General features: G+C 45.7%; 2 protein-coding genes across 2 annotated transcripts; both read right to left on the bottom strand.

The window, feature by feature from the left end:
* Positions 1-292: 292 nt before the first annotated feature.
* On the bottom strand, positions 293-8,661 carry LOC126538862 (uncharacterized). The gene is made up of 4 exons (XM_050185589.3): positions 8,427-8,661; positions 7,584-7,674; positions 3,264-3,449; positions 293-1,446 (listed from the first exon to the last, which is right to left on the bottom strand). The coding sequence occupies exons 1-4, from the start codon at positions 8,504-8,506 to the stop codon at positions 1,369-1,371; spliced, it is 435 nt and encodes a 144-aa protein (XP_050041546.2). The 5' UTR covers positions 8,507-8,661; the 3' UTR covers positions 293-1,368.
* A 40,636-nt stretch (positions 8,662-49,297) lies between these two features.
* LOC126538806 (uncharacterized) lies at positions 49,298-51,947 on the bottom strand. Its single transcript, XM_050185525.1, has 3 exons — positions 51,161-51,947; positions 50,595-50,736; positions 49,298-49,580 (listed from the first exon to the last, which is right to left on the bottom strand). The coding sequence occupies exons 1-3, from the start codon at positions 51,945-51,947 to the stop codon at positions 49,298-49,300; spliced, it is 1,212 nt and encodes a 403-aa protein (XP_050041482.1).
* Between the last annotated feature and the right edge of the window lie 20,142 nt (positions 51,948-72,089).

Below are 72,089 nucleotides of genomic sequence, written 5' to 3'. Positions count from 1 at the left end.
GTGTTCTGTGTAAAGTAGTGCACCTGTATAACCTAAAGCTGTGGAGAATGCATTTAGTATCAGCTGTGAAGGTTTCTAATTTTAATTGCACACAGTAAAAACCTCCATGCAGTTTTGCAAAACGCAAACCCCCTACCTTTTTGGTGTTCAAAGGCAATGACACGTAGGGCCATAACATGTACATTATGAGTTTTGTTCCCAAACAATCAAAGTGAATAGCACCACCTTAAGTGTTATGTGCCTTCTGTCTCAAATTTTCTGTCAAAAATTGTTAGTGTCAAATGCTGCGATTGGCAGAAAAACGGATTTGTGGAGCAATATAAAGTATTAAGTACCGTGATCTCAGTTCTTTCACTGCTGTTTAAGCATTATCGGGTCTTAAAGTAAAAAAACGAGAAATAAATACACGCATATTTTACGTCACAACCCTCATGAGGCATTTAGTAGTCTGGATTATAAAGGATTCCAGATTTACAACGCAGGACAGATTTTATTCCACTGAAAGAATGGCATCATGCCAATGATTCTGCATTTGGTGCTATATTTATTTGTATTTAGTTCCGTTGGAATGTGTGTGTACTGTCAGCGATATTGCTTGACATGCTTTAGATTGACTGTTTTCTAAATTTAGGCAAATTCGTATTCGCAAATAACCTTGTATGACACCAAGAACTTGCTTAGCAGGAGTATTTCTAACATGTGCAAGATATGAGGCTCTTGAATGCATATCTAAGCCTGGGGTGCACGCCGCCCCCTAATCTCATCAGCAAGTTTCTGGAACTCATCTACAAGGTATGTTATGATGAATGTAAAGTTGCTTGAACGGGAGAAATAGGGAATTTAAACAGGTGAATTATGCAGCATAAAAATGATGTCAGCAAGAAGCAAGCATCAAGAAGCACTGTCACTCAATGCGCATAGACTATCAAACGCAAGAATTATTTGGGATGATTTAAAATTCTGGCATTCGAACGAAATGTCTTTTAATCTATATATAAACTGATTATTCACTCTACTACCACTACCTTTACCAGAAACATTCATAATCATTATCCTATCTATGCCACATCATCCTAGCTAATATTCAAGCCTTCATAAGCTGCTTTTTTTACTGCTAATTCTCTGTGGGAAAGAGGTGTCCGTATGAAGACCATATCATATACTTATTACCCGTTTTTTGATAAATGATAAGGGAAAAACTTCACACCAAAAATGCGTTGAGCTTGAGCAAGTTCTACGTTTGAAGCTGTTGATTCTTTTTTACCTTTGCCATCATTGACCCACCTGGTTAGCTACGTAGACAGAAAAGCTGCAGGAGAAAGGTAGGGGTGCCAAATTCGACTTGTGCCCCAGGGGACCTTTTCACGGTCACTGGAGGAACTGCCTGTGGCCTCGGCATCTTCCTTGAGGGCCATGGCCATGTCTAAGAAACCTTGTCTCCACAGGCTGCATAAAGAAGGATAATTTTCTGAGCCAAGTCTTTTTCTTAAAAGAACCCATTTAAGGTGTATTCGTGGCTTTGCACCACAAAACTGACACATGACTGGCCACTCAAGACACTTTATGTGTATTCGCAGGCTTATTCCTTGGAAAAACACTTTTATGTAGCACACAATGAGTAACAGTAACAAAAAAGTGTATAAGGAGGCTTTCATATTGCTCTACAACTTTTCATTGACACATTTCATTTAATTATTCGAGATATTTATTAGCTAATTAAGAATTATGTAATTAGGCAGAATGCAAAATATAATCAGAGTATCTCCAAGCGACGGCAAACAACATTACCTTCATTTTGTCTAGTTACATCGCATTTACATATTTCTAAATCTTGGTGCACGATAGTTAAGACACCCTGTAGATCAAAAAACAATATTACAATTTTCATAATCATCTCTTGCGTGCTATTGGTGGCTATGGCTGCTTCAAGTTATTCTTTCAGTACAGTACAAGCAGTTTTGAAGTGAAATTGTTTTGCATCGAGGGTGTGTAATCTAGAAAATCAAGCAAAAGGTCAAGTTGTGTTCACTATTCAGATGTTTAACTAAGAAGCTGCAGGAAAAGGAAACAGGACACAACACCTAATAAACAATGCAAAATTTGAAAATTTAAACTGAACAAGAAACCAGTTTTTGAAAACACAGAAAAAAGCCAGCAGCTTACGTCGAATACACCCTTGCTATGTACTCCAAGTGAAGTTGTTACCGCAATGCTTGGGCGCCATACGAACGTAACAATCAACAACTTTGAGCAGAATATTAACACCACTAAATGAACTGGCCTTCGAAGATTCTTGATCTGAAATCCTCAACGACTTGTTCTGGCGTTTAATCTGTCGAGCTCAATCTGTATTCTCAACAGCTTGCTCTCGGCCATAATTTCTCTAAACGCAACATCAGCTTAAATCTCAAGATAGGGTTGACCTGTAAATAAAGTGGATAATGCATGGCAAACATCATGAACACTCTTACATGTTAACCAGAGGGTTCACTCATGCAGCCATGAAATTGTGATGCAGACACGGTATATTGAAGCTGGTTTTGTGAAGTGTTTCATGCTTCCAAGGCTTCTTCTCCAGTTGTGAAAGCTGTCTCCACTAGCTAAATAAGCGATGAGAATAAAAAAAGAACTTCAACATGCTCACAATACGTTGGCCATTTGCAAGTAAACAGCAGCCTTTTTGGGCGCACAGGTTGCCTGGTGCAAATCTACTATGCCACAGTACTTGCGTTACCCAGTACCAGCCACTTTAAAATGCAATGTGTTCAGAGCCCTTTCCCTCTGTTTTTTTGCTTTGGAAACAGTTTACCATGTGTTCAGTAGGTGTCGAGAAAGGGGACAGAAAACACTGTGCACCAGTGATTTCTAATGTTTTGCTGGATGTAGCACACCGCACCGGATGCAGGTGAAGCCAGTGGAAATGCGGTGTCATGCAGGCGCTTGTCCTGGAAGCAGGGCATATGGTGGACTAACTAGTGTGTACGATCAGATAATATTGCTGCCGAAAAACTTTTCTTTGTGGTTTTTTACATTTTAGAAGGTCTCTACATGTCTGGTAAGCGCTTTTATGACAATCTGAACCCGTATACGATAGTGTTCTCTTACATCAAGTTTTTTCTCATTTACCAGTGTCCCCATTGCACGCCACTTATGTTAGCTACACTGTAGACACTGCAATGGAAAAATTCTGGACACCTCGAAACACTGCTTGGGTAGGTTATGGCACATCAGGCAGGCATGTTAGGGGAAGAAATGCCACACACCCATGCAAACGAAGTGCTGCTGCAAAGTTGTGAAGCACCAACTTCCGGGACAAGGTTGGCTTCAGTCGAGGGTGCTCGATGTGCTGTCCATCCCCTGTAGTAGAGATCAGTGGTGTGGACCCTTTTATACTGGCTGTCTTTTCTGGTCGGAACCTTGGCAACAGCTTCCACCATACTTTTTTGAACCTGCAACATGTGCAGAGAAAGTCACATCACTGTGCATTGATCGTATGGCTTTATTGTTCTACACATTCTATCAAATCATTAAAAAATACAGTTCGCACATTTTTACTACTGTATATAGACAGTCTAGTTGCTAGACACGCGAAACATTACCATCCCTCTGACAGAATGCAACAATAGAAGCGTACACTGTAAAGCTACACTAAAATTTAAATTGATGTGACACCGTATGAGCATACAGTATGCTTACTGTATGCTCTAGCCCTGTGTCAAGTAAAAGTTAATCGTCAATCATTTATGGTGTATTTCTACTTATTCTGGGTCATCAAACTGTACAATCAATGTTCCAAATTTACACATTGTTGGCTTTTGATTGCCTATGTGATCCGTTTCCTACTTACACATGCAGTAATCCCACTGTAACAAGGAAAAAGAGTTAGAAAAAGAAATGCCATGATAATCTTCCACACTTGCTGAGGGCAGGAACAATGGCCAATAGCATGTGGTTGAAGCTACATAAATACTCAGTTTTCACACAGCTTAATTGTTCAGCAAGTAATAAAGAGGTACGCTGTGCGCCTCTGCATAACCAATAAAATCTGACTACTTGACACTGTACTAAGGCTGCTGCTTGATAGTGTACAGCAGTTCGGCTTTGGTTTTCTGATATACAGAACTGTTTAGGTACCAGTAGTTTACTTTGCGATAAAATGGAACTTGGAGCACTGGTCATTTGCACATAAATAATGCGACAGCAAATATAACACAAGGATAGGAATATGGGTCTCTTAGAAAAAGTACATACACATTATGAATATAATGTGATGTGATGCCACAATGAAACAGAAAGCAACGCATAGAAGTGGACGGCACTTCCATGCCACCAAGGTTATTGGACAGACAGTACTTCAGAAGTGCCCGCAACACAGTCAAAGCAGGCAAAGCAGCATTTCTTTGCGTTCAACACAATGCATTGGCGGGCTAGTATGTGCGAATCCATAAATACTTTGTTTAGCGCAAAACAATGGACACAAGAAAGACGACCAGCACAAGGCGCTACTCTCAACTGACATCACTTTATTGCGTCACTCCTTTATAGATAGTAGAATCTAGAAGAACATGTACAGTGAGCACCATGTGCAGGGACCACCAACAACCGATCACAAGAGCGCACTCATGCGACGGGATCCAAAAAACCACATTGAGCACTGCACAAGGTTAAAGAAGGCACACTAATGCACTGTGACCCCAATGACTGTATGAAGAAAGCTTCCGATAACTCTCGGGCGGTGGTATCACAGCACTTTTTCAGAATCATAGTATCACGAAACATGGCTTTGCACTTCCATATTTTACAATGTTGAGCCACATGGGAACCTGTGCCTGTTGGTATGGATCGCTTATGTTCGCAATGTGGCGGTGGTATCACGCAAGAGCCGTGATACCACCGCCAGAGAGTTATCGGAAGCTTTCTTCATACAGTCATTGGGGTCACAGTGCATTAGTGCGCTTTCTTTAACCTTGTACAGTGCTCAATATGGTTTTTTTTTGGATTCTGTCGTATGAGTGTGCTCTCGTGATCAGATGTTGGTGGTTCCTGCACATGGTGTTCACAGCGCATGTTCTTCTAGATTCTGCTGTCTACAAAGGAGGGACGCAATAAAGTGATGTCAGTTGAGAGTAGCGCCTTGTTCTGTCGTCTTTCTTGTGTCCATTGTTTTGCGCTAAAAAACAATTATGTATTCCTTGTGTGTGTTTGAAGACAGCTCCACACGCAGTAGCGATTCCGGTATTGCTGCCCAGTGGTTTAGCTCGCCGCAGCTTGAAGTGCCACAAAATATAAGGAGAGAAACCTGCATTATAGTTTTGTTGCAAGCAAGAATATAACGTGAAGTGCATTCTGAGGCCAGAAACTATAGAAAAACATTTCATGATGCACCACTGTGCAGGGTTTTATAGCAAAGTCAAATACATTTAGTGTAAATATCACACTATGATGGTACACAATGGTGGTAATCTGTAATAATATAAAAGGTGCCTTAATGTTATAACAAAAGTTGACATTACTTAATAATAGCCCTGTAAAATTTAGCATGCAGGGGCACCACTTGGTTAAACAATAGTGATGTAATGTCTATGTACACAAGTATTACCCATGCATTTCTGCCATTGTCCAAATGGCATAAATGAATGGGTAATACTTGTATACATAGATATTACATCTCTATTGTTTAACGAAGTGGGTAAACTATGTCTGCCTCATACAAGATTAGAATTAAACCATAAATTATATATAGTCACCCTAACAGTAACACCTCATTTGAACTTCACAGTAAGTAGATGTCACCTATTCAAAGTTTATATGTTGAATGTAACGAACCCTCATTACAGCAGCGCAGAGCATTCCTCACATTTCCTTACGTACTCAGAATTCAGTCATCACCGCAACACATATGCTACAACATCGTCACACAGTGCAACTCACGCTTACACTACACAAATAAACCAAACATGATTAGGCCACTTGTACTGCGGTATGAGCAATAGTGTCGGGATTATGAAATTCCCCACGAAGTCCTCCAGGTTGCCAAGAAACCAGAATGGTTCGCCCCGTGGTACGATTTCACGCAGATGTGCGACTGGACATTAACACATTTAAGGAAAAGAGACACTCCTCACGACCACATTATACAAGAATTCCGTGCTCTTCAGGACCAATATCAAAATCACACGGAATTCTACACTGATGGGTCCAAAACAAAAGAACACGTGGGTGTAGGGGCAGTAACAGAAAATTGGGAAAGAAGTATTCGTCTACCAAAACATGGCTCTGTTTTCACTGCTGAAGTTTACACTGTATGGGTTGTAGTTAAAAATATTATCGCTGGCAAGCACGAAAACACAGTCATTTACACTGATTCCTTAAGTACACTGAAGGCTCTAAACCTAAAATATGAGTGTGAACCCCTGTTAGGGGACATACTAAACATGGTCGCGCTTAAAAAATATGGGAGATCAATCCACTTCTGCTGGGTACCAAGTCATGTTGGGATACTGGGTAACGAAGCAGCCGATAGATATGCATCGATGGCAGCGAACAAAGAGATAACAAACACAACACTTCCATACAAAGATAGCATCCACGCGATTAGAAAAGCCTTAACGGCAAAATGGCAACGCGAATGGGACCATTGTGCTGACAACAAACTACATCTCACGAAACCCATAGTTGGCGAGTGGAAGTCATGCTACCATCAGGAGCGGTTCATCAATGTAGTTTTATGCCGACTACGCATTGGGCACACACACCTCACACACAATTACTTACTTACGAAAGAAGACACATCAACATGCGAGAAATGTCAACAGCCACAAACAGTTATGCACATATTACTCACATGTACGCAGACTGAAACACACAGACGAACACTTTTGCACAAATTATGTCAACTACACATACCTTTACACCCTGCTCTAATTTTAGGTGATGATCCGCTAGTCCCATTATGTGACGTTCGTAAATTTCTAGACGACACTGGATTTTTACATAAAATATAGATTATTAACAAAGCCTTTTCCTTCATTAACTGGATTTTAAAACACCTCATGTTTGGCGCAGCATAGCCTTAGCCGCTTTTGCGCCATTAAACCCCATTTAACTAACTAAGTAAGGAGACGCCTGTTGATGCCAGCCTCCCCCAATGCTAAACTCTGCTGCATGCTTTACAGAGAAATTATAGTGGTATCACTAAACTCTGAAGCTATTCAGGACTGCAGCATTGTAGAAGACATCTACAAATGTCCCATTTCATGTGTAACAGCCTGAATTGCTTGCACATCTTACCAAGTGCAAATTAAGATTACTTCTCCTTGTTTAGCATTTTTGCCTGCTAGACCACAATCCAATGTCATCAATATATTAACATATTACCTCAAAGAACCTAATTTGGCTTATAGATGAACACCTTCGCATACTGCCACAGCTACACTCTGTCATATGCATTGCAATCATAAAGGAGTGCTTGTCCACCAGCACTCCAATGTCACTAACAGTGATCACCTACACAGCTTGATTCAGGTGGCAGGTGGCAGTCATGATTAGGTGGCAAATAGCTAAGAGAAAAAAAATCCACTCACTTTGAGAGCTACAATACTGCGATAACTTGAGAGAGATGGACCCATTGCAGGCAGCAGACCTCTTCTCAGCTCCAGCACAACAGCAACTTGCCTTTCAGTAAAAGAAAAGGATTGATTAGTAATGATAAGTTACCTTGTTTTTGCTGAGTATCAATACAATCTGACTTTCATGCATATCCACTCTCCGCTTTAGTAATACAACTGAATTATTCGTAAAATAAAAGAGTCAATGATGATACCATTCGCTTCTCTTGTATGTCCAATTTTTTTCGCACTGATACCCCGTTTACTGCTTGCTTACTGACACGAATGCCTTGACTGCCCAGACATCATTCGAAGCAACACGTCTTGCTGCAATGCAAGAAGTTGCACCGAGGAAACACAGCAGAGCAGCCAGAGCAAAGAACTTTTTTTTTTCTGGTCACAATTAAAACGTGCACCCAAGCAAGAAAGTAACGATCACATGTAGTGAGCGACTGCTATTTCCTCGAACGTTTATTTCCGTATTTTAACAGAAGTTCTTGTATCGGATACAGTATGCTCTCAAGCCAATACAAGCGTCAATACAAGTGCGCAACTGAACGCAGTTTTATTCTACGCTTTTAACGCGAGTGAGCAATAGGTTAGAAGTACCTCACGGAAATTGCGATCGAGCCGATCGCGCTACGACTGGAATCGATCTGAAAAGATAGGGTGATCCCTTTCCCCATTCATGCGTCAGTTTTGCCCTAAGACGTTGCATAGTGGTCTTTTGGAACAATATTTCTGTTCGCGACACCGGCTTACCACACACCACTTTAACACCTACGTTATGCAAACCAAATAAGATTAAAATGGACTTACCTCATGAGCAAGTTACGAGTGCGCGTAGACTGTTGAACACCCGTTGAGAGCAAGCAGGATATATCCGTGTCCAAGCGCATACGTGCTTCTTCGATGCCGCAGCGTGCAGAGTTTTGTACACGAAGTGAAAGACATCCAGCGCAAATATCTCCGCGCGATGACGGCAAATGACGAGCGCACAAGCGTACAAAACACAGCGACAAATTCAGAACTTTGCCAATTCGAACGTGCCGAGACCGAAGCAGCGTAACCATCCATCGTTTCTGTCCTTCGCTCCCGATGCGTCAATCTCTCTTCCTTGGAGTCTTGCTTCACTCTTGAGTGCAAATCAAGAGATATTTCCGGCAAATTAACAACTTTTACAACACGACACGAAAAATTCTGGCTGACTACACATGTGCAGCCACTCCCAACGGACGCGCAGCGCGCGCTGCCCCCTGGTGCCGCACTCTGTGAGCCCGGAGAACAGAATCGGTTTCGTTTTCGCATTTGTGCTCTAGTTACTGTATCGTATCAGTTCAACGAGCACAAGCTATCTTGGCACGCTGCAACGACACGTGCCTTTCCTTGCCCTCTATTTCCACTACCCCCTTTCCCTCGCTCTGGTATAAAATGCCCAGCGCAATAAACATAACAGTTCACTGTTGTCTTGAAACGCCTGCTGTTGGTTTCTTCGACCGGGACCCGGTCGATACAGTTACTGGAGCTGCAATATAATTGCTTGACAATTAATTGAATTCTAAAAGAGGAGAACACTATCTCTCCCACAAGTTAGTGCGTTTTATACAAGGGGAGAGAGAATGCAAGAAGCAGAAAGGCAGGGAGGTCAACCAAAGCGTTCGCTACTGGCGATAGCTAACCCCTGTGCTGCAATGAAGTGCAAAGCAATGCACTGCGATGCGTCCATAATCTCTAGTATAGTGATAATTTGGGCTGGTTGGTGCATGTAATGAACGGGTAAATAATGAGTTGTGTCGTAACATTACCCATATATAAAGCACATGGAACTAATGGTGTTGCATTCTAGGTCAAAAAGAAATAAAGCTTGAATCGTTACATCTCGGCACTGGGCATTCTTTCTTTCCGTATTATTTTTTTCTTCTTTTTGACAGTACACACAGTACTAGCACGGTAATAGGTCCTTCATCTTCAGTCACCTTCCAGTAGTTTACACACATGTCGGTGCATGTTCGCGTTCTTTATTCTACCGTACAAGAACGAGCGCGCTTATACCGGTCTTGGTTCAAGATGAAGCGCCAAATGTTTGCGATTACATCTTATCGCAAGAATTAACACATGAACAGTGAAGATTATGCGTAATCGATTTGTCTCAATGAATGGGCAGTCATTGTCAGAGACGAGATATTTTGTAAATATTATGGGAATGAGTTAAACCAACTACATTGCAGTTCAGCAATGCCCTTTGACACTTGGGTTAATGGCTTGCCGCATTCGAAAATTTCATCCCACCGTTGTACTTGGATCTATAGGCCGCCAGCCCCCTTCGAGACCATTTGTTGGAAAATGTAAATGCCGTTACGGTCATTATACCACTCCCTGCGTTTCGGTACTGATTTAGAGTGCACACAATTTTTGGCGTATACAGAGCACCAATGTCATTCCCAGTGCACCGCACCTGAATGCTGCAAGCTTGTTTACGTATGCACGTATGGCCACGGCTCTTCGTTCACTTAAACATGTATGCTGTGTTATTAACTACAAAGCGCTTAATTTGAGAACATTGCGAGAACACGCATATATTTGCGCGTATGATTAGCGAGGCCCATATGCGCGGCAAACTGCGACCGCAATAGAAGATGCGTATATATATTTATACGATCTGTTATTGCAGCTTTTCGTAGAAGGCTAGCTCTCACATTTTGTACGCATCTTCATAATGCGTACAGTTTGCGTGTTCAATAAAATATTGTTAGCTGAAACTTTACGAGTACGAGCGCTCATTCAGACAGCTTAAGTTTTCTCACAATAATACGGATGTTCGCATAACCAAAATACGGAATTCTGTCTGTTTCGTCCAAAACAGTGTATAGCCGTACATATGATTACAGTGAAAATGTCCGTAAAGCTGAAAACGGACAGCACTTTCCCTATATTAACGGCAGATTTTGCTGTATTTTTGAAATATGACATAGTTTCCGTATTTTTACACTGCAGTTCTCCGTATAATGACAGAAATCCTCCGTATAATTACGGAAGTTTTTTACAGTGTAGTCTAGTAACGTTGCGCCTGCCCGCACGCATGTCGTCGAGTTAAAATGTGCATATTTCGCAGACTGGTACACACACTTCGGCTTACACTGTATGTGCGAGCCCAGTGTATACCGAAATTTGTGAACCAATGTGCGAAATGCGCAGTTTTTCCGCACAGCCGCACACGTGCGGCAAGCGGGCGGTGTCACGGCTCAATCGTAAATCGGTCTTTAGTTAACCAGCCCTAAGGCCGGGATAAAGCTGTGTAACTGGTGCGTGGCCTGCACAGTACTCTGCTATCACACCGGTCAGGTGGTGTAGCTCAAGCAAATTTTGTCGAAGTGTGCTGACGTCACCTCGCGCTCACGTAGTCCAGTAGAACCTCAAGAAGATTAGCTCTAACAGTTTACGAACATATTTTTTAAAACATTTTAGTAGCACTCCGTCAACATTTCGCTACCGACTTGGTTTGGAAATGTGATTTAAAACAAAGAGATCATTCCTGAGTATGTCATATATCGGCATTAATGTGTGTTAGAAAAATTGATCAAGAACTCTCACGTCAGTTCCTATTCTAAATATTTTTCGGCAGACAGTGCGAGCTGTGGACGTACTGAGGATAGATGTCCTTCCGAAAAAAATGTATTTTAAAGATCTATAGTAAAACATTCTTTACACAAGAGTAACGAGCCTTTGGATGGAGTACTAAAGTAAGTTAGACGAAAGCTAGAAGAAAATATGGTAACGGGGCATTTAAAATATTCTATATACAAAAGAAGAAAGTCTTTTAACAGTGTACTTAATATGTTCTTTATAGAAAAGTAAGAAGGAAGCCTTTTAATGGTGTATTTAACATATTCTTCATAAAAAGTAAGAAGGAAGTCTTTTAACGGTGTACTTCAAACATTCTTTATACGAAAGCAAGAAAGAATTGTCTGACAATGTATGAACAAATTACTAGAATGTAAATGTAAATAGACTGTCAGTAAAGTAAATAGAAGTTTGGTAGAATTTCAAAATAATGTTAATGGGCATTTTTGTAAGGGCACGTAATATTTGTCCTTGAAAGACACGATTAGCTCTCGCATATCACATAACGCGCGTATTGCCTGACTGGAGTGTTGTTAGTTCCGTATTTATGGTCATCCAAACGGAAACCAGAAAATTGATTACGTAGACCCCACCCGCATGATAGACTCTATCTGAAGCAGTTAAGGAAATGTTCTGGGAATGTTCCCCCTCTGCACCACGCTTTCCTGCATGGCAATTGCCTGCCTGCGCGGCGCGACGCCAGCAACCTTGCCACACAGCCCCCATGTGGCACGTTACCGCGCCATACACCGTCTCAGGAATAGGCTCAGTTTTCATTAAATTATCTTCGCGATTGGCCCAGTTTACTATTAGGCTCTCTCCAGGGTTACCCACCGCACTCGGCGAGAAACAGAACCAAGAGAAGCCCCGACCACGGGGAAAAAGGCATTGCAAGCTTCGTTCTACTAGAATAGTTATGCGCTTCAAGGAGTACACGTTTTTGTCGTAGGAATATTTACGTACCGTTTCTTTATTCCAGAGAACCAAGCCGGCACACCGAACGTCTGCAGGAGTATTTAGCATAGGATGAGGTTGCATATAAGCCGATTCGTAATATAAATGCTGTCCTGTACTTGAGCTATGGGTTAGACAGCGGCAGCATCCAACACCCAGCGGAAGCCGTGGTCAGCAAGGCCGCGACGATTCGCAAAGAGCGTTTTCTTTTACAAGCAGCTGCTACAAAACGAGAAATGGGTGCTCTGGGTAATCTTGGGTAAATGGGTAATCTTGAGTGATTTTTCACCGTGTGACGCCCATTGCATTGCTCTGGTATACTGCACGAAATTAAGACATCCTCAAGTAAACGTCTCTAAGAAAATCAGTGCACAACAGCGAACCGTCATCAAGGCCTGATCAAGTCGTTAGCTCGGCCACGCCGCGTCTGTGGCGTTGTGGTTGTGGCAGGTTGCACTCTATAGTCAAGCGGCCTGGTAAAACACACTGTAAAAGGATTTTCCTTAAAAAACTGAAATTTTCCAGCAGCTGCCTTGCCAGAAAATTTCTGTGAAGCTCTGTTTTCTATTTTTGCTTCTGTTATTTAACAAGTTCTTTCTGTTCTAAATTAAGAGAAATCTTGTGTTTAAAGAGCATTTTCTGTTTTGTGTTACAGGAAAGTTCTGTTTTCTGTTTAAAATTTTTCTGTTACTTTAATAATAATTTCTGTTTTATTTTACAGAATATGTATGTGTAAAAAGATTACCCATTTTGAGGCACGGAAAACGTTCTCTTTTCTGTTTTTCTTTTACTGTTACTTCACTTTTTTTTCTGCTCCGCTCTATAGAAGTGGGATGTGTAAACAGAATTTTCTATCTTGATGAGTAATGGCCCAACCAGGACGGCCGCTGACGCCATCGCTTTGAAAGAGCATTTCTCTACGTGAGGGTGGCAACTGCCCTCACGAAGAGAAATGCCCTTTCAAAGCGTTAGCTTAGTAGAAACGTTGACGGCAGCCGATATTCCTTGTGCGACCACATTTCACAACTTAAAGCCTCCATCTCCAAGTGAACTTCTCTCATGTTTGAGTTTTCTATCCTAGGTCACACAATCATCATAAAATAACAAATATAATGCGTATATGCCACTCGCGTCAAAACGAACGTTAGGCTGTGTGCTTGAAGCTTAAAATGTTCAACTGCAGCGCAAGAAGACAAAGGTCACACGTAGCGCTCGCGTGTGTCTCCGTTTTTACTTTACTCAGTGTTCTTGCGCTGCTGCGAAATATGGTCAACACTTTTCTCAGTGGCTGTTAGAGATAATTTGTAATTTAGACATTGTACAAGAAAATGATTTTTGTGTTTTAGTTTAAATCGAAACATCACTGGACAGATAAATATGAAAACAGGTATATCAATAGAACTTCTCATGCGCACTAGGTTCAGAAAACTAGCAGCATCGCTTTTCCTCCAGGCCTTATAATATCTTAAAAGTCAATTTCCCAGGATATATAGATAAGCTTCCATTTGCCATGGATTGTGCACGTACCTAGATAAGCAAGGACAGGAAAAAGTGCATGCCCTTTCAACGCAAGGCAAGCGAAGTAAATAATTACGCACACCTTTGCGTATAATAGGCACTGATGGCCAAGTTACGGAAGTCCCCCGATCCTGCCAGTAAACTTGTTTTGAACTAGTCCCGGCATGTATTCATGCACAAGTTTGTGAAACACAGTATCATCAAAATGGGGAGCACTGTGTGTGAGGCATCGTGGTAGGTGTGCATTATGCCATAGTGTGCAGATATTGTGAAGTGTACATTCAAGAAATCTGCGTATGTTCAAAATGCAGATACAATCGAATGCTTTTTTTTTTTATATAAGAATAAACTGTTGTGTAAAGTCAGCTTTTGGTTTGACCATCGTAGCTGAGTCGCAAAAAAGCAAAACTGTTCTCACCTGAACATTGTTTATTCAAATTTCACGTGAACGCTTGCTTTTTTCATTAATGAATTCTGGAGTGTTACCTGCGAACACCGTGGCTTCATTATTAGGCACACCGTAATCACCGGAATCACCGTACACCGTTATTATTAGGCACTCCGGAACAATTTTTACCATCAGGGGATCTTTTACAAGGAAGGAAAAAGTGATGAACGAAAGGCAGGGAGGTTAACCAGTTCAGCGCAATCGGCTTGCTACCCTACACATGGGAGCGGTATGGGTAGTTGAAAGATGGGGAGGAGAGAGAGAGCACATAGCAGAGCACACACATCGTCAGTTACAGTCCGTCACTCTTGCGTGGTACGTGACATCACTGTCACAGCCGCTTGTCCAAGGCTGTCTTTTTCAAAAACCGAAGCAGTCCCTTCGTCGCTTTCAGCTGCGATGTCTTCTGTCGACCGACATGCGAAAACCTTTTCAACTGACAATGGACTATTGTCAAGGTGCGCTAGAACGGGCGCCAGGGACTGCCTCTGAACATTATATTCAGGACAGTCGCACGGAATGTGTTCTAGCGCCTCCTCGCAAAGACAGGCATTGCAGAGAGCGTTGTCGGCCATTCCAATGCGAAATGAGTAAGATTTCGTAAATGCCACCCCTAGCCATAAGCGATAAAGCAGAGTGGCCTCTCTTTGGCGCAGTCCAGTTGGCATACAGAGACCGATCAAAGAGAGCAGATGGTATTGACGGTTGCACCGGTTGGCCTGGCTGCTCGGTGTGCACCATAGAGAGAGCGTGATCTCCTGAGCAAGTAGTCGAAGTCTGCTGGCTGCGTCGCACCGTGAAAATGGTATGGCCTCTTCCTGTGCGTTCAAGACCTGTACGAGCGGCATTATCGGCGTCTTCGTTTCCTATGACGTCACAGTGACTTGGCAGCCACTGAAACGTCACGCGGTGTCCTTTCTCATGTGATGTATGGAGTAGGCATCTAAAAAATTGGAGGATGCTTAAGCTCCGTCTTCAAGCGTGGAACGCGATAGCGTTATCGCACCCCGTTCGCTCCGCCCACTCATTCGCTCGGCATGCTCTTGAGTCAATCAAAGACACAGTTTTCATATACAACACTTCTAAGTCTACAGCACAACTTTTTCTAATTGTTTGTTCCAGGAGCACCACGCAGACGCATGATTCCTCGCCAGCAGCACGGCACACATCGCAGGGGACGCTTTCCCACCAGACGCGCTACGGCGCAGCGATCATGTCAGAGGCGTCCCGCATCGGACGCTACGCCTAAGAATCTCGCTGTGAGCGGAAAGAGGAGCCGCGTCGCCTAAACACGAGGGTTCCAGTGGCGCACGCTGGAAATTGGAAGGGGAGAGAGCGAGAAAACTTATTAAACGCAAGGGTATTGGGGCATCCTCGCACCGGTCCCCGCACGGCCCCAATGCGCTCAAACGAGACGAAGAGGCGAAGCGGGCGAGTGGCGCGCCACCTGTCGGGGCAGCGCCGTACATTGCGAGGAGGGGGTCTTCTGTGTTTGCCGCAAAGTGGCTCTGCGTGTGCGCCAAGCGCAGAAGAAATGTAGCGGAAACGTTCTTCGCTACTCGTTTACCTGCGACTTCTGTAATTTACATGCTCATTATTACCGATATACACCGCAGTATAACTTTCTACGGCACGCTTGATAGGCAACACCGCATTCACTAGAAGCGCTTTTGTCTCGCTTTGAACGATCGAACTCATGTCTGAGTGGTAGTGTCTCCGTCTCACACTCCGGAGACCCTGGTTCGCTTCCCACCCAGCCCATCTTGGAAGTTCTTTTCATTTTGAATTGCCTTCTGGGATTTTTCACTCATGGCCAACGCCGACGACACCGGCTTTTCTGCGACACGAGCTCCTTAGCGCTGTCGCGTTAATATCGAATACGAGGTGTTCATATGGCCCGCGACGCAGAGCTGTGATAGCACAGATTGTAGGGCCGCCTTTGAGTCACTGAAGATTTACTATTGCCCAGGTGGTACCTGATTGACTAAACAAAGTGCAGCGCGAAGAGCAGCCAATTCCGCAAATGTCGATGTCGTTGGGTGGTCAGTCCTAAAGCTGATGGTGATAGCTCTTGCGGGGACAACCACAGCACCGGACGAAAACTGGATGTTTGTTGAACCATCAGTATAAATATGTACACTGTCCGCAAACCTCTCGTGCAGAAGAAGCAGAGACAGTTGTTTCAGCACACGCGATGACAGCTCAGACTTTTTCCCGATTCCTGGTACACTGAAATGTACTGTGGGGCTGATAAGACACCGGGAGGTATCGATGGTTTAGATGCAGTGGTGAGGCCCAAGGTAAGTTTGTCGCTCTACTTGACGATAGTTTTAGAATATGATGCTTGATTCCTGCCTGTAGGTAGTGTTGCAAGCTGGTGATAGGGGGGCACGTGCAGAATGTCTGATGTGGATTCTCAGGGCTTCCACCGTAATGTGAGTTTGCATTGGATGGTCCCGAGTAATCGCAATAGTTGCCTCTGGTGACGTGCACATGGGAAAACCAAGGCAACATCTGAGTGCTTGAGCTTGTGCTGCCTGCAGAACACGAATATTTGTCTTGCAGTGTTCAGTACAGGTAGACTATATCTTAAAAACCGAGAAAGAGAGCACTGTAGAGTTTTAGCATTGCGTCTACTGACATCACCCACGTCTTTCCTGTCAAGTATTTAAACAACTGGGAAGTTGCTGTCAGGCGCCGTTTTATGCAGGCCACGTGCATGCTTCAACAGAAGTTCTCGGTCAATAATTACGCCAAGAAATCTGTGGGTTCTGACATAAGAAATTGACTGAGATGACATAGGGCGTCATTGGTTTGCGCGTAAATGCTACTAGTGCGCATTTTTCTGGTGATATGCTGAGACCTTGTTTACACAAGTAGCTCGCTGTCAAAGTCGTCGCTCTTTGAAGCCGCGTACCTATATGAGGACGTGTAACTGCCAAAGTCCAGACACATATGTCGTCTGCGTATATTGAAAGCTTGATGGTAGTTGGCGAGTATTCAGCAAGTCCAACAAGACCGAGGTTGAATAGCGTCGAACTGGGAGCACCGCCTCGAGGAGCGCCCCTGCTGGTATCGTGTCGCGTAGTTGGACCATCGTCAGTTAACACAAAGAATGATCTTGAAGATAGGTAACTTGCAATCCACAAAAAGATTCAACCACCTAGGCCAACCGTCGCAAGAGCGTGGAGAATGGCCTCATGTAATACGTTATGGTATGCGCCTTTCATATCTAAAACTAAAGCTGCAGATAGACGCTTACGGGATCTTTCGTGCAGGACATATGAAACAACATCAACTACATTGTCGATGGAAGGGCGGTCATGTCTGAAACCAGCCACGGAATTCGGATAAATCTTGTAGTGTTCAAGGTACCATTCCAGGCGGCCAAGGATCATCCGTTCCATTATCACACAGACAGCTGGCCAGCGCTATTGGGCGGTAAGAGCCAGCTCTAGCAGGGATTTGCTCTGCTTCAAGAGTGGAACCAGGCGGCTTACTTTCCATTTGTCAGGAACATTTCCTTCCTGCCATGAGGAGTTGTAAAGACTCAACAATTCTCTCCGTGCGGATTCTCTGAGATAGCACAAGGCTCGGTGTCATATGCCATCTGGACCCGGAGATGGAGAGCGGCTGCAGAGAGCTAGTGCCGCCTCGAGCTCCTCCATTGTAAAAGGAAGGTTCATGCGGCAATCACGGGAATGGGGGACGTCACCTCGCGCAGGAGGATCTGGACGAGTCGCACGGTCTGTGATCCGCGCACAAAAGTCTTCTGTGACATCGATTTCTTGCCGCCTTTGTAAAAACTTGAGCGCCTACAATGGAAAATGCTGTTCCGGAAGGCAACGCAGACCTTCCACCGTTTTCCAAATGTGAGACAGTGGCTTGCGGGGGTCAAGTGTCTGGTAAAACGGTGTCCAACGTTCCGACGCTAATCTATCCATACGACGCTGAATCTTCTTTTGCATCCTGCTGGCTGCCCTAAGGTCATGGATTGATTTTTTACACCGATATCAACGTTCCGCCCGTTGACGAAGTGCTCGAAGTTGCACTTATTCCATGTCGAAGTCGTTTCGCGTGGGAGATCGTCATCACGCGAGTGGCATTTTGCATCATATTTTTAATTGTTTGCTCTAACACAGAGGGGAGGCCCTCGGGGCAGCCATCTACCATGTCGGATTTCAAGTTGGCCCATTGAATCGTCCGAATGGTATTCCGTGGACCAGATCTACGCGACAAGTCTTTGATGTTTAGATAGGTGGGAATGTGATCACTCTCATGTGTCTGAATATCTGGAAACCGCTTCACATGTCTGGCGAGAGAGTTGGAGACGAAAGCAAGGTCGAGACAGCTGCCGTATGTCACTCCTCGAAGAATGGTGAGGCTACCATCATTCAGGAGTAAGGCCATAGTCGTAGGCGATGCTTGCTAATCGTCGTCCTCTTGCATTTGTCCAACCCCATGACCCATGGGGCGGGACAAACATTCAAGATATCCGGTAATCTTTTGTATCAAAATTACTTGAAGGCGATATGTACACGCCTATGAGAGCCAATAAGAGTTTGTTCTTTTTTACTGTGATGCATATATATTGATTGTCGTCGTCGGGCGCAGTTGGTTGCAAAACATACGTAAGTTCATGATGAACAAAGATGATGATTTTGCTGCATGCACCATTTCCTGAAGACATGATAGCTCCGCACCCTGACTGATTGGTTTCGTGAAGTTGGGCTCGCAAATTACAATGAGTGGAAACAAATTGGTGTACACAAACTGACGAAAATCTCAGACGTGATTTTAGCCCTCTGGCGTTCCATTGGATGACGGACGCGGCCTTGACATCTTTTCGGAAGGAAGGGGTACGGGTAGCCATCTTTCTAGTTAAGGCATTGAAGCACTGGGCTTAAGGCGTCCGGCACTTTAAGTGCGCTTCGAGCAGACGTCCCCATGTCCACTAATATCGCTCTGATGGCTTCCATGAGGGAACGTAGCACCGAGATGACGATCTGTTTTCTCTGCTCCTGCTGCCACCTACACTTTGTTAGTGCTGTCAGCTGCTCTTTGTTTGACAAAGAGCAGGTGGCAGCACTAACACTGTGGTAAACGGTGCTACAAAGAAGAGCAAGGCTTGTTCCGTACAAAACGAAAAAAGTGTTTATGTTAAAGCAAGAAAAACTGATGGGTAAGCCACATGGAATGAAAACAGACACAGCTAACTTCTTACTACAGTGCAAGAGAACGAGCTTGTATATCAAACAATATTGGTGCGTAAAAGTGGCCTCTGCATTACGCTGATGAAGACTTTTGCTTAAAACTCAATCGTGAAGACACCTGATTATGGAGACAACTTTTGGTGCAAAACCGTGCTGCTTGCTTGGGCGCTCGACCTTGATTCCTGTCTCAGCGTGCCATGGTGCAACTGACCTGAAAATAACAGCGGTGCTTTAATATACATATAGCAATAGCATGCTTGTACAGAGCTGCGAGAAGGGCTTTAGCACAAGTATTTTTTTTCTTTGAAGCATGGCCAACAAAGCCCTGCAGTGTGTGCGTATGAGAGTTCCGTGTGGGAGGCCACTTCCAAATAGTGTTTATACGAGCCAGACGACTATATTGTTTCAGGTAACTGCATAATATTAGAACTTGGCTAATCAGTGGCACCCTATTCACTTGGAAAGAACACACACACACTCACACACATACAGAGACACAAACACACACAAACACACACACACACACACACACAACACCATGTTGGTGGTTGTTATTACTTTAAACAATGTTGAAGCCTATGCAGAACGGTGCACTGGCAAGCATCATTTTATTATTGCGTGTATGCGCTCAGCTAGAGGATGTATGAACCTCAGGTTAATTGAAGCGTCTGTGGTTTTCTTCTTTAGGTAGAGTAAAGCATGGAAAAGGCGACACATTTAGAATGTATAACGCTTCATTTTAAAGGAAGAACAGTGAATAAAGACAAAGAAAGACAAAGACGTCCGGTTAGTCTACACCCGTTCAGCTACAGGCGTCATTACCACCTTACCACTATCTTGGTCGTTTTGTTGGTTGTTTTTGTGTGTGTTATAGTCATTCAGAACAATCTTAAGATTCCGTTTGTGCAACTATGTTTCAAACATTCTTGAAACCATGAAGCCAGTTAAAACGTCATATCAAAAACTAATATGCACATTCTCTCATGACTTCCTCTTTTATAACTTTTCTAAACTGATCTTAGTATTCACTGAATAGTAAGAAGATTACTATTCTTACTATTCAGGCACATGTTGAAATTGCAGAATTGAAGCCGATCAGTGGAGAAGTGATTTAACGACTTGATTACTTCTTGGCCCCAATTTCGGAATGTGTACATACGTTTCAAATAGAATGCTTGTGAAGTTATTCAGTGAATCGTCTTAATTAGCAACACGAACACTGAAATCTGTCGTTCAAGTAAAGTCCACTTCTTCATTTAACGCATCAATAGGCCGAATTGTGGCATGCTTCATGTGCTTTTTTTATTTTTCGATATAAAAACACCAGTCGCACTTTCGCCCGTAAGACGGAGCATCGATTGCCATAGCAAATTAGTAGACAACTATGCTAAGTAAGGATGTTAGTTTTATTGGCAGTATAGACTTCGAAATATCCGCTTACTAACTGAATCAACCAGCATGGTGTCAGCGCGCGCAAGCAAACATGAACACATCACACTGCATGAGCGCTGACACTCGTTGTCGAAACGTTGGTATGAGGAAGCGCAGCGCCGCAGCGGGCGAAGTGACCTTCGTGCGGCCTATCTGGTTCAACGCAAGAGCGCCGACAACCCCAGCGCACACAAAGGTATGAGCCGTCCGCAGATCAGTTTCAAGATAGGGCACGCGGTGGCGCGCGCTCAATCTACGCACTTATTGGCGGAGTCGAAGCCGCCCCATCTCCATCCCGCGCTGCCTCCGTCAGGTCCCTTTGCGCCCGGTCATGAAATGCGCGGTCGCAAAGAAATCGCACGTCAGTTATTTTCGTAAGAATGCCCAGATGAATCGCACCAGGTAGAAAATAGTCCTAATGATTTAAAGCGATGGACACATTACGTTAAATGTAGATGCTGCCTTTTTTGCTTCTTTAGCTGAATGTTTTGCAGCAGTTAAGCTGAGGAGAAGTTTGACCGTTTATTTATTATTTTTGCAGTCCACTATCCACGTATTTAGTTATTTTTGACAGAGTCGGGAAGTGAGAACGACAGAAAGCTGAGCTAGTTGGTAAGGGTTCATGACGCAAAAAAGAGGTGAGGCGCAGATGAGTTTTGTGTCTTCTTTCCTTTTTTTCGCCTCAGTGCACCCTTCAGTTTATAGTCGGTGTTCGTGTTGTACGCTCCTCTACTCTTGTGTCCTGTCTGCACGCCCCACCTCTTTTTTTTTCGGGAAGTGAGGCTAGCAGACGAGATGCGAGCGATTCCTTCTGGCTACGAGCGTGACGACAGCATATCCAAGGGGAGGTACCTTAAAGAATTGCTGGTGTTCAGTTCTTTTTACTAATATTCGTAGTTTTTTCCCTAAGGAAGACGAATTATGTGCGCTTAATAACGAGTCTAATGCTGACATTATTGTACTCGCAGAAACATGGTTAAATAGCAAAATAACAAACCCCGAACCGTTTGAGGGTGAGAACCAATATATTGTTTACCGAAGTGACCGAAAAGGTAGAATTGGTGGTGGCGTTCTGCTCGCCATTAAAGAATGTATTAATTATTTTTGTGTGACCATTGATACGGTTTTAGAGTAATTTGATGTTGCGTAACTATTAGTTAAAAAAAATATTACTAGGTGCGTGCTACCGATCCCCATCATGCGACTCATCCTTTTGCGATTATTTATATGATTGTTTAAATAAGATTACCGTGAGTTTTCCTGGACCTGAAATTATACTCTTACGTGATTTTAGTTTTCCCAACATTGTTTGGTCACATGCTAATCCCTTTTCTAATCCTTCGTCGGCCGAGGTGAATGGTTCATTTCCATTTGCTCAGACTTCGGCTTATCGCAGATCGTCAGACTGCCAACACGTGTAGCATAAAACACATCATCACTCCTGGACCTCTTTCTAACGTCATCGCCCGATAACTTTTCTGCGGTGACGCACATGCCCGGACTGAGCGACAATGATAGTCCTCATTCTGGCCCTCTTTCTGCGGACAGGGATGAAGCTATCATCCGATGAGTCTTAATCCGACACGGAGTACAGAGCAGTGTCCTCGGTGTCACTGAGCACGCTTCCTCTCTTCCTCGTGAAGGACGGCCTTGATGACGTCCGGCCAGGAGGGCCTCTGGAAGGCTCCGCGTCCATGGCCACAAGACCGGAGCCGAGGCACCAGCAGATGCCGAATATTTCGCCAGAAACCAGAGAACACAGATAGAAGCGTTCTACCAAGAAGACACTTCGTCGTTGCAATACTCGACGCCATGCGCCCTCATATGCAAAGGGTTCATATTTCAGCATCAACACAAATAACATATTACAGAACTGATAAAAAAGTCGCACTTTGCAGTTCAATAAACATAACACTTGATCTTAGCCAAGAGCTAACTTCGCTGAGTGAGTTTTGTTGAGAGCTCGCAGACGCCTTCTTCTCGCAGCCACAGCAAGAATAAGTACATTCTGAAAAGGCAAGAACAGACAATAATACATTCGTGAAGCCCACTGGCTAGCCCTTACGTGTGCTATCACAAAAAACGTGAACCTAAATTTGATACCCAAATCGCACGTTACAACACAAACCACAACGCAGGTTGAAATGTCGGAACACGTACTTGCTAAATTTTGTTCTGTCCGCCTGAATGTTTTTTCGGGCTACGTTGTAGTCCTGTTCTATGTCATGAACACGCGAGAAATATTGGGTAAAAGAATGCGTCGTGCGCAGTTTGTAACGGACTTGAAAAGAAAACCACTCACCTCTTACGATTTTCGAAAACAGGAATGGAGCAGTGCCGGAATGCATTGGCTCGAAGAGCAGCCATCTGGATTATGGCACGAGGCATCAAGGCAGTACCGCAAACAGCGCGTCGTGCGCGTTATATGAAAAAAAAAATGGCGTAAGAAAAAAACTCGTAAGTTCTTATGTATAGTATTTATGCAGTTATAGTAGTAATAAACGGTTATATTTTAGTTTTGAATCGATTGGCAGAGATCAAGAACCGAAAATTTCTGTTTTCCTTCCTTTAACAGGTTTCTGTCATAGAACATTAACAGAAAATTTCTGTAAATTTTCTTTAAATTAGCAGCTTTTTTACAGTGTATATATAGGCTAAATACAGGCTTCGTCATTACTGTACCATTGACTTGTCACTGGCTCTGTTTTAAACGTCTCCGTTGTTTAGAGCTAGAAGCAAAGGCAACGCAGAGCAAGACTGTATTTTTACGTGGCTTCATTCCCGTTAGGTCGAGGTAAAGCTAACGAACCAACGCGCATGACGCATTCAAGATGGGAACCTTGCAAATGACGTCATGTCTAGCAAACGTGGTATCGCAATGCTACTCACGCTTAGGAAGCGTCATGGAACTGATTGGGAAAACACACGCATGAAGTAAGCGTCCGAAAAGTATCCCCAATTCACGCATCATCCTTACAAGATTAAGAATGTAGTAACGTATATATCATTGTAATAACAATGGCCTTAAAGCAGAACTAAAGGCACATCTATCAAGAAAAAGAAAAAAAACGGACACTTTTATAGTTGTCAATGAGGACAGAGGATGAATAATAAATACCGAATGGCATATCGCGTCTGCGGTAACTCAAAGCTCAACTTGTTTTACTTCAGCAGGCAGCGGTGTGCATCACCGCCTTGGCCGGGACAATGCACGATTTCTTCAAATGAACTGCTAACTCAATCATTAATTCGAAAGTATTATATGTGTCATGAGGAAGAAAAGCCGGTGTGAGCTCGGTAACTTATTTTACAGCGCAGCTCTTGGGCGCCCGTTCCTCCGACGAGCGTCGGCGTCGGCGTAACCGAGCGGTCGAGCACAGCGAAAGATGAAAGCAAACGCGGAGTGCAGTGGGGGTACGAAAGATGCGAGGAGGAACGCGGAGAGGAGGGTGCAGCGGAACCATAAGGCGCGGAAAGCGGCGCAGGGTATGGCGAACGCATGAGAATGAACGCGCAGTGCAGTGACGATGGCTACAAGACGGCGCCAGAATAGTGCGCGTCGTCTGGGAGGTCTGTCGGCATCTGCTGCTGAATCGCGCCCACGCGCCCAGCACGCGCTGGCTCTCGCGATGTCGAGATTAGCGAGGCAGTCACGCCGCACTTCGCTCCATTTGCAACGTGCCGCACGAGACAGATTGTCCGCGCCAGCCAATATATCGCCAAATGGAAACGCGCCTGCGCCTGCACTCATATTGAAACGTAGATTGGAGACGGAGTGTTACAAAATAGACGTTTCTCTTTAAGAGGAAGCTTTAGCTCGGGCCCAACTCCGACGCGGCCTATTCAAATACATGTAAGAACGCAAAAACGTTTTTCTGAGATAACCCCTGAACCGATTTTAATGAAATTTGTTGCATTTGAGAGAGAAAGTTAAATTCTAGCGACTGTTGGAAGCGGAATGTTGATTTAGGGCTTGAATTTTGTTAAAAGGATTTTCAAAAATTCAGACGTATTAAAAAAATAGAAGCACGAAGTTTGCAAACTAATAGCTCTGCATCAAGAACAGATATCGCGATTCTGTAAACGGCATCCATTAGACCATTCAAAGCGGACAAATTTGATATGTCAGTTTACATCTTACGTGAATTTGTTACGTTGTTTACGAGGGTTCTGCAAAAGTTGTAATTACACATTACTCCATTTTTTGAAATTCATGTGTAACACACCAATTTTGTCCACTTTAGATGTGCTATCACGTACAATTCACAGAATTGCGGTATCCTCTTTTCTTGCTGAGTTACGGAGTTATAAACTTGATAGTTTCGTTTTCTGAAAATTTGCGATTTTTGCCAAATTTTAATAAAAAATTGACGACCTAAATCGAAAATTAGAAACCAACAGTCACTAGACTTTAAGTTTTTCTTTTAAATGCAGCAAACCCCGTCAAATTTGGTGCAGTGGTTGCCGAGAAAAACGAATTCTCCTTTTACATGTATTTAGATAGGAGCACCCGAGCTAAAGCTTCCTCTTAAGAGGCAGCTTTAGCTCGAGTGCTCCTATCTAAATACATGTAAAAGGAGAATTGGTTTCTCTCGGCAACCACTGCACCAAATTTGACGAGGTTTGTTGCATTTAAAAGACAAACTTAAAATCTAGTGACTGTTGGTTTCGAATTTTTGAGTTAGGTCGTCAATTTTTTATTAAAAATTGGCAAAAATCAAAAATTTTCAGAAAACGAAACTATCAAGTTTACAACTCTGTAACTCAACCACTAAACATGATAATACAATTCTGTGAATTGCATCTAATAGTACATCTAAAGCGGACAAAATTTATATGTTACACATGAATATAAAAAAAAATTTGCTATAGGGAAATACAACTTTTGCAAAACCGTTGTAACCAGCGTAACAAATTCACGTAAGATGTAAAACGACATACTGAATTTGTCCGCTTTGATTGATCTAATGGATGCCGTTTACAGAACCGCGATATGAGTTCTTGATGTAGAGCTATGAATTTGTAAACTTCGTGCTCCTATTTTTTTCAAACGGTCAAATATTTGAAAATCGTTTTAAGAAAATTCAAGCCCTATATCGAAATTCCGCTTGCAACAGTCACTAGAATTTAACTTTCTCTTTCCAATGCAACAAATTTCATCAAAATCGGTCCAGGGGTTATCTCATAAAAACGTTTTTGCGTTTTACATTTATTTGAATGGGTCGCGTCGGAGTTGGGCCCGAGCTAAAGCTTCCTCTTAATGGCAGGCCACAAGAAGGGCGTGCAGCTTACGCACTTCATCGTCTTTCATGGCGCCGACCATTGCGCGCGCCGTTCTGCGGTGCGGAAGCCCCACAACTTTGTGTCAATATTTCGCATTACAAAGTATCGTAACCGTCGGCAAATATTTTAAGTGTGGTCACGCTATGCCGAAAGACGTGTCTGCAGTTTCTTGCCGGTCTCTGTAAGGGAAGCTGAATGATTAAACACGACGTTTCTTAGAAAATTCTAAAGAAAATGTTTCTGCTGCTGCAAAAGTGTGATCATTTGGCGAGAGATTCTCATGAATGAGTAATTACGGAACAATAAGCGTCCAACGAGATTTCTACCAGCCTGATAAATCTCAACTGCAGGCATTTGCCCGATATATTCAGGCGTACTCCAGGCGGATCGAACATTCAGCAAGTGAGCGCGATGTGTTCTACGTCTTGCCGCAGAAGCCTAAAATTGTATTTGTGTAAATTAAAAGAGCATATGTCTAAAGTCGTGCTCTAAACATATGAGATTCAAGTTTAAACTGGCAGAGGTAAATTCTTGAAAGTAGTGCATCTGCACATGGCGATTTTATTTATTGCTATATACAATTCCTTTCACTTTCTAGACGATGCCAACATAATTACATTTTCATAAGATAAAAGATATTAAGTAGATTTCGCATAAATGCAAAAGAAACAAAGGTGCCCTGTACGTTATATTAGTGCTTTACGAAAATAAAAGTATTTTGTATACAGTGTTACAGTGCACGCGATCCTTGCACAGATGCATTTGATAAATACGGAACAAAGTGAACGAAAAACAGTACTGGGCTACTCTGTGTATACCCTATGGCTTTATCGACAGTGTCTCACTGAATATAATCATCCGAGAACGGTTTGCGAAATTAGGTACAAATAAAATAACATATGTTGGCCGCAGGACATATCTAGACTATAGTGACCCGATGAGCTAGCATTGTATGCAGTGTAATCTCACTTCTAGACATCAGGTCTTAGTAGCAAGAAGGCGCTAATAGTCTAATAGAAGCAACACATTGTACCTCAAAGCGGCAAAAGCAAAGGTGAAGAAAGCGCATATATACTGAACTTCTTGCAGCTCGCCACATTTCACACTACGCTCGGCCATGATATTTCAGATATTGCGACGTAAGGCACTCGTCGCTACGCTGGCGCGCTCGCGTTGTCTATTCGCGGCATCTGCTATGTACGAACGCAGACATCATTGCTACCATTATGAGCAAAAGACTCGCGAAAGATCAGCGAAAGTTGCAAGCCCACCTGAGGTTGTGTGCAGGTGACGCATTTTGATTAATTACTGTTGCGAGGATATAATCGCCCCGCTCCCTCTATGATACTTTTATCTTTGTTATCTTTTCTTCTCCGCACAACATTTCACACGCGCACGTGCGCAATAGTTTGGCTACTGTTAAAGGGACGCGATTCTAGGATCTTCACCAGCGTCGGCTTGATAACTCGAACCACGTTGACCTTCGGAGAGGGCCCGGCAGGGAAGACGAGGTGATGTAAAACAAATATCAGAAGTTTACTACGTCAATACGGGGGAGCGGTGCGCTGCAAGTCTAAAAATACAGAAACGTTCAGGGTGCGTGCACCTGCACGCAAAAGCAGAGAAAACGTGTCCACGTGGCAGCCCGCTGGCTTTCTTATACCCTCCACAATCCGGGCAACCTCATTCTCTCCTGCTCCCTGGTAGAGGGCCTTGTAACGGGAGGTCGGGTCCACCTATACAGAGGGGCGAGGCAGAGAAACCCTTCCTTGGCCTAGAGGGATTGAACGTAGGACATTGGGGAGTAGGATTTGCACATTCCGCACATAATCCCCTCGTACACAACCGACGGACAAGTATTTCAATGTTGATCAGCGTAACGATTAGGCACGCCGTGTCCCAGGCATTTGGCATCTGTTCCATTCACAGAGGCAAAAAATGAACCGTTGCACTACTCTACCATTATTTCCTCAACACCTTACGGTAACCTTCGCTACAGTCCGGTACCACACAAACACAGAGCCAATTACTATATTCTGCTCACTGGCTGGTGTAAATATTCCACAGCGGCTTAATCGCGTTCATAACTATGCCGCTGCCGTAAATTTGCACCAGCAGCGCATCAGAATATAGCAGGTTACTGCAATTTTAGCACAGCGTTTGTTTGGTTGAACTCTACGCCACCAGGTGCCTGCACTATTCCGTCCGCTCACTTTTACGCCCCCACCCATCCGGTAATCCGTCCAAACCACCCCCGTTTGCCGGAATAGCGGACAAGCTAAAGTCCCTATTGTGACGTCGGGACAAGCAGAGGTGAAGTTGGCGCAGCCCGTAGGCTTTTGACCAACTGCCGAGGGCTTGTGATGAAAAACGTGTAAAATTGAAAGTAATGGCTCTTCTCTTGTTATCTGCGTGTAGACGTCATATCAAATGGCAACCTCAACAGTTCTGCTGACGTCGCGAGAGGTTGAAGCAAAGTTGGGGTGTCCTGTAGACCATAGAGTTTCTCACTACAACACCTAGAGGGTAATCTGGCGCCACCGCCTATGGGAGTTTCTTAAGGGGGCACCGTGCCGTCATGGGAAGGACGGTATATGTGTCTGCGAGGCTCGTGTTGGCTGGTGTTGTAAGAGGCTTCGTCTAAAACGTGGATATGGCTAAGCAAATAACGCGTTCTCAAAGAAAAATCTTCATAACATGTTTCCATTCACGCATATTACATCTTTACTCACCCACGATGCATGACCAAGCGAAGAAAAGCAAGAACAGACGACCAACTGTTTCAAAGCGAGCGTGAACCTTGTCGTCTGTCCTCCAACTTTAGCGGCCCGCTGATACTTTTTACGTAACATGTAGTCGTACACACAATAACAAGTTCTCATAGTTAAACAAAACATGTTTTCGAGTAATAATAAAGCTAAAACAGCTTTTTACGTGCTGTTCTAGTAGAAAATGAATCACTGTGACAGACGGAACGGTACTTGCCAAGCGCGTCTTCAAGGTGTCCTGTCTCTACGAGAACGATGCCAATCCGAATCCACAATATACCGGCATTCCCATGCATACCACAGCGCAGCAGCGCCTGATTTCCCTCTTGAGAATGTAGTGAGAAACTCTATGCTGTAGACATTCTGACCAATAGTGAACGGCTGATTGCAGAAATGGAATATATACTTTTGGACTAGCTTTACTTTATAGAGTCCCAGATCCAACTCGATGACCGCGACCGTTCGACTTTACAACGCCGATGGTGATGTTGAAGGCGATGACGTACTAGCATCCCCTTTCAAACGGGTTGGTGACGCATAGTCACCTAGCCTGCTTGAGTTACTCGTGCATGTTGTACGTGTTTTTCATTCTAGCAGTCTTCTATGCATCTCTTTATTCTTTTTCATCTTCCTCAAAGCTTCCCTATCTACCTGGTACCACTACCTGTATGCCTGTAACAAATTTGGTCTTATCAATATCTCCCCTGCGTTTTTTCCACCAATACTCTAAACGCCTCTTGCTTACCTCGAATGCTCACTGGTTCATGCTTCCGCCTAGTTTAAATTCAAGTGCTTAAATCCCATGCTAGAGAGACGTAGAGTATCGGCCAGAGTGGAGCGAACGTACCATGCGGTCTCCAACTTCAACGCGTCTCCGAAACTTTAGATGACGCCACATCCAACGATATAGGCGCGCAGGAAGACGGCGCGCATAAAAACACCTCGCCTCTAGTCTTTGCGCCCACCGCACATTACCTCCAAGAGATAGCGCGCGGCCCGCGCGGTGTGCGCTAATCCGTGTGGACAACAATACGCAACGCAGCCACGGCAGGGCTAGCTGATACGTGTGATCTCTTCCCGTGGTGCGCGGGAAGACGGCACTGATCAAACCACCATCCTTCTCGACTCACCGTGACATGCTTTCCCTCGTATCAGCAGCATACGGCGCGCGGGGAGAGGCGTTATGGCATTTGGACTTTATAGACTCTTTTGACGGAGATGCCGCGAGCGCCGCCATGATTGATCACGTGGTGAAGCGTCCGCTGCTTGCTTCAACTGCCTGAGTTGCACCCGTCTTTGAAATGGATGGACATGACCCCCGGTGCAGGTCAGCAAACCTCTGTTTCGGCGGATATCATTGACAGTGACTGGGTGGGCGACATGAAGCTTTGGCAACAGTTTCAGAAAGAATGTAAGTGCTTGTGGAGCTCATTGCGCTATTTACAAATAATGCGAGCTGCTTATACAATGCTTCTACTATAAGGAGGGTGAAAAATGTGATGAGATCAATTCAAACTGTCCGCTCCTTAATGAAATGAGGATCAATATTGTTTGCTCTTCATTCTTTATTAGCCAATTAATATTAAGGCGCAGCTTGTCATGCTTCTGATTTATTAACATTCCACGACGCGGCTGCTATCTCATTGTTTATTTCCTGCCTAATCACCAGCGAGTGCGATCGGTTGCGTTTGACTTATTCTTGGCGCACACCGGACTTGTAACGTAAATGTTTTCTACTTTCTAATACCTTGTAAGAAAGGCATATTATCACTAATTTCTCGCTTACTATGCGGATCGCCCTCGAAACTTTCAGCTTCAAACATTCGTGTGGTGCTGGTGCAGTCTATCGCCCATACTTCGGCATAAATTCAAGAGTCAGCCCACTCACATATATGCAATACATGAACAATAGAGTGCGCATAGGTTTCAGTGTGAGTTGGGGCGGATGGGTGCAGGTACTCTCCACCTACCCTTAGCCCAGCCCCCCTTCCCCGACAGATAGAATGAGCAACAGCAAGTGTCGACTGCACAAGTTTGCCGAGCTATCGAATTACCACCATACATGTTTTAAACTATTCTGCCTGCGATTAAAAAAAATATTTGGAAGAATGTTCTCCTATAGTAGAACTTTATTTTTGGCTAATTGGTTGTTGTATTGGACGTTACATTTAAGAGCTGTGGAGCAAATGAAGAATGATGAGGAGCACTTGACAGAGAGGATAGCGGCTACACTGAAGCAGCTTGTAAAGCTTAATTCAGCTTCGTTATGAATGGTATGTTTTCTTTTTTGTCCTTAACCATTGTCATTGCAAAAATAGCTGTGACTTGATTCATCAGTTTTCAATGATGAGATGCGTGTGGGAATGCCACAGCTGTCAGTCTAATACTGAGGGAGAGAGAAGCGAAATAGAGGGAAGGCAGGGAGGTTAATCAGAGCCACGTCCGGTTTGCTACCCTGCACTGGGTAAGAGGACTACAGGGACCAAAAAAAAATGGGAGGGGAGACAGATACCACGGTTCTGCGCATAGAAGAAAGTGCACGTTGCGCCTATAATTGATGGCTAAGACCTGTCGACTTGAGACACTGTAAAAACGCTTTAGTGGGTTTCTGTGACATCGGCGCGCCCGGCCATGCTCCAACGGATTTCATATATGAAAATGGGCTACTAAAGTTTAAGCGGCTTAACGCTGTCTGGAGAGGTCCACGCTCGACGTCGCATCGAGGACAGAGAAACAAAATGTGTTCGATAGTTTCTCTTGTTCCACATGAGTCACAGACGGGCGTGTCCCCCTATCCCATGCGGAACGAGTAGGCCTTTTTTGAGTGCCACCCCGAGCCAGAAGCGGTACAATAATGTCGCCTGAGAGCGGAAAACATCTTATTCATCGGTTCCTTTAGATTTCCTCTGAAATAAACTTACGCCGAAGCAAATATACGTATGACGCTGCTTGTAGGAGAAACCATTCTGGTTTTGGCCTAAAATTAAATTAAAACGACGAGCTTCAATTCTCTAGTGAAGAGGAAGAAATATTCGCTAATTATTTGCAGATCCTATGCAGGCTGCATATGTCTTTCAGCGCTAGTCTCGTAATTTCTTACTAGTTATTAATGTCTGAAAGGCCCCGGCGTGGGGTATTACATGAGGGATGGGTGATAGCATCAATGAAATGTGGACTCAGTGGCACCCTTGAAATGATGTGGACTGTCTTGGTGCACGGCGTGGGCGGGAATGTCATTCCAGTGCCGGGATGTTTTCACAAAAAAAATAAAAATAAAGAAAGCGAATTAAGCTGCGCAGTGGTCGGGGCAAGCGGAGGGTACACAGATTTTCCGTGACGTGACCAGTGAGATTGACGGTGCGCTGGAATGGTGACTCAAGTACTAGGAGCAGAATGATAAAATTTGTGAGAGAAGCACAGTCTAAAAACCTGAAGCCCTATATCTAGATTGGAAATTCCTGCTTCTAATTTTAGCTTAGAGACACTAGTGAGATTCGTAGAACATATGTAGTCACGTTACTATTAGTATCTCAGAAAAGCAGAGAAAACATTAGCACAAAGCCCACTGCCGGTATCAAGTGGATATAGGATCAATATCTCACTGCATTTCATCCGCCCTCTGGACAATATAGCTGCAAAGTCTAACGACGCATTTATTAAGTCTCTCTTAGCTCATTTGTTCTTCGCGCACACATGCCTCTAATACTTTTATGCGCTTATACCGGACTTATACGCTCGTGTGAAGCGACAATATATCCCACATGTACAACAGGACAAAATAAACAAAATAAACGAATTCAAGGCTACATTCATTTAACTAATTGAGCTGAACTTATGGTATCTGATCGAAAGATCGGATTATAGAGCTTGTTATTTTATCTGAAATAAAAAAAAACAAGGAAGTTGCGTGGGAAACTATCTCAGGACGACTGTCGACCCCAATGGGATTACATTGAAGTGATGTAGCGATACACGATATTGCCAGCACCACAACGCATCATGTATGAGGCTTTTGCCGCAGACGCATTTCTCTGTCACCGTTCCTTCTGGATATGCTGCGCCATCTAGTGGGACGAGCGCAAGTACGAGTGTGGCGCGTGTTGGCTTGTGTATTGAGACGAGATTGCGCGAATATATATGGCACAGGTTCGATTCTGCCGAGCACCAAATAAATTTTAAAACATTTAGTTTGTCACTGTGTAGTGGCACACAGCCAGTGGTACACACTCAGTGATCCAAGTTCATCAGATGGTTGATTTGTAAACCGGTTCCCATAGCATAGCAGCACTACTTTCTACCAATTAGACCGTAGGTAGAACATTCAGTGACCCAAATTAGATGTGGACGGAAAGATAGGCATACTAATAACTTGGTGAAGTTCCAAAGGGATGGTAATCACATTAATTGTTCAGCAACAAAAGGCATGTCGTGAAAGGGGTTGCCGACTCTGAAATCATTCGTACGTACAGAGGTACGGATACATAGTATGCACGTACGTCATTCAAAGATACGCCGCGACTTCCGGTTTACGGCGGCGACATGTGGGGGAACCTACAGGCCTATGCGCGCTCCTGTTGATAAGGTTCCCCAAGATGGCGGAAGGTAGCGGAAGCAGACTACAGCAGCGGATGGGACGTCACGCGCATGCTATGTATAGGTGAGACCATAGTGCAGTGCATCGAAACAAGTACAGGTTAGGGTGCATTTGCATGAACGTTAGAAATAAAAGAAAAGAGAATGAGCGAAGAAACGACCTCCTTGGCGCTGTGGTTTCTTCCGGTGCTATTTATTTTTTTTTGAAGCAAGGAGGGTGTATTATTCACAGAGAAATGGTCAGAGAATCCGTTTGACAGCTACTGCCGAGACATACAGCGTGGTCCAATGTTAAACGAAACACGAGAATGAATAGCACGGGTGAATTTTCCCCTCTGGCAAGTGTACCAGCGCCTCGTTTTGCAGCAGGCCACATTTGCGCGGTGACAGCTTCCGCTTTCTTGTCACGTGTGCATTACCTCGGTGCAATGTCAGCGGGCCCTTGCACATAGACCGTCGTCCACGTAAGACCCCCACATTAAAGTGTTCCTTTTCGCACAGGAAAATACAGAATATAAATCTAGGTGTTTTGTGAATAATATAAAATAAGCAACTAATTCTCATTGTTTTTCAAGCAAATAACGCTAAATACGTAAATTTATGCCATTATTCATGCAGCTTTACATGGAACCTGCATTCACTTCAAGGGATTGCTAGTGTTCTTAAGTTATGCTACTGTAAGTTTTATTCAGAATTATTTAAAAAAAGCACGATTTGTATTCGAAACAAATCACCTCATTTTCGCTTCTAAAATATTTTTAAAAGGAACACATAGTGAAACTGAGCCTGTTCCGATGAATTACTCAATCAAAGAACTAATCGCAACGACGAGCTTGCTACCTAAAAAAGATTCGACGGATACCCTACCGTCGTGTGGAAGTCGGTGTGAAGCGAACCATTCTTGGACATTTAAGGAAATGTTAAGCAAACATAACACAAATGACGGAAATGTTTCTGCAAACTGACCGAAACGAAATTAACTTTTACGCACTTCTCAGCAGCCGATTTCAATTTTCTCTTGCTTGCCAACTTACTCACTTCTCTTTTTCTCTACGATCTTGGCGGAATGTACGGGTTTGTCACATTTTGTTCAGCTTTTTGACCGCAGCACTCTTGTTCGGTGGCCAGTATGTTCTTCACTTCTGTGTAGCTGTTTTTAAAACTGTCTCGTTCCAACTTCCTCCTTTCATGCCTCTTGTTCTACTCGCGCATTCGGGCGCCTGCTTAGTGGCACATACCAATTCATGGGCATTAATGGACACATACGCCCTCTCCCGTGTCCAGTTTTACATGCCCAGTGACGCAATTTTTTTGTGTTGGCCACATATGTAGTGGCAATCAATAGATAAGGCTGACCCCTCTGCCTTTCCGTGAACAAATATCTCCTTCTATATACACTGAGAAACACCCGGTGGCCCGAGCTGCCTACACGGCAATACCACAGTAGCCAGCAACCGCATAGTGGTGCAAAGAGGCAAGGAAAGCTTCCGAATAAAATTCAGTAATAAATTTTTTACTTAACGCATTTATTCAAATGTATGTTGACGTTTCTGTTTAGAAAATGTTATCCAAAATGAGCTTTCTACCGTATTCGTGAACAACGCTATCAAAAGAACCGAGCTAACAGAGGTGCCCATTGGGCACGCCGTAAAGCCCTTGTGGAAGTGATACAGACTAGCTGGAAGAAACGCTGCATATACAAAGCATTCGACGGCACCGAAGATGACTTCGTTTGCGGTCCTGAAGACGCCTGCAAAGCGTCTGACCGGGACAAATTATCTGGCAGTTCCGACGATGGTGCAGCTGGTGACATCAACTAGCGAGATTTGCTAGCCGAGCATACGGCAACTAAATGCGTGTCAAGTGCAAAGGTTTTCGTTATTCGAAAAAGGTATGAACCGAGCAATTTTTAAATAGATATTTTTGTTTCTTGGCAAGTTAAATGAAAAGGTTTCGTCTTATTATCTTCACCTTCGACATTTTTTCATGTAGATATCGCAGTCGCTGTGTAACAGACGTTGAATTTCTCAATTTAAAACTTCGGAGCAGTGGCGTCATCTCTGCTCAGCAGAAATATTCCGTGAACTTACCGAATACACGCCCTTAAAATGCACTTCAATGTACATTGGTATTTCCGTTAAAGCAATAATGACGCAAATTTTCGGTGTGGTGGAAACGCTACGACCCGTCTCTAAGACGTGTTAGTCTCAGAAAGCATAGCGAGGATGGATGCCGTGAAACACAATGTGTTTTAATTTAGCTTTAAGGTCATTCTCGAAATGTTGGACCTTGCATTTTCGACATCAGGGCACCATGATACGAAACAACATTTGCCAACGCCGTGTAGCATTAAGGCTAACATTCATGGCGTTGTTCAAATGCTGGATAACAGTGCTGCGCACATTTATTCAGGCTCCGCATTTCTTTGCAGACACAGGAATATTAAGAGCCAAGCAATCCCAATAAACGACCTTTTAATTTCAGAATGTTGTTCGCTTGCAGTGTAGGTAATGCACGGATGGAATTACACATCATAAATACCAGCGCCAAGGAAGCGATTGCTGCATACTTACCGCTCGATGGAGCTGCCACTGGTATCCTGCGTGACAAAATTCTTTCACAGCGAATTGTCCAATAATGCTGACTCACTCGCGAAAATACGCACGTGGCTGCCGGCAACGCGAGCAATCCGCCGATGTGTTGCCCAATGCGTCCTAGAAATCGAGTTTGTTATATTACGGCAACAACGATGCCCACGCGATCGACAACCATTGTAGGTCACCATGGGATGGCACCTCGTTCCGCGGGCGTCTGCGCTGAAAAGTAGTCACAGAAAGCCGATGAAGCTCAGATGAAGCTAGAATACTGCCAATAGCCGTGCTTTGACGAAGAGCCTGAACTGCCTGCATGCAGTGTAACCGAGTGGAAAAAGTCCCGTGGCCTAGTTTGTCCATGACCAGAGATGTTCCGAGGACGTGGCACAACTGCACCGTAGCTGTAGTGCTTACTAAACGCAGTGTACGTCAAAGCCGGTCGTCATTCGGCCATTTACTGCTCCGAATAGTAGCGGTTTTACCTTCTACCCGCTTTCTTCATTCTTCAGCCAACGCAACACTCTAACTAGGCCGAATTAAGCCATGGCGAAAACGATTAGAAGCGTGGGTATTGTTACCATGAATTGGGTGCGCGCTAAGGAACCCTAGGTGGCAATAATTATTCTGGAGTAGCGCAGAACGGCCTGCCTGATCATCATACTGTGGTTTTGGCGCCTAAAACCCCGGGATCTAATCTAAGAAAACTGCTGTTCGCACAAGGAGAAATATATCTCACATGGGCAATACTTTGCCCTAGGTTCCACTAACATCCTCAGGAGCCAGTGTTAGCCTACTGCTTCACTGGCTATAATAGCGCTATTAGTAGAGTCCACGGTCGCTTCGCATCCACGTAGAATGTTAACACCCAATTGTATGTCGTGATCAGCACGTTGCAGCTCACTAATTTCAGCTGTAAAATGCTGGTCTCCGCAAAATGCTGGTTTTTGTAACGGAAACTAAACATAGACCAACAGGGCAGAACATTTCACCCCTGACTCTACCAATAGTGTCGTTATTCTTTCTCGAAGGCGATTCCGCAAATATCAGTACAGAAACTTACGCTCCCGCATCTAGGAGAGCTATAGTGCTAACGTCATCTAGAGAAACACGAACGTTGTTTTTGTACATAACGTCACGCGGTGGTTCTGATGAAAATGTTTATCTTGTGACCTGTGCTCCATCAATATCTATAGCACCATGTAGTTTACCGATGTCGGCGGGGAACGAATGAGGGGTACGTGGTGATCAGTAGTGGCATTGTCGGGTCGGCGGTGGTGTGGGAGTATATCGCAGATAGTAGACTCGCTTTGCATTGAGCGTCCTTGTTGAGAGCTTCAGGGCAAGGGGGAAAAACATAATAGCCAGGAAACGTGCACCGGCACGTTTCTTGGCTGTTATGCCGCGATCGTCGGTTCCCCTTTCGCCGGGTCACGAAATTCGCAGTTGCCGCCAGAGCACAGCGCCCCCCCCCCCCCCCCCCCCCATCTTATTCCCTTCCCTCACGGCCTTTCACGCGACGGAAGACGGCGCGCTTGCTCTCCGCTTTCTTTTTCGCGCGCGCCAAATTGCGCCGCGATTGTCGGCTTTGGTCGCGTGCACCACCAAAGCGTGCGGTGCGCAGCTTTGGTGTTATCGCCCTTAGGGTTTTTTACGCAACGTCACGCCGACTGCTGCCACGACGGCAAAAATGCGCCGGGAGCGTCCACATAATTGCTATGGCAATAAAATCATTTAATTCAATAACTAAACTATACTGACTAACTTTTCAATAACTAAAATTAACGTAGCCGTTATAACTGTGAATTGAAGCCGAGGAGTAGTGATTTCATGCATGCTCAGTATATAAGTCCTATAGTTAGCACCCCTTTCGATATATGCTACCCCAAATTGTGCTACAATATTTTTATTGTAAATTTACATATAAAGGCATGGGAAGGTAGGCTACGTCAGAGATGGCTGTCTTTATGTCCAAAATATGTTACTCAAGGAAAATGAAAGACGGAAAGGAAATGAGAAACAGTTTGGCGTAGCATTTACCAGTTACCCAAAATCGGGCCTCCAACAGTTCCAGGCAATGCTAACTGGAATGGGGCGCGTTTTCTTAGCAGTTTGTATGCTGTATTCTAGTCTTGAGCGCACCAAAAGCAGTAATATGATCTTGCTTCTCGCAGTGTGCGGCAAAATTTCCAAACACGTTTCTCCAATATGTGGGCCAACATTCTTCGCTTGCAGCAGGTCATGTGTTTGCGACGAAAATAGCAACAATAGGCTACACGTGTCTCCTAGTGCGATAGACGTATCTCATCTGACTGAAGAAAAGTGAGAATCTAATGGCGTCTCTCTAATGCTAAGGAGAAATATGCTCACTGGCTCAACCGCCCAGCCGCGCAGTTACCCATGTGATTGCTAGTAAACCCATTGTTTAGGTCTCAGCCCTCTCCTAATTATTTGAAAGTGAAGACTATCTGCTGCAAAATGATCGCACGATATACATATTTCCTACAAGCTAGGGACAATTTTGCCGTTGTGCACAACAGTAAGGCTCAGTTACCTAAGGCAGCAATGTCAAAATTAACCGTACCTCATACTATAAGAGCCAACATTGGTACGTGCCGTCCTGGACAAACAGATGTTAAGGAGCCATAAAGTGCTACTCCCTGGATTGCTTCATGACGATACCTATTTCTGTAAGCTAATTCTGTATTGCTTATTTCGTGGGATATTTTATTACAAATATCCACTGAGTTCCGCTAACACAACTAAGTGCGGCATATGCGAGCGAGTGAAAGAGAACCGAAACCCTCCCTGAAAATATAATTGCGTCAATACTACATAGACTTCGCGGATATAAGCAACTTACTCCGTATAGCATTCCGTCTAAAAAACTGCTGATTCGTAGCAAGCGTTTAAACCAACGCGTTTTTCCGCACGGATTACAACAATAGCTAAGACGTCGATAGCATCGTTGCTTTTTTTCAGTCTCATTTAATCAATTCGTTCGTAATACCGCTACATTGTTCACCGTAGCACAACTACCACATAAGATTAATGCGAATAACTGATTGCGAGCTTAATCAATAGGTTAAAAAGGATGACGAAACAGACGTAAGTTTTGCGATGCCTTGCCATATATTTTTTTTTTCATTTATGGCGGCACTAGCGTACCTTTGCAGACTGCTGCGCAATATCCAGGTAATATTTGCAAAGATGACTGCAAAGGTTCGAACGTTGCATATATGAAAAAAAACATGGGCAAAAAAGCTCTGCAATGCACCAAACTGCACCAAATTATTACTGTACCTTTATTACTATCAACAATTGGGTTTTGCATTTCCTAACCTGCGTTTCCTTATATTCGGCACTTATTGTACTGTGCAGTATGTCAGGCTACGTTTGCATTTTTTGTTGAGTCATCTTTATGCAACAACCGAAGTAGGGTTTCTGAGGTGCATTACAAAAATCAATACACAGATAACATGCAAAGGTGATCTCGGTTCAATGGGAGTAAACAAAACCATGTTTTTTTTTTCTTCGTATAGCAAAACACCAGATAACTTTCTTTTTATTCAATATGCAAGTCCATTGATGTCTCCATAATTTTATATGCAATATATCAGATATTGTTTACACACGCTCCTCAATTACGGGTTTTTTCAGCGGTAGCACTTGTATAGTCGACGGCCATGAAGACGCTTCTCACAGTATTTTGTGAGTTTCTGAACAATATACAAAAAAGTCAAGATTTTTTGCCATCTATCTATCACCATTTTGTGACCTTTAAGTAACATGGAGGTAACTCGCAGAGTCGTCCTTTTGGTAAATATGAAACAATGATTTAAAGCCTTTCGAAATCAGACAGGACACGAAAGGAAAACACCTACGACTAATCATATCGTCTCGCACCCAAAACAATCCTTAACATTGGGTGGCTTCTCAGTGCGTGATACAACCCTGGCATACGCAAAAAACTAGACAATGCACGACAATGTTATCATTTGGAAGAACATATTATTGTCTGTCGGGCGGTTTATTGAGCTCAGTTACAGAGAATAGCTTTTCGCAGAGTCAAAGGAAGGGAATGACAAGCGCGGTTGCCGTTCACAAACAACTTTCAGAATACGTTTCTGCAGTACTGCAAGTGAACCACGATATAAAGCTGAGTGCCATTTTAAAATAACAGCTTATTCATGAAAGATCATGATTTTTTAAAGGCCACCGAGCCGACCTAATTCTATAGAATAAAGTGCAGCCAAAGGAGACTCACAGAAACGGCAGCACCACATAGAAACTATAGGGTCGAAAGGAAAAGTGCGACAAATGCTCAGGTATTATTACAATATTTACCCATCTAAGATGTTTCCTACGAATATAAACATTCTTTGCGATGGTGCATTTCTTTTCATTCTCTTTCATGCGCAGATGTACAGCGTTTTCAGTTTCAATGTACTCTATTGTGCTACCGGATCATGCATCAAGATTGAATTTTGAAAGCAAATACTTGTACTTTATTCTGTTGATATAGAGGAATACGTTACTTTCGCTTTGTTCTCAATTTTTGTAGGTAGATATCCCTTTGTTCAGAAAAGGAAATCTCAATATGAAACAATAATTGAAACTCTCGCTGCCCTTCGGCTTATTCTACGCTCCGCCTCTGAAGTTTTCACTTCATTTTCTTCCTTCGAAAGATGACAAAATATACTATACATTCCAGTAAACAACATAGTCTGAAAGAGACAACTATGACTTCGTGAATGAAACGACATTGTGACCAAAGATTCCGCATTGATTGAACAACGATACGGTTAATAACAATGGAGAGCACGATAACTGAAGCTTCGAGAGAAGGGACCTATAATCACAAACCTGCAGGCCTCTCCGGATCGAGTGAAGTAGCCGGAAACAGTCTTTATTTTTGATAATACATGTATTTCAGTCTACGCCAGTTTGCCTCTACGTTTATTTCGTCGTCAGAAGGACAACAATATTGTTGTCTTCAACGACAGGCTTCGTAGGTGGTTCAGAGTACCGTAGAGTGTCACAGTGACAACATCACTGAGAAAGTCTATGTTCGGATTCAACCTTCCTCACTTGTGATCTGTGCTTTTTCCAATGCTTCGCGCACTGCAAGCCACGCAGCAATCTTCGAAGCTCTATTAGCTTACCGGCAATTGTAACAAGTTCGATGGCTCGAAGCCACCGTATATTGCTTACTTTGTGTTCGTGTTTGTGCTCTTTGCAAGCGCAACACTTTGTTGACATACAGAACGTGCCCAATGAATTCAACGAAAAGCTTGTTGACTTTCACTTCATCTGTGACAAAAGAGCTGACTTACAACGGATGGTGTATTCGAGTTTCCATAGACCATTTAGGGTCTTGTCCTGGTGCATGAACTGGAGCGGCTATGTGAAGGTGCTGGAATCGGCCTGCCTTCTTCACAAACCTGTAGTGATCGTTCTGTCAAGCACGTTTGCGAAACACATTTTGCTGGAAGATGTGGTCATGCGGCAAGAACCGTGTCCTAAAGTGAAATGGGTAATAATAGATAACAAGAACGGGAAAGGTGGTTCTCGAGAAGCACCGCCAGATGAAATAATTAAAATTCTGCGAAGCACGGGTGACAGCCCTAAACAACACGCAACTGTTAGTGGGGGTTCCGAAGTCCCGAATGGTCAACCCACTCGCGACTTACGGTCCTGGACTCTGCTTACTTCCAAGAAAGTTCGAATTGCTTGCATTTTGGTGAATCAGAAAAATAGTAATGAGTCTTGCTTTTTATTTGAAAAGAACACTTTAGCTCACGCTCTTGAGAAGCTCAATGCGACTGTTGACATAACGCCTGTCAAAAGAGGAACATTTACAAATGTCCTTTTGAACAAGAAGGCTGATGTTGTTGCACTCTCGGTAGGGCTTACACTTGATCGATTCCAGAAATTCTACTTCACGGTAAACCGATACGGGCAAGCTGTCTTTTATGTCGAGAAGAGGTGGAAGCACCAAGCTCAGTTCTTCCTCACTGAGTCTCCAGGCATACTTCTTCTGGTTCTGTCCATGGTTATCTCGGCTTTTGTCTTTGTGCTGCTCAACGTACGGCGAGGGAACCGGCCCACGCACGAATTGAGTGGAGTCGTACTTGCGCTGCTAGCCTCAACGCTCTCGTTGTCCTTTTCGCTACACAGTGACCACGCACGAAGCACGAATGGCCGAATCATCATGGCTTGCTGGATGCTCGCTTGCCTCTCCCTTGTCACGTACACCAGGAGCCTGCTCACTGCCAGCCTCACGGCAAAGCCAACCTGGTACGCTGATGACACCTTGGACAAGGTGTTGCCCAAGTTGCGAGACGGTCGTCTCCTGCCTTGCGTTGAGCGAAACTCTTTCTTCGACTTCACGCTTGCCAGCGCCGCGGGAAATGGCACAGACGTTGTGGATGTCATGGCGTTCGCTGCAAGGCAATGGGCTCGCACAAAGCGCGACTTTACCGGCAGTTTTGAGTCTTGTATCAAGCGCACTCGAAAAGGTACTCACGCCTTCTTCTCGGATGATATCGACCTTTGCACGTTTTTGCGATTCCAGAAAACTGTATCGCAAGGGAAGAAGCCCGTTCATACTTTGATAGGCGGATTTCCAGTTCGGCGCGATTACCCGTTTCGCGGGGAGCTCATTGCGCTTGCTGACAGGATCTTTGAAACTGGGTGGGAGATCCGATTGAGCAGACTTGCCGACTGGAATTGCACTGGCACTGTCGAGAACGAAATAATACCTCTGTGCGTTAACCAATGGCTCTACATATACTGTGCTCTGTGTTCTGCGAGCTGCCTAGCCCTCGTCTTAGAAGTTATGTATGGTCGATTGGTGGATACCACCAGAATAGGTGGTGAGCTCGTCGTGCGACCTTTAACCAGACGTCGTATCCTTCTTACAATGTAACGCTTGTAAGAAGCCTATGCATTTCCAAAAGGAAACCTTGAGAACACGGCGAATGAGCTGCCGACCCTGAGCCCGAAACCAAAGCGTTAAGAGCTGCTCGTGGAGTTCATTGTTTATGTAGGAAAACTTTCGAGTCGAGATGCTGTCAGGATTTGGAATGGTTGGGTGAATTTATTCGGATTTTACCAGTGCCAAGCAGGGCTATGGCGAAGCGAGGACGCACATTGCGCATCATTCCCATCGAAAGTCATCTTCGTTGTCTTGGCAACCCGCCGTAGCAGTGTTGTGACTTTGGCATTAAGCTGCAAAGCGCGCGGGTGCAGGACCAAATCCGGGGGCCACGGAGGCGGAGTTTCGATGGGTGCGAAATGCAAACACGCCCGTCTACCATACATCGGTGCACGTTAAAAAATCCCAGATGGTCAAAGTAGCTTCGGAGTCTCCCACTTCTGCGTGCCTCACAGTCATACCGTAATGTGGGCGCGGTAATCCCCAGAGTATAATTAATTTTATTTCGTTGCTTAGACCGTGCCTTTTGCAGTTGAAATCGTATTTGCGGGGCTTCGCCCGGTATCATATGTTACAATTATTCTGACATTACAAGATTAAAGGAATGCCTCAGATTTAAAGGCGGTGCTACCTCTATCCCATGCTTGCAATCGCTTTCCCTTGAAACGCAAGTTTGCAAGAAACTGGATGAAGTGGAGAGACGTCAAACACGCAGCTGTCATACATCAGCCGGCCAGTCTTCTCTGGACATTTGCATGCGTTTTGGTCTGTCTATACCGCTTAGTAATATACCAAACTGCGCTGTTCAATACGCCCTCGTTGACAATTGTTTTCTTTTCTTTTAAGGGGTAGTATTGTAGTACTGTTCTACAGGGTAATGGAGAGGTGTTACACTTCAACTGTTGTACGCAGTGCTCGCAGCTTATCACTCGTTGTGCATATCTAAAAAAATTATTACCTTTTTTACTTCGATATAAGCTCAAAAGTCAAACCCCGGGCTTCCTCTGCCCGCTCGTTCCATTGCACTTCGTCGTTTGTAGTCGTGCCGTGATCAGTCCATACATCAGGATCAATCGAACGCATCACTCATTTAATTTACGACACTATACAACTTTTTAAAATTTTCTGCGACCGCACATAAGCCACCATGCCGCCATCGTCGCACCATCGTGCAGTTGTCTTCTCGTCACCATGTCGCCCCCATCGTCGGCATTACTGTGTTACGCTGTCGTTGTCGTCTTAATCTATGTGCGGTCGTTATTTCATGGTTGTCGCCCTATTTGATGTTACATGACCATCGTCAGCGTGATGCCTTCGAATTTGTCGTACCTTCGTCGTCGTCCGTGTGTTGTCATCATGTAATTTTTGTCGTCATGTTCTGGTCTTCATGTCGGTGGCGTCGTCGTCTTAGGCGTCATTTCTGTCGTTGTAGCTGTTCGTCCTTTCATCGTTGTTGTTGTGTTTCAATTGATGTGTACATACAGGAAAGCCTAAACAGTGTTGTAGGTGTGTTGCACTGAGCTACAGAAGTATTTGTTGCCGGAATATTTGTGTTCTGAGTTGGCGGAGCCGCCGAAGTCTTGCGTATTTCTTATGTACGCCACAAAGAAACTCAGAACGAATGGCCGTTTTAGCGTGGATATTCTTGGAAAAACCTGTCGCCTGAACGCAGGTGGTGATTTGGCTGCGAAAACATGCGCAGCACCACCTACATTTCTTCGCTTTAAATGCGCCTGCTTTTCCTGTTTTCTGGTGTCTTGCCTAAAGTGGTCACCTTTTTACAATGTATTTGTTATGTACGTCTTCTATGTTGAGCTTAATATTCAACTCCGTCGGCAGCATGTACGTCGCAGTAGCGAAATAAAACAAGGTATCTTGAACAAAATGCGATTTGGAATTTCACTCTTTCTGTCTGTCTACAATCATCTCACTCCGTGAGCAGTTGACACCCTACCCTCGTAAGTGACGTGAATGCTAGAAAGGCACATAGTGCACAATTTATGGTAGCCGCGGGGCATGCTCGCCGTGAAAATACCTGCGCTTTTTCACGTGCGGTAAAACCTCTTTTTTAAGCAGTAGAGTAGAAGTAATTTTTCTTATTTTTTCTTGATACGCATTTCATAAATCCCTGTCAGCAGAAAGCATTCTTTTATTGTTTTATTTCTCTTGAATATATGTGCAAGTCAATATTGTCACGTCAATTCAGGCATCACACTCTGCGCTGGAAGTTTCGAACTGTATTGCCTTGATGGCAGTTGTGCTTCTGTAGTCATTCACTTGTTCTTGCCATTTCGATAAAAGTAAATGCTAGGATAGAAGAATGAAGTCCCCGATGTACGCAGTCGTGTAGCATACTAAGGCCTGGGCATCAAATTCTGCTGCTATTTCTTCATGCGAAATGAACTTTCCAAAAATTTAAAGCCAACTACGAGATGGTTCATTGCTGCTATGCCTTAAGCTTGCCCACACAAGACTGGCGTGTCGTTAAACTGTATTTTGTATTTGTATTTTTATTTTGTGCAAACACTGAAGTGCAGTTGATCTTTTTTAAGGCGGACTCTTGTATACGTTTAAGCACATCACTCCATTTCATGCTACAGTGCCCTTTCGCATGCAAAAAGAAAATCTGGAAATGTTATACGACGCACGAAGCGCCCAGTTTATAAATCTTTTGTTCGTAAGTGATACTTGCCATTTGCTCGTCGTCTTCGCTAATAATATGTGCAACGCCGTGATCTTACTAAGAATGTTAGTGCAAGAACTTGTGTTGTGTGTGTACGAGCCAACGTCTCAAGAAACAATACTTCAATTACATACTCATTGCTTGTAAGCATATGACATGAATACGGCCTAAATAAGTATGATCTGGATGGCTACATTATAATCAGATTTCCGTCGCCTACTGTTTGTGGTAGAAACCATGTAATTTTTTTTTCGTAAGGTCAAATAAAACACACATTTCGTTGAACACACATTATTGCTGACATTGTCCATCATTTCATCGTCATCATCATCATCATCATATTTTGTTGTCCACCGTGTTGTCCATCTCCAGTGACCCTTGTCCTCAGCTAGCTGATTCCAACTTGCGCATACATTTTTCATTTCATCACCCCACTTAATATAATGCCGTCCTCGCCTGCACTTCCTTTCTCTTGAAACCGATTCGGTAATTCTAAAGGTGCGCCGTTCATCTTTCCTAAGCGTTACAGGGCTTGCCCTGCTCCAGTGTTTTTTCTCTTGATATCAGCAGAACATCGTCCCACCGCTTTTTCCGCTGTCCTCAACATGTTCATGAGCTGCTTTGTCAGCCTCCAAGCTTCCGCCCCCTGTATTAGCGCCGGGAGAATGTAATGATCGGACACAATTCTTTTTAACGAGAGCGATAGGCTTCCAGTTTGGATTAGATAATGCCTGTCATGTGCACTCCAGCCTATTTCTCTTGTTCGGTAAATTTCCTGTCACGATTCGGTCCACCGTGATTATTTGCCTAGATAAACGTACTTGTACGCAGATTTCAGAGGCTCACTGCCGATCATACATTTTTTCGCTTGCCAGACTATCAGCATTGCCTTTGTATTCTGCGTATTATTTTTCAACCCTATCCCTACACCTTCTCGGTTAAGGTGCTCAATCATTTGTTGCCATTCATTCCCAGTGTTGCTAAACAGTACAATGTAATAAGCAAACCGTAGGTTGTTCAGATATTCACTGCTTATCCTCACCCCTAAGCCTTCCAAGTGTAATAGCTTGAATACTTGTTCTAAGCATACTTTGAATAGCATTGTAGAAGTTGCGTCTCCGTGCCTCACCTCTATATTGATAGCTAACTTTATACTTAAGGAGAACCAAGGCAGCTGCTCAGCCCTTGTAGATATTTCCCAAGGTATTTACGTATGCCTCCTCTACTCCTTGATCCCGCATTGCCTCCATAACTGCTGCTACCTCTACTGATTCAAATCCCTTTTAATAATTCGTGAACTTTATATAGAAAGGTTAACTGTACTGTGCATATTTCTTAAAACCTGGGAACATCTTTATACAAAGCGGAAATCACACTAGACAGCTTATAATTCTTTCATTCTTTAACGTCTCTCTTCTTATGTATCAGTATAATAGTGGCACTTTTCCTTGTGTTTTGTACACTTGCATTCGTGAGAAATCTCTTATTAAAAGCCGCAAGCTTTTTAAGCACAATATCTACTCCATCTCTAGTAAAATCAATTGTTATTCCATCTTCGCTTGCCAATTTTCCCTGGGAGATGTCTTGCAAGGCCCTTGTAACTTAATCGCTGGTAACCGAAGGAACCGCTCTATCCTGTTTATAAGTATTTACAACGAAGGTTACATGGCTACTGTGGGCACAGTACAGGTCAGTATGAAACTTCACTGCTTTTACTATGTCATTCAAGCCACTGGTGACATTAGCCTGCTTCTGTTTCACTGCATACATCTTGCCCTGTTATATACCAAGTTTTCTTGTCACTAATTTCCATTTAAACTAATTCCCACAATGTCCATAATTTACCGGTGTTGCACCCAAAATTCGCCGTGCGCATTCCTTGGCTGTTTCCCCCGATACAGCAGCTGCGCTCAGACGGCGATTGTGCCCTACACCGACCATGATGAGTAAAGAAGCGCCCCAGATCGGCATCGCGCATGATTTAGGTGCTTCTCCAGAGGTAGCCCCCTTCATCGGCGCCAGCCTTTTTGGCTAAAAGGCCGGACACCGACCGTGACGGTCAAATAAGCGGCTCACTTGTCAGCGGCCGCGTACTCCGGCCTCCGCGGAAGCGGTAACGAGGGCGAATGGTAATCTCCTGACCCTGACAAGATGACCGTCACGGAGAGCAAGGAACGCAGTCTATGACGGTCGTGGAGAGAGTGTGAACTGTTTCGTGGAAGGAACGCGAACGAAATCTGTTTCCGTATTGCCTCCTCCTTGCTTCGAAAACAGGATATCAGAGGTGGAGTTCCGTTAACTACACGACACCTCTGGTAGGCCGCAACTAGGTCATCGAATTCTCTTGTGCAGGGAACTGGAGAAGAAGAACGCTTTCAAAAGCGGACTTTTGGGCCAGTGAGAGGGGTGCTGAGGTGTCAGGACGTCTGCAGAGATGTGCGTCCTCACGCGTGCAGACGTAGGTGTGCTGACTATAGCCTGATTATTTGTTTCGATATCTAAATAATGCAAAATAAATGCGTCATCTTTCGCTGCTACTCGCAGGCGTGCTCACCCCTTGCATGGAGGATGTCTGATCTAAACGCTACCTCGAGTCCCAACACCAAAGCATAAGATTTCATCACCTATTTGTTCGTAAGCAAATCATCACAAAACGTCACATGAAACGTAGTGTTTCAAAGGATCCGATCTGCGTATGCAGCTGACGCGCATAATTTACTTTGACGTAATCCTCTGTACAAAGACTGTCCATCAAGATACACTCGGGGGCTTGCAGTTAAGAAGCGGCTGATTTGATAGTTGTGGACGATGGCTCATGGACAATACATCTCAAAAGTCGCTGTTCCAGTATCTAACCGAAACGGGTCTCCGTGTTTACATATAATTTCATTCCTACGTCAAGCCATGAGGCAACGCCGGCCACTAAAAATATATTGTTAACCATTGTGAAATAATTACCTGCGCATCTACGTAATGCTTCCATACTACTGAACTCTCTCATTGTCCTGCGTAGAATTTCACAAAAGTTGTGTTTGGTATGTTTCTACTGCGATTTGCCATCGATACGGCCATTGTCTCACTATCGTGCCCCAAGCACCTACCACTCATTGACACCGGTGTCAGAGAAAATGCTGTCGCACATGAAACATTTTGTGAATTCGGGCACGAAATTTCAAAAACTTCAAGCGGTGTTCCATAAAACAAGCGATACTTAAGAAGGAATGTGAACGAATAAACATGCCCTTCGATATGCATGCGGTATCTAAATAATGAGTTGTAAATAACTAAAAACGACAGGAGGAGGATCCTGACTTCGGCACATTTTCATCTGTAAGATAGAGGAGCCGAAACAGCAAAACAATTAAGAGCAAAACGTCTCTTGACCGTAATGAGCTTTAACATGGAAGCTTTCTGTAGCGTATCAGCCGGACGCCAGGGTGGAACAGAACGTTTTTGATGCCATGCCCTTTTTATAGGGTGATGAACATGTGATCTGCCGACTGCTGCTTGCGTGGCCGATAAGCGATTATCATGACAATGCAGTGTGACACGCGATATCAGTATACAACATTCCTTTCTCCTAAGATTCGTTACACAATTGCAAAATGTCTGGTTAGTCATCAATGCCATAACGTGCGATAGGCCGTCTAACGCGTGTTGATCTTCGCGGCTCGACCGGGTCTTGGGTAGCTTGGCCCGGACTTGCCCCTGCGACTGCTTCCGTGCTGACCGGCAGCTGTTGTGGTCGTCTGGCTGTAGGAGGCAGCCTGACGTGGTAGTCTGCACTTGAGACTGGATCGGCTTCGAGCCTCGTCCAGGCGCGCCTCAACTGGCTCCGGTGCCTGTGATGGCGCTCGCCGTTGTCCAGCTGGACGATGTACGACACCGGGCCTCGGACTGCCACAACCCTGGCCGCCTTCCACCTTGGACCTGGACAAAAAGCTTTTAGCATAGACCGCGTCACCGACACTGAACCTCTTAATCTCCGGTCGTTGTGGTTCAGGCGCGTGTTGTCGGTCCGGATGAAGTCTGTCCAAGGCTGTCCTCAGCTTTCGTCCGATCATTGATTCTGCCGGAGATTTTCCCGTGACCGAATGTGGCGTCGTGTGCTGTTTAAACAGGAACCGCGAAATCTTGCACTGCGTTGAACCTTCCTGTTGCGTCTTTAACGCTTCTTTAACTTCTCTTGCTATTCTCTCCGCCCTACCATTACTGTCGGGATTGTAGGGTGCAGTGAAAATAGCACGCACACCATTGCACTTTAAAAACGTTTGCAACTCCGAGCTAGTGAATGCTGTGCCATTATTCGAAACGATAACGTCTGGCACACCGTGTGTCGCAAACATCTTCCTTAAGCTGGTGACGACAGCTGTAGCTTTCATGGATGACATGACTTCGACCTCGGATGTATTCCCGTGGCGTCAATCCTGTGACCCAAGAATTCAATGCTCGGCTCGTTGAATTCGCACTTGCCTTTGTTTACTCCTAACTGCGCATTCTGCAGACGCGATAGCGCGGTTTCTAATCTCTCGGCGTGCTCTTCCGCGTTACGGCCAGAAATCAAGATATCATCAAGATAGGCTTTCACGCCGGGAATGCCTGCTAACAGCGTATCAATGACTCGTTGAAATACCCACGGCGCCACCGAAATTCCGAACGGCAGCCGTTTGACTTTGTACAGTCCCTTTATGGTGTTAACTGTGAGCACTTCAGCCCATTCGTCGTCTAGCGTTACCTGTTGATAGGCTTGAGCTAGATCCTGCTTTGGGAAAAATTTGCTTGAACCCAGACCTGCGAGCATTTCAGCGGTAGTGGGCAAAGGATACCCGCTGGTTTTAATAGTTTGTTTACAGTGCTACGGTAGTCGCCGCACAGGCGTAAAGTTCTGTCTATTTTCTTTCCACTACCAGTGGTGTGGCCCAGTTGGAGTACGCGACGGGTTGCCATACTCCTTGTTGCACCAAGCGATCCACTTCCTTGCCCACGTCGTCCTTGAGGGCCAGTGTAACTGGTCGACTTTTGAACTGGTTGGGCATCCTCTTGCAGTTCGATGTGAACTGGTTGTCCGTTGAAGCCAGGAAGGTCCCTGCGAAACACCTCAGAGAATCGTGAGGGCACGTCTTCCGCATTTACTTGCTCGATTCCCCGCAAGCAAATGCCTAACGGCTTAAACCCGTTTCACCCAATCAGGCCGTTACCTCGATTCTTTACTACCAACAATGGCAGCTTCGCCTTCTGGCCCTTGAATTCTACCAAGACGGTTGCTCGACCCAGCAGCGGTAACGCCTCCTTTGACCAGGTTACGAGAGTTGTTCCAGAGTCTTGGAGTGGTATTTCACCCCGATTTCTCTCAATTCTCGAAATGTATCTTCACTCACAGTTGAGCACGAGGCTCCGGAATCAACCTCCATCGGGACTTTTTGTCCTTGTATCTGTACTTTAACCATAAACTTCTGTTCTTGCTCATTCACTTCGCAAAGTGAAAACAATGCACTCATTTCGTACACTACCCTGGCTCTTTTCAACTTTCCTCTTTTGCTCAGGCGTCTTCCGGGCCGCTGTACTTTCGTCTTTTGAACGACAAGCCCTCGCTATATGTCCAACCCTTTTGCATTTGAAGCATGCCGCTTTTCTAAAGCTGCATAAATGCGGAGCGTGCTTACCGTTGCAACGGTAGCAACTACATCCCTCTGCCGTGGCGTCTTGCTTCGTGCGGGTTGCTTGTATCATGCCCTGGCAGTCCTTCGCCTCGTCTCGGCCTTGCATCCGTATGTCTCGCTGTTGCTTGGCTGTCGCTTCTGCGGTCGCGGCCTTGTCGTACGCAACGTTGAACGTAAGGTCGTATTCTGCGAGAAGTCGCTGTTGAACTGCTTCGTTCTGGAGGCCGCATATGAAACAATCTCGCATCATGATGTCCAACGGGAGCTGCTCGTCGCCAAAACCGCAGTGTTCGGCTAGCTTGCGAAGCGCCGTGACGTAGTGCGCAACCGATTCCTCGGCAGCCTGGTTTCTCTTGTAGAACAAGAACCTTGCGTATAGCTCTGAAGGCCTTGGATGCAGGTGCTTGCGAACCGCCGTCTTAATTTCCTCGTAGGTTGCTGCTGTCGGTCTTGATGGCTCCACCAGTATCACGATGAGCCCATACGCTTCTTCGCCGCAACAACTCAGCAGGACGGCTCTTTTCTGCTCTTCTTTGGCTATCTTGTTAGCTTCGCAGAACATTTCGAGCCTCTCGACGTATTCGTCCCATGACGCGTTCGTGCCCAGACGATACTCGCCGATCCTGCCGACGGCCATCGCCGCCGCTTCCTCGTTTTCTCGTTGCCAACTGTAGCGTATCAGCCGGACGCCAGGGTGGAAGAGACATTTATTGATGCCGTGCCCTTTTTATAGGGCGATGAACGTGTGATCTGCCGACTGCTGCTTGCGTGGCCGATAAGCGATTATCATGAGAATGCAGTGTGACACGCGATATCAGTATACAACACTTTCTGAACAAGAATACCAACAGTGAACGCTTTCAGTGAAATAGCACCGCTCTGAATCAGAGAAAAAAGGCGTTTACTTTACATTTTAGATGAAATTTAAACATAGAAGTGGAGTTAGGCCAGTGTCATGTAATGCGTAAAGGAGACAGCCGAAGGCCTGTCGGAGTAATGAAATGGCTGCCGAGGCAAGGGCCACACAGCCGATGATGATAAGGGTTCACGTGGTGTGCTTAGATTAGGAAACGTTCAACCACTGGTTTTGGTATGCCGGAATAGAACGGTGCAAACTGGAGAGACTTGTGTATTTGCGGGGCAATAGAATGATGACGATGAGATATTTCACCCCATAATTATGGATGAGGAACGCGCAAAGTATGACACCGATTTTGTCGTATGATACCGCGAAGTCACCAGGGAACTTTTTCGGAGCAAGTTGGCATAGATTCATTACACATATTTAAAACAAAATAAGCAAAATAAATATTCAGCAAAATAAAAAGTGCTGGTATACCAAAGCATACCAGAAACTGACCCTCGCGTTCTTGTGAGGCAGACTTTACTGACGCGCGGGTTCTGGTCGGAAGCAATAATACGAAAGCTAGGGAAATATGGAAGCATTTTCATAACAGTAAGAGAGTTAGCTTTTGTGTTAGTGAAACGTCGTTATCATTGTACTAGTCAGAGAAAACGCTTGCTGAAAGTGCCTTTTCTTACCGCCCTTAATGCTTGAGTGGGGTTCTTGCGCAGGCGCTGACTGAGGGCATATGCGGGCGTGTCTCCTGTCAAAGTAAAGTAGTTGTGAGTGGCGCTCTGTCCCGTTGTCCATTCTTCTGTGCTGTGTGTTGCTTTTTGGCACCTCAAAAATAGGTATAATAAATCACTAGGTGTAGCTCATTGGTGCAGGCGCAACACACGAGGGAGTTCCTTTACCAGGCAAGCCTTGGTTCGGAACACTGATTTTGACAAGGCCTGGAAGTGGCCTACAAAACTGATAAAACAGTCAGAAACATTGATGCACATAGATACATCAGTGTTTCTAAACAAAACGAAACGAATCTAAGGTTAGAATTTGCACATTTCAAATTTCTTTGAATGTAATTCAAAGCGACTACCGCTTTGCCAACTACATAGTCCACGTGTGCCCACCAAGAGCAGTCGCCCGAGAGCATCACGCCCAAATATTTAGTCGTGGATTTATTACTTAATATATTATGCATTCGACAGTAGCTGGCATCGATTACTTTTTTCTTCTTAGTAAACCGCGCATGGACGCACTTACCCGTGTTCAAATTCATTTTCCACTGAGAGTGCCATTCGCAAATACGTTCTAGGTCGGTCTGCAGTTTGAGAACATCATGTTCATTATCGATTTTTCTATACACAATACAGTCATCCACGAAGAGCCGCATGTTAGAGTCAATACCTAAGTTAACGTCATTATTACATTAAGAAAAAGAAGAGGCCCCAGAACAGATCCTTGCGGGACGCCTGATGTGACCTCAAGATAATCTGAATTATTACCATTCAGGACCGCACGTTCACGGCGACATGACAAATAGCTTTTTATCCAGCCAAAAACACTAGAATCTATATTTAACATCCGAAGTTTATAAAGTAGCAAAGAATGGCAAACAGTATCAAATGCATTGCGGAAGTCCAGAAATATACAGTCTATTTGCCCACCGAATTCAACTACAGGGTAAACTACAGGCAGGTTTTTAAAGAAAACATTCATAAAACTTCAGGTTGATCACCCCGTGCAGTGGTGATCGAGGCCGCCATCTTGTACACGTTCGAAAAGCCGACGTTCGATTTCCCCTCACGCGATTGGGCTAGATTAGCCTAGGCCGCGATATCGGCGCAGGCAGGACAATCGCGCGAGGCGAAATCGAACGTCGGCTTTTAGAACGTGTACAAGATAGCGGCCCTAGGGTACCTATGTAGAAGGCCTATTAGGGAAGAACACTACCACCGATGCAGAAAGCTTTCTTGCGAGAGGAAGCCTTAATATTCCCGAAACTACAAAAGAATGCATGTCCAAATTTGAGTCTTTACCATGCTAAAGACCATACTGTTCCATATGCCACCACTGCGACGAATGCGTCGCGCTCTAGCACAAAGTATGGGCATGCGCAAAAGCAGCCCAGCTCACGCTCGTACAAGTTCTGAACAACCAGCAACAGAAGGTAGTGCTGTTCGGCTCCGACTTGACCGACCAGCTCGAACTGGACGACCAAACATGAAGGGTAGCGAAGACCGTTGGACTCCTGGAATGAGGGAACCACTCACGGAAGAGTGGAGCAGCTAGCCACGCTCGTTGTTATCGCGTGCTGTTAAGAATAAGGTTTATTCTCTACCTAGGCAAATCAGTCCAGGCACAATAGTGGTCTCGCCATGTCGTCTATACTGGCAAAAGTTAACACCGCACCAGTGCCTTTTTTCTTGTCCCCTATCTTTATTTTGCCTCTGTCATGGTGGGAAACACTTACGTAAGTTTTATTCTTTCCGTGTTTTTTTTTTTCCAGTTTGCCCTTCCTACTGTCTCAACGGCCTTCGATATTCGTCCTTAATTCGTCTTAATCGCGGAATACAGTCTGACACACGTGCCACTATAGCCTTCTTTCCGACTTAAACAAGGTGTTTGACCACGCTTTCTTGAATGTCAGTTCGACGTATTTTAACAGCCGATCTATTTTAAGTCGAGCCTTCTCCGTACGGCGTCTGGTGCCACTGAGGGTAGGGGGAAGGTTCAGGAGCTCACCGCCAGAGGGTGAGTCAAGGGTAGCCCCTGCCCCTCCCCCCCACAAATCCCCTTAAACTTCGTTCACGTGACTCTACTGTCCAGCGTTCGTTATACGACGCGGTGTACGCCTTCCAATACGACGGTCTGTAATGATTTTGACAGTGAAATGGTTGAAACACAGCTGTCAAGCTATTCCCCGTCATTTATTAAAGCATCATTCACAGTGCATAGTATGTAGACTGTCTAGTGCACTTTGGCTAATGCTATAGCATTCGTCGTGGTTCCACGCAATTTCCTAATGTACCTAAATCCTCTCCCGTGTCTTCTCTGTTCTAAAAGCGCTGTCAACCCATAGCGGATGATGTGCATAAAGTGATTTCTGTATACGCCTCACCAGCTTTCCCAACATCGTGGGTTTTTTAAGTCTAGGTGCAACCAGAATACTAATCCCCGTATTCAGAAATGCATCCTACCTTAAAGGCCATGCTTGACTTTATCTAAGGAACGCCTGTCGTGAACGTGCCCGGAAAGCCAGTTGAGTTTCCTTCGGTGTGTTCCCGGCAGGCATCACTTAGATCAAGTCGAGCATGGCCTTCTATTTAGGATGCATTTCTGAATACGTTGCCCTCTGGGCATTTCTGTTCATTGAATGGAGTCGCATAGGTTTGCTCCTCTGTCAAATAGGGGATAGGGAAAAAAAATGGAAGTTGACTATGACACACGGTTACTTTGCCCTGCGCAACAAAGCCGACCTCTCGCTCATGGTACCATTGAAGTGAGGGCAGGCTTGCTAACAACGAGGATCTGGCAAGGACTCGGATTTGGTTTAGCATTTCATGTGGATCAAACGTTATGTGTTGAAATGAAGTCTTCGAGAATTTTCCACATCAGCTATCGGCGAAGGCGTTCGCGAAGCTTCCGGCACAGTAAACCTGGGCTGCGTGAGAGCGGCAGTATGAAGAAGTGATAATCCCATCAAAGCGATAAACTGCCGAAAATTAAAAAAAGAAGGACGCTATATTAGGTGCGAGTATATTTCACGTCTAATAATACATTGCACGACATTAGGTATCAGTGAGCACTCACAACGGCGCCGCTGTAGTGGTGCTTTACTGCGAAAGATGCCCGCGGTTCGAGACACTCCGGTGGAGCCAGAAATCAAGCGAGCGAAAAGCCTGAAACCCTGTTTTCTTCGAAAGCCAGGTAGCTGCCCGATAAAAACCATCCCGTCGAAAGCGAACAGCGACCTGCATAGTTGCGCATACGTTCTTAATTGAACTGTTTCACTAATTTGACACGTGGCGTAACGTGTACTGGAGGGTAACATGCCAAAAAAGTTAATAATGGTAAATTCTTGTCGTTTCGTATCTAGTTTTATTAGGTGTAGCAAGTAAAGTCCTGCATCCCGTGAGTAGGACCTTGCCGTATATTTTCTTCCTGTATCGGGGACGTATGAATAAAGCAACGCAAAACGTCCTTGCGCACTACTCTATATAGCATATATTTCGAAGAGCAAACGCATTATTTACGTCCTATTTAGAATGCAGCACGCCGGCTGGCATGAAAAACAATATGCCAGCAAGTGTATGCTTTAGAAAGCGACACTTGCAAAAATTCCGATAACAGCAAGGAACATTTAAATTTTCAGCACAGTTAGCATTTCAAATAGTGTGCGCCCCTGGCTACCTTCAATGTTGTTATGAGCATTGGCAGCTGCCGGGCTTTCGTTGAAATTATGTATGCACTTTCGTGATAGCTGGCTGTAGGGCACATAAAGATGATGCTCACTCGCCATGCAGACCAGCGAGAAGTGGACAACACAAACTACAAGTGTTGACAGATATTTTATTTACGAACGTATTTACGAATTTATTTCGCGCTTTGTAAGCTTTGTGTTACGTGTCCGCGTAAAAAGAGGGTTATGCAGAAAAAAATGCTTTAGGTGGAAACATAATTCCACTAGAAATGAAAAATCTTTCTTGTATTTGTGGACATTGAGAGCACAACAATACGATTACTAGTGAAATTACCAAAACTACAGATTTCAAATCGAATCCTTATAGCGAAGGTGAGGGCATAAATTGGAGCACGAGAAGGAAATAAAATGGCACATGTTTAACCGTTTCAATATTCAACAGTATGTCTGATATGCCGAAGAGCCAAAGGCAAAGTTCGGGGACCATTGCATATATGCTATAACCAGGTGAGCGGCATAGTCACAATGGGTTTAGTAAATGGTCTGAGAAATGTTCGAAAATATCTTTCTTCATTTTAAAGCACTCTCAGTTGTCGTGAAGTATGACTAGAAGCATTTAGTCTATTTTCGTCCAGGCTTTAATTTACCGTTTTGTCACAGTCCGAGTACGTTCATCTATAAAACAATTGCAATTTAAATATAACACCCTAATGAGCAAGGCAGAAACGAAAACATCAAGCCATCAAACAAGGCTTTCAATTATTAACTTTGGGATTCCACTGCCACTGCAAGCTTTGAAGAGCACATCTGAAAACATCACTTTCTATCGCTTGCGACGCGTTACTGTTTGCATAGGTCCATTTCTTTTTCTGTCCAGAAAAGAAAACGCGCGAATTCTTTCAATAGCCACGTTCGCCTCACTGCTGTCCCGTGATGGTGGCTTTTGTTATGATAGTACAACTCATAGTGCGGAAAAGTCAAGTTCCAGTGTTTCTCGTACCCTCTTTTGGACAGCGGGGCTGGCCTATGCAGTTCTATTCAATAAACCAAATACAAAGCGGGCTCTCGAGAGCTAGAGTGCCTAACGTAATTTGGTTACACCCATATTTGAAAAGCCCAGATGCTGGGAAAGCTGGAGAGGCGTATACAGAGCAGCGTTATATGTACATCATCCGACATACGCACAGACGTCTTCCAGAAGAGAGAAGACACTGGAGAGAACTCATTTACATTACGACAGAGCGGGAAAGCATCACGAATTCTATAGCATACACCAAAGGGTAGTAGTCATCGTTTATAAGGTTTACTCTCATAGATGCTGAAATAAATGACGGCGAATATCTTGGCAGTTCTACTTCAAGCATTTCACTGACAAAATTATGATAGGCCATTATTTTGTGAGACGTACACTCAGTCGGGTGGTAATTGGGGGGGGGGGGGGGGGGGGGCTCCACATATGCCTGAACAAACCCCTCTTTCAGCCGGCTTGATGGTGTAAATGGCGAAGAATCTCCAGTAACCAGAAGCCCGAGCTCGTGTACTCGACGTACCACATGTGCTGTGGCGCTGATTTGTCGGCTGTAGCTTTATCAAAATCCTATGTAATAATTGCACGAATGTGCGGGTTAAAAAAATTTATTCGCTTAGTGGTCGCTAAACTACTCGCCTTAATGGAACGTTTAATGTGCTCGTGCGGCGCGCCCATCTCCGATCATGGTTTGTGTGCGGTCAGTATATACAAAGTGTCCCAGCTAACTTTAGCCAGAGTTTAATAATATGCGAAAGCCACGTAGCTGGACAGAATCAAGGTTATGTTGTTTGCCGTCGCTTTGAGATACTCAAATTGTCTTTTTTCATTCCGCCTAATTAGATCATTAGTCCTGATTAATTAATCAACATCAAATATTATAATTAGATGAAAAGTGGCAATGAGAAAATTGTAGAGCAACATAAAAAACTCCCGGTATAGCTTTCTGTTGCTCAATACGTCCAACATAAAGTTGTTTTTCCGAGCATGAAACAAGCCCGTGAACGCACGCAGAATTGCCGCGTAACTAACCGCTCAATGCACTTTGCGGAACCTTAGATTACCTTAACGTTATAACCGTTACAACATTACCTTAATTCTGTCCAGCTATGTGGCATTCGCATATTGCAGTTACAATATTACCTTGGAACTGTCCAGCTACGTGGGATTCGCATATTTTTAAACTCTGGCTAAAGTTAGCTGAAACACCCGGCATACGGTGTTCTATTTATCAGTTTTGTATCGTTTGTATCGATTTTCTATAAGTTTGGCGGTTTTGAATAAAATCACTGTCTCCTTGTCCTAGCTAGCCGTCTCTTCATAATTTTGTTGATGTTATTTGACTTCATATCATAAATACAGTGTTGTGTTTTAGCTGCACGCAATTTTACAAAAAGATGAATTTTGTGAGGATATTTTCCGATATTCTATAAGGTTATGTGTGTTTCTGACCACTAGGAACTTGGAATCGTACATAATGTGGCAGATAATTCATTAGACCATATTAAATAACTGCTTAATTAGCAATTATAGCGGAAATTTGGGTATTGAGGACCCAAAGTGACATTATTCACGCAAGAAAAACTCATTCTCCAAACAAGATCGTCTTGGGTGTTAGAGCCTGCAGTAATGTGGCACTGTTGGCGGCGCAGTGTGGGGCAGTACCAAAAGAAATATGAAATAGTGCACCGGTGACGTCGACCTCTCTATTTTTTTCCATCGCGAGTGTAGACCAACAGTAGCTCAAGCTTTAGCTGCACGGGCTTCATCGTGGCCTTCACCTTTTTTGCATGGCGAGGCCAGGAATCGACGCGAAGCGTGCTCTATTCCGTTCCCAACCTTGTTCCGGTACCGCAGCTCGGTTAATCACGTTTTCCAACCGCAGCATCACAATGAAGGATCACAATGAAGAGAACTCGTAGTTGGCATAGAATCGGTGCCCGCGCAGCAGAAAGCAGCTAGCGTTTTCTAAAAGGGCGGGGAAATCAGCGTCACTCACTCGCTATTTAATTTTGTTTTGGTTTCAGGGCAGGGCACAGCCAAATTACTACACGCCGTAGCGCGTGCGACGATTTCTGTGAAGTTGTTTTTGGACAACGTCTGACTGTCGGCCTTAAATTTTTCAAGCAGAATATTGTTTTTAATATTGCTAATTAAAACTTTATTAAAATGTCTTTGTTACTTCTGAGCCATATTTTCCACGATGCCGCATCTATTTGGCGCGCAAGCCTATGAGTCTGACAGCAGATGTCCAGATGCATGTATGACAAGTTATCAGTGCAGCACCCTGTGTTATTTGGGGCAGAAAATAAAACACCGTCTATGCCTGCTACATTCTCGATCTCTGGGTCGAAAACGAAGGTGGGGGGGGGCGAGGGGAAGGACGCATGCGCAGTATTCATGGCGGCTGTGCTGGTGCTGAAACATCACGGTGAAACATCACCCCCCCTCACCGAAAATGTTCGATATCGTCGCCTTGCTTATTACAACCTGGGGGGTGGAGTACGCGCTAGAGGACCATGGGAACCGGGTGTCAGACGACCCAGCTACGCCACAGCGCACGCTACGACGTATTGCACACGGTAGCCAATAGAATCGCTTGAGTATTACCAGACATTTGTTGTTTTTTTCACGTGGTATTCGTTACTCTCTCCTCCTCTGCTTATTCACGGCAATAGAAACTTTTTGTCGGAATGATGCCAATTGCTTGAAAGAAATGGTAAAAATACGACCTCTAAAATGACTGCTGCTTTTTACAGTGTGTATAAATAGGTGATATAATTGAAAAGTAGCACAAGTGAATGTAACCTTCGTCCCACCATGACACAGAAGAAGGAAAACAGTTCAATGAGAACGCCGAGAAAGGCCAAAATCATGTATACACTGCAATTGTGTACCGCACGACTGCGAAGGTAGAAATAAAAAAAGGAAATGCAGTTGGGCTTGGGCGCGCTAGTAGTATATTGTCGCTGTAGTAGAATCCAAACAACGGCCGAAGAGAGGTGAAACAAATGAACACAACACGAGGGAAGCTGCAGAACGGAGCATTTTGTAACCCGATACCATTACCTGCAAGTTACTTGACAACCTCGAGCACAGGGCCCGCAAAGAGCTGCTCGAGTATATAAACCGGGTCTGGGTGTCTGGCAAACTTCCACAGGAATGCAAAGAGGCAGAATTCTGCTTCATACCCAAGCCTGGGAAGACACCACACATCGACAACATGCAACCGATATCCCTCACGTCCTTCTTGCGGGGGGGGGGGGGGGGGGAGGGAGGTCATGGAACGTATGGTACTCAAGAGGTTTCAGTGACGTTTGGATGCCCCCGATCAGATGCCGGAGACAATGTATGGCTTTAGGCAACAACTTGGCACCCAGGATGTTCTCGTACAACTCAACCAGCTGGTAATCAAGCGGGCAACGAAGCAGGCGCCACGACCACTACCAGCGCTCGACCTCACAGGTGCCTTTGATAACGTCACGCACGAAAGTACCCCCCGCAACTTGCAAACGTACAACTACATCCGAGACTTTCTTCGCAACCAAACGGCCACGACAAAAATAGGAGAGGAGACATCCCAACCGATCTCCCTGGGGGATAGAGGAACGTCGCAAGTTTCGGTACTTTCCCCCTCCTGTTCAACATGGCTCTCCTGCCGTTGCCCAAGCTTCTCGAATCAATAGACGGCCTGGGCCCTGCATCGGATGCCGACGACATCACCCTCTGGAGTGCGAGGGCAGGGTCGGATGGCTGGATGGAAAACACGCTCCAAAAAGCATCTGACACGGTAAACAGCTATCCGAACACTTGTGGCCTTTCCTCTTCGCATCAACAGTCAGAGCTGACCATTGTCAGACCACGGGTATGAAGGAAAGAAGCAGAAAACGCAGGAATCACTTTGGAAGGCATCCTAATCCTCCCGGTACCTCAAGTCAGGATCCTGGGCCTCCTGATCCAGTCAGACGGCAAGGCAACGGCCATGATCAGAAAAATCAAGCTCACGGCAGACCAGATCTTGAACATGATCAGATGAGTGGCCAACAAGCGGAAGGGTCTGAAGGAATTGGACACCTTATGCCTCGTTCTGGTCTTTGTTATCTCACCATTCGTCTACGCAGCGCCATACCTGCAATTCCTCAAGAAGGACATCTTACAACTTGACGCATGCTGCAGTAATCAGGAAAGCCACAAAGGATACGCTGGGTATTCCCACAAATTCATACACGTCAAAATTACTTCAAATGACAGTCCACAACACAGTAGACGAGCTCGTACAAGCGCACCTATCCAATCAAATGGTACGCCTTAGCCAGACCAAGGCGGGCAGAAGCGCCCTCCGCAAGATCAGATGGCAAGAATCACACTACACCCGCCACGGCCAATTACCTGAAAAGTGCACTAAGAAGCTGGAATGCAAACCACTACCACGCAACATGAACACACAAGGCACGTCGGACCGTGGAGGAAGACGTGGATATCGAGGACCGTGGAGGAAGACGACACTGTCATATATACAGACGCATCTCTAACCAAACGCTCCACGAAGGGAACAGTCGTGGTCACCGGCCTAGACAGGCTGCTCACCTGCGCATCAATCTGAGTTCCGTATTCAGTAATCGGAAGAAGCAGAAACGGCGTTAGCCCTCGCACTCCTACAACCAAGATTATCACGGACTCACCAGCTGTATACAAGAACTTCAGATCTGGCTGGGTGTTTCTTGCGTCACTAAAAATCCTGAGAGAAGCTAAGCCTCCTAAACAAACAATCGAAGTATTTCGGGTCCAGCCCACTCCTCAGTTGAGGGCAACGAATATGGTCATCAACCGGCCCGAGCGCTCAACTGCCGGGCCGCTGAGGAGGAGGCAAGGGGATGGCAACCCATCACCCGTTGCACAGATATAGTCAAGTATTACAGGGACGGTAGGAAGACATTCCCGCACTGCCACCACTCTTTCACCAGAGCCGAACAAACAATATAGAGGCAAATCCAGGCAGGATCCTTTTCCCTCCCCTACCTCCAGAACAAAATATACCCAGAAAAATACAGGAACACATCTCGTCACTGCATTGCTCTAGGCACCCTTGGGCAAGTCATAGGAGAGTGCAATTTTTCCAAAGACCACACCCTCCCCATATACCGATAACTAATCCCCCTACTATCCCCACCCTTTACGAGCCATGGGAGATTATGCTATCCACCCCCGCCCTGCAAGGCCAGCTCCGATTGATTCACAGGGGCCAGGCGGCCCTGGAAGCATATGAAACCCGTGAAGAGGGAGCCTACCAATCAGGCGCTTCACGCGCTCCATTTCTTTATGGGTCAATAAAGTTGTTTCTCTCTCTCTCTCTCTCTTGAAATGTGACATCTACTATAGAGGAACAGCATGACATGTTGGCAGAATTTATGCGTAAGCATATGTTGCACATAATGAAGACCTTAATGATTCATGCTACCCTCAATGCGCAAAATCAGGCGCTATGATACAAAATGTAATCCCTGCAATGGCGCTGCCCTCTAAACATGTGCGCAAATGAGCACGTAAAAAAGAACATATTGTAATGCTTCCAGAAGCGCATCGTGATTTTGTGAAAAGGTATAAGAGAAAAACAAACATTAAGGCCACAACAACACAGGCCTTAAGCAGAGAACACATCCGTCGGCTGATTTCATTGAAGGTCCAAGGCTTGTTTCTATATAATAAGGAACAAAATAAAAACAAAATGTGCTTCCACGATTAGAGCTCATCTGTTCCAGTCGGCTTGAATTGAGAAAGATGTTGAGTATGAAGGAACCTTTAAACTTCAGTGGCAACAAAATATTGGTGAAGCTGATACTTGTACTCGTGAAGTGTAATTAAGCAGACGTGCCCCTGTGTATGTGCCGACTGAAGAGGAAGACGCAGGACCGTGCCGTGATCGCGAGCGAGCCTCGTGCTACGGACATCCCTTGCAGTGACTTTACCTAGCGTTCCACAACGTTGTGAACGACAATACACATCGTCGCATTTGGTGGAGGTTGCTGAGATCCTTCGCCTCGTCCTAGAGCTGCACACTCGAACCCTGCCTACAAGATTGCCCTGCACTATGCCTGATCCCGCCATCTAGTTGCCCGAACCACCGGCTGCTACTCTCATCTGCGCCGGCGTCCCACGTCAACGCGACCTACCCATCTTCAGTGGGACCGCGAAACACGGCGTTGAAGACTGGCTGTCTTTGTAGGAGCGTGTAATTGCACATAACAGATGGGATGACCATTCTAAGCTGACCCACGTGCCTTTCAACCTCGCCGACGTAGCCAAACTTTGGTTCTTCAACCACGAATCCAACTTTACAAGCTGGTCCGCGTTTAAAACTTTTTGCCGAAGTGTTTGATCGCCCAGCTGTGCGTAAGCTACGCGCTGAACAGCGTCTACACCAGCGTGCCCAGCAGCCTGGAGAGACATTCCCCAGCTATATCGAGGATGTTCTCGATTTGTGCAAGCGGGTAAATCGCAGCACGTGAGAGGATGACAAGATCAAGCATATCCTCAAGGGCTTCGAGGACGGCGCATTCCAGATGTTGCTGGCCAAAAGCCCAACTTGGGTATCCGTCCTCATTAACCTCTGGCACAGCTTGGACGAGCTGAGCCGCCCACGTTCCATCGCCCGCCAGAACATTCAGAACGCCGATTCCATCTCGAGCATCGCGCTTTCTCCCGACATGACCAACTCGACCCTCTAACAGCGTATCAAAGATTTTATTCGTGAAGAGGTGGTCAGGCAGCTCTCGCTGCTGCCTCACAGCGACGCACCTACGAGCTTTGCCTCCAATGCTGCAGCAAGACATCCGGACTCAGATATCCGAAGCGCTTCCTGCAGCTCCTACGACCACTCCACCGAATCCTATGAGTGTGCCGCTCTCCCATACCGAATTTGCCACTCATCCTACGTCGCTCCCGCTCAGTTATGCAGCCGTGGTTGCACGGCCGCCTGCGGCGACAGCTTCCTTTTTATCGCCCGTGCATCCGGCTTCATTTCCAGTTGCCCGACCGTCACCACAGTTTTTTTGTCCCACCGAGATGTGGCGCACTCTAGACAACCGGCCTATCCGCTTCACCTGCGGCATTGCTGGCCATGTGGCTCGCTTATGTCGCCGCCGTGCCCCAACTACGCGTAACACCTTTGACGCCCAGCTACGTGCCACAATACGCCGCCACGCCTCCATTTTCACCGCGACGTCTTGACACTGATCGCCGGTCAGAAACTCGGCGTTCCCCTTCCCCTCGTCGGCCCTCGATTTCGCCCCTGCGTCGTCGAGTTGCCACTGAAGAGGGAAACTGACTGGTGCAGTACCCGAGGCAAGAACTGCAATACATCGACGTTTTCAAGACCTCATTCTTCGCCGCAAAATGTTATTACCGTTTTTGTAGAGGGAGTACCCGCAGTGGCACTAGTCGGTACCGGAGCAGCCATTTCCGTCATTCACGAGAACCTCCATAGCAAATTACGAAAAGTTACTACAGCTCCGTCTGGCCTGGTGCTCGCCACTGCCAGCGCGCAGCGAATTCATCCTTCAGATGTATGCACGACTGTGTCATCATCAACGACATTCTCTGTATAATCGAGTGTTTCGTGCTACCATCGTGCTCTCACGACCTCATCCTTGGTTGAGATTTCCTGTCACGTCATCATGCTGTCATTTACTCTTCGCGTGCAGAGGTGTCGCCTTTACGACTATGTGAATCACTGCTGACCAGCTCTCATCACTTTGCCTACAAACTCACTGTTGATGCCGACACAACCATACCTCCTGGGTCGTCAATGGCTGTTGTCCTGTCGTCTCATGCCGCATCTGACGCCACTGTAGTGTTCAGGCCGTCCGATTTATTTGCTCAGCACAAAGGCATTGTTCTTCCGTTTGCCGTGCTTACTATAACATCTGGGTCAACTGTGATTCTGGTCACCAACTACTACCAGTACCCGACCAGCCTACTGCGTGGAGACACTGTGGGATACTTCCAGGCGGTCGACTACGTTGACGATTTGGATATTCCTACCGACTCCCTCCATCATGTTGACACTTCGGTCTCAGGCTCATCAGCTTCAGTGGGATTTGACAATGGGATTTGCCATCGACCCTGCTCTTTCCCCATCTCATCGCCGCCAACTTCTCGCTCTCCTTCACAAGTTTCTCTCTTCTTTCGACTGTCATCAGACCTCACTGGGCCGTGCCACCGGCGTTTTTCACACCATCGACACCGGTTCCCATTCACCCTTGCGACAGCGCCCGTGTCGTGTCTCCGCTGAAAAGCGCCGAATCATCACAGAGCAAGTGGACGATATGCTCAAACGTAGAGCCATCCGTCCCTCTCAAAGTCCTTGGTTTTCACCTGTCGTATTGGTAAGAAAAATAGATGGCTCCATTCGCTTTTGTGTCGACTACAGACGCCTAAACAAGATAATGAGAAAAGACGTTTATCTACTGCCTCGGATCGGTGACGCTCTCGACTGTTTACAAGGGGCAGAATATTTCAGTTTCTTGGATCTGCGTTCCGGGTACTGGCAAGTTCCAATGGCCGAACCTGACCGTCCGAAAACCGCATTCGTTACACCCGATGGCCTCTACGAGTTTAACGTCATGCCCTTCGGGCTGTGCAACGTGCCTGCTACTTTTGAGCGTATGATCGACACACCATCCTTCGCGGCCACAAGTGGAAGACCTGTTTATGTTACCTCGACGACATCGTGGTCTTCTCAACCGATTTTCCGACACACCTCGCTCGCCTGCATGAGCGTCTGATCTGTCTCGCATCTGCCGGCCTACAGCTTAACCTCAAAAAGTGCCGTTTTGCTGCGAGCAAGCTAACCATCTTGGGTCACGTTATCTCAAAAGATGGCGTCCTCCTGGACCCAGACAAGCTCCGCGCCGTTGCAGACTTCCCAAAGCCCACGTCTATCAAAACCCTGAGAAGTTTATTGGCTTATGTTCCTATTTTCGTCGCTTCGTACACAATTTCTTATCCATCATGGCACCCTTGACAAGTTTATTTTTCGCCAGTAACGGCATAGCTGCGTGGTCACCTGAATGTGATGCAGCATTTCAGCAGTTGCGCCACTTGTTGACCTCACCACCGATTCTTCGCCACTACGATCCTGATGGTCCCACGGAAGTTCATACTGACGCCAGCGGAGTTGGCCTTGGCGTGGTCTTAGCGCAACAGAAAGATTGCTATGATGAATACGTCGTCGCTTATGCAAGCTGTACTCTAAAGAAAGCAGAATTAAATTACTCCGTCACAGAAAGGAGTGCCTAGCGATCATCTGGGCAATGAGCGAGTTTCGCCCATACTGTTACGGCCGTTCTTTCGCCGTAGTTACTGACCACCATCTTCTTTGTTGGCTTTCTTCCTTGAAAGACCCGTCGGGACGCTTGGGACGTTGGGCACTTCGCTTGCAAGAGTACGACATACGCGTTATGTACCGCTCCAACCGCAAGCACTCCGACGCTGATGCGCTCTCTCGCTCCCCACTGACGCCTGATCTGCCGTCTTTGTTACCTTCCTCGTTCACACTGTCACCGTTGACCATGACTGACATGCTCACAGAGCAGCGCAAGCACCCAACACTTGTAATGTTACTTGACTACCTTGCCGCTCCGTTTGATGTCCCTTCGACACGAGCACTGCGTCGCAAAGCAACCCACTTTTCCGTGCGGGACAACATTCTATATCGCCGAAACTACATGCCCGACGGTCGGAAATGGCTCCTTGTTATACCTCGTCATATGCGCTCTGACATCTGCGCGTCTTTTCACGCTGATCCCCTAAGCGCTCATGCCGGCGTCCTCAAAACTTACACAAGGTTGCGTCAGCGCTATTATGCCGAGGCATTTACAACTTTGTGCAAAAGTACATTCAGTCTTGTACTACATACCAACAAGGCAAGACAACTACCCAGCGTTTAACAGGATCGTTGCAGCCGCTACCGTGCCCGTCTCGTCCGTTTGACCGCGTCGGCATTGACCTCCACGGCCCACTTCCATGTAGCGGGTGTGGAAATCAGTGGATTATTGTCGGCGTAGATCACCTTACTCGCAACGGTGACACTGCAGCTCTGCCAGCAGCGACCGCCCGTGACGTAGGTTTCTTCATCCTTCGCAATTTTGTTCTTCGCCACGGTGCTCCCCGAGAACTACTGAGTGATAGAGGCCGTGTTTTCCTGTCCGAGGGCGTCCAAGCCCTCCTCGCTGAGTGCAGGATAATTCACCGCATATCGACCGCGTACCATCCCCAAACCAACGGTCTGACCGAGCGGTTCAATCGCACACTTGGCGACATGTTGCGGATCTACATTTCATCCGATCGCTCCAACTGGGACACCGTAATCCCTTTGGTTACTTTCGCATACAACAGCGCTACGCAAGCGACCTCCGGCTTTGCCCCCTTTTTCCTTGTGTATAGCCGTGAGCCTTCATGCCCATTGGACACCATACTGCCGTACCAACCTTACGCTACAGAGTATACTCCGCTCTCCGAAGTCGCCAAATATGCTTAAGATTGCCGTCAGCTGGCACGTGCCCTGACTAGTGAGACACAAGAACGTCAAAAGACAAGACATGACCGTGCTCATCCACCACCGCACAACTTTACTCCTAGTTCGAATGTGTGGCTTCGGCTATCAGCCCACGTTCCTGGCCTTTCCTCTAAACTCCTGGCGCGTTATAACGGTCCATACCGTATCATCGAGGCCACTTCACCGGTCAACTACATCGTCGAGCCGCCCACAGTGTCACCAGACTTGCGTCGTCATGGACGAGAGACAGTACATGCGAACCACCTGAAACCGTATTACGGCCCATTCATCCTCTCCGCGCCCTGAGTCGCCAGAATGGCTACGCTTCGATCCCGGAGCATTGTAATGAAGCAGACGCGCCCCTGTGTGTGTGTCGACTGAAGAGGAAGATGAAGGACCGCGCTGTGATCACGAGCGAGCCCCGTGCAACGGACAACCCTTGCAGTGCCTTTACCTAGCGTTCCACAACGTTGTGAACGACAATACACCTCGCCGCAGAAGAAATATTCAGCTTACAAGCACAGCCTCAGGATTGCCTCAAGACGCGAAGCCTTAATATTGTTGCGTGTGGAAAGACACAGACAGAAGAGGCTATTTACAGGCTATTTACACTGGAGCCAGGCAGCCAGCCACTTCATCGTCGTTCTCACGGCGGCTCGTTTCTTGAGCATCCCTCGATGATATCGTAATACTACCCCCCCCCCCCCCCCCCCCCCCGGCGGCAAAAGCACCGTCACGGTGCTGTTAAATATCCAAGGCACGTGGAGAGTTGTAGGGCTTGAGTCGGGCGACGTGGACAATGTTACTGGTTGTCACAGCGGAGGACGTAGTGGGCGTGGCTAGAACGACTTCATAGGTGAGATCGGTCACTTTGCGGAGCACGCGATTTGGTCCTGTGTAACAAGAAAGGAGTTTTTCACATAGGCCAACTTTACGCGAAGGTGACCAAAGCAACACGAGGCTGCCGGGCACAAAATGGACATCACGGTGACGGAGGTCGTAGCGTTGTTTCTGCTTGTGTTGAGACACTTGTAGACGAGCGCGCGCAAGTTGGCGAGCGTGGTCAGCATGGAGGATTGCATCACGGGCATAATCGCTAGTTGAAGCTGTGGCGGACGGAAGCACAGTGTCCGGTGGTAGCGTTGATTCGCGGCCATACAAGAGGTAAAACGGGGAAAAGCCAGCAGATCCGAGACGGGAAGAGTTGTATGCAAAGGTAATGTAAGGTAGAGCCAGGCACCAATCCCGGTGGTCCTCGGAAACGTATTCGGATAGCATGTCTGTAAGGGTGCGGTTCAAGCGCTCAGTGAGGCTGTTCGTTTGGCGATGGCAGGATGTGGTAAACTTATGCCGTATTGAGCAGGCACACATGATATCGTCGATGACCTTGGCCAAAAACGCATGGCCACGGTCTGTTAGCAATTGACGCGGAGCACCATGCATCAAAATAATATCATGTAGGACGAAGTCCGCAACATATGTTGCGCAACTGGTCGGAAGAGCACGGGTTATGGCGTAGCGGGTCGCGTAGTCCACCACGACTGCAACCCACTTGTTCCCTGATGTAGATTCCGGAAATGGGCTGAGAAGGTCTAAGCCGACACGATGAAAGGGCTCGACAGGAATTTCGAGCGGCTGCAGGTAACCAGCGGGGAGCTGGGAAGGCTTCTTGCGTCGTTGACAAACTTCACAAGCGGCGACGTAACGTCGTACGGAACGGGCAAGACCCGGCCAAAAAAAACGGCGACGTACACGGTCATAGGTTCCAGATACGCCGAGATGTCCTGCCGTTGGTGCGTCGCGGAGCTCTTCTATAACGGTGGTGTGGAGTTGTTTAGGTATTAGAAGGAGGAACTCAGAGCCGTCCGGATGAAGGTTACGACGGTACAGAGCACCGTCGCGGAGGACGAAAAGGCGTAAAGTAGCATCGGCCGGAGAGTGCTCAAAACGGTCGATGAGTTCTCTGATGTAGGCGTCACGGCGTTGTTCGTCGGCAAAATGAAGCAGCTGTGATACAGAGAATACGCAAGAAGCACTGACAATATTAGAGGAGTCAGAGTCGTCAACAGGGTAACGTTTCAAGCTGTCAGCGTCTTGGTGCAGGCGGTCAGACTTGTACACCACGGAATATGAAAATTCTTGTAGCCTCAAAGCCCATCGACCAAGCCGGCCTGTAGGATCGTTTAGCGAAGAAAGCCAGCAGAGAGCATGATGGTCAGTGACTACGGAAAAAGGGCGACCGTAAAGGTAAGGACGGAACCTCGCAACCGCCCAGACTACAGCAAGGCATTATCGTTACGTAATGGAATAGTTGCGCTCCGATGGTGTGAGGAGGCGGCTCGCATAAGCAATAACGCGATCCTGGCCACGCTGACGCTGGGCTAAGACGGCACCTACGCCATGACCGCTGGCATCTGTACGCAATTCTGTAGGGGCATCAGGGTCGAAGTGGGCGAGAATGGGTGGTGAGGAAAGAAGAGTAACGAGACGAGAGAAGGCGGCGGCTTATGCAGTACCCCACGAGAATTGTACGCCTTTCTTCAAAAGATTAGTGAGGGGTCTAGCAATTGCCGCAAAATCTTGAATAAAACGACGAAAGTACGAGCATAGCCCTACAAAACTTCGAAAGTCTGCGGCTGTCTTCGGAACCGGAAACTCTATGACAGCGCGAGTTTTGTCGGGATCAAGCTGTACTCCGGAAGCGTCAGCAAGATGGCGCAGAAGAGTAATTTGCCGGTGGCCAAAACGACATTTGGACGAGTTAAGTTGCAGCTCCGCCTTTCGAAATACATCGAGTATAGCTGTTAGACGCTCAAGGTGAGTGTCGAACGTGGGCGAGAAGACGATGACGTCGTCGAGGTAGCAGAGACATGTGGACCATTTGAAACCTTGGAGCAAGGAGTCCATCATACGCTCGAAGGTGGCAGGGGCGTTTCACAATCCAAACGGCATTACTTTAAATTGGTATAGGCCATCAGGTGTGATGAACGCGGTTTTTTTTTCGTTCCATGTCGTCAACAGCAATCTGCCAGTATCCCGAACGAAGATCAATAGACGAGAAATAGCTGGAACCGTGCAGACAGTCAAGGGCGTCGTCTATACGTGGGAGCGGGTAGACGTCCTTCTTAGTAATGTTGTTCAGATGACGGTAGTCTACACAGAAGCGCCACGTGCCGTCCTTCTTCATAACCAACACCACAGGTGACGCCCAGGGACTGGAAGAAGGCTCAATGATGTTTTTATCTAGCATTTTGTTCACTTCGTTTTGAATTACTCGGCGTTCCCACGCAGAAACTCGATATGGTCGTCGGTGAAGAGGCGTAGCATCACCAGTAAGAATCCGATGCTTGACCGCGAGCGTCTGGCCTAAAGGGCGATCGTCGATGTCGAAAATATCTCGGTAGGACGATAATACTTGGCAAAGCTCTTCAGCCTGCGCCGAGGACAGGTCCGTCGCAACCATTTTATTTATATTGGAATCGGCACCCGAGGCTGGCGCGAGGGGCCTGCTAAGCTCGCGAGAACCATCGGTCGATAACGCTGCCACGTATTGGTCGCCGAGACAATCAACGGTGGCAAGGCAAATACCTTGCGGTAGAATTTGCTTTGCCAATCCAAAGTTACAGACAGGCATGCGAGTGCGGTTGCCAGTAAGAGTAGGTATACTGTGAGGCACGGTGACGTCATACTGTATTGGGATGTCGGGCAGAGGAGTGACGAGGCACTCGCCATCAGGAAGACAACAGACAACAGCTCAATGTAGGCTATTGACTTTGGCTGCAGGCGAAGAAAGTCGGTGGGACGTAAGTGGTAGTGGGGTGCGGCAGAAGGTTCTGCGAGCATCGGCAACTCAAGGCGAAGGGTACTGGAAGAGCGGTCAGTAAGAGCAGAATGTGCGGAGAAAATCGAGGCCGAGAATGAGGTCGTGGG

The sequence above is a fragment of the Dermacentor andersoni genome, chromosome 8 (genome assembly GCF_023375885.2).
Source record: "Dermacentor andersoni chromosome 8, qqDerAnde1_hic_scaffold, whole genome shotgun sequence".
Lineage (NCBI taxonomy): Eukaryota > Metazoa > Arthropoda > Arachnida > Ixodida > Ixodidae > Dermacentor > Dermacentor andersoni.
This window is presented reverse-complemented; position numbering and strand designations above follow the sequence as displayed.

What these genes read in the sequence shown, in the direction of transcription:
- LOC126538806 (XM_050185525.1), bottom strand. Translation starts at nt 51,947, where the DNA reads ATGGCCGTCGGCAGGATCGGCGAGTATCGTCTGGGCACGAACGCGTCA. An exon ending in GAAAGTTGAAAAGAGCCAGG is followed by an intron (nt 50,737 to 51,160) that starts GTAGTGTACGAA and finishes GGTGTTTCGCAG; the next exon opens with GGACCTTCCTGGCTTCAACG. An exon ending in TTGGTGCAACAAGGAGTATG is followed by an intron (nt 49,581 to 50,594) that starts GCAACCCGTCGC and finishes CTTTTTGTCCAG; the next exon opens with GTCCAAGGTGGAAGGCGGCC.
- LOC126538862 (XM_050185589.3), bottom strand. Translation starts at nt 8,506, where the DNA reads ATGCGCTTGGACACGGATATATCCTGCTTGCTCTCAACGGGTGTTCAA. An exon ending in ACTCGTAACTTGCTCATGAG is followed by an intron (nt 7,675 to 8,426) that starts GTAAGTCCATTT and finishes TTTTACTGAAAG; the next exon opens with GCAAGTTGCTGTTGTGCTGG. An exon ending in GCAGCACTTCGTTTGCATGG is followed by an intron (nt 1,447 to 3,263) that starts GTGTGTGGCATT and finishes TTCTTTATGCAG; the next exon opens with CCTGTGGAGACAAGGTTTCT.